This window comes from Zingiber officinale, chromosome 4A, assembly GCF_018446385.1.
Source record: "Zingiber officinale cultivar Zhangliang chromosome 4A, Zo_v1.1, whole genome shotgun sequence".
NCBI classification, from domain to species: domain Eukaryota; kingdom Viridiplantae; phylum Streptophyta; class Magnoliopsida; order Zingiberales; family Zingiberaceae; genus Zingiber; species Zingiber officinale.
In genome coordinates, this window is record NC_055992.1 from 158,506,931 (window position 1) to 158,567,878 (window position 60,948).

A 60,948-nucleotide genomic window follows, 5' to 3' on the forward strand; every position below is an offset into this window, starting at 1 on the left:
ATAATATGTATTGCTCTGCTTTGGCAGATTCAACAATACATGTGATCGAGGTAGTGATAGGTATCACGTCACGGTTAGGCATTAGAGTTGAGTCGATTGAGATCTAATCTAATCGAAAGGGATGCATCTTGTGCACGACTTAGATCTAATCTAATCGCAAGGGTGCATCATGTGCACGACTTAGATCTAATCTAATCGTAAGGCACTAATTAATTAACTACCTTTTAAATATGCATCACATACACAAGCAATTAATTAATCTATTTGTGATTTAGTCATGGCCCTACTACGATCTTCTCAAGCCAATGAGAAGATCGATTGGTCAACAGCTTCTCCAAGCTCCTCCCTTTGACCACCTTGTGTTGCTCGTGCCCGCCTCGGAACTCCGTCTCGTGTGGACCCTCCACTGCTCCAATTTGTACATTACAATTTGAAACTCAAGTTACATTTGAGTCTAAATCTAATTTACAACAAGAATATAAAAGAAGGCACGACGCGCAGGTCGCGAATATAATACAACACTCGCAAACACATAACGGCACGCAGGCCGTATTATGAATTACAACACAATCCAATCATATTGGGTTTTTGGGCCATGACTATCACAAAATTAATATATAATTCAAAATTATATATTTTTCATAATTTTCTGTAATTTTAAAATTAATTTTTACAATTTTTACGAGTAAAATTTCCCGGCAGACCCGTTTAGCGGTTTCGGGCGCAATCGTGGAACGGATCCCCGCCCCTACCCGCGATCTAACCATCGCGAGGGTTCCTTTGCGATCCAACAGCGCCTAAACCCGCTGTCCCAAAACGATTTGGGCCGAGACATTGCCGCTTTGGAAAAATCTTCCCGCTGGTTCGTTTTAGCGATTTCGGTGCAATCAAATCCCCTTGCGGGGTTAGGGGCAGTACCCCTACCCGCGATCTAACCATCGCGAGTTGCTCCTAAGTGATCTAATGGCACCCAAGCCCGCTGTCCCCAAAAATTTTGGGACGAAACGAAGCCGTTTTGGAAAAATATTTCCGGTAGCCGAAGCCTACAAGTGCCGAGACACTTGTGCTTCGCTTCTATGGAAAAATTACCCATAAAAACTCGAAAACCATAATTTTACAGAAAATTATAGAAACTTTAGTTTTCACCTAGGGTTACCACTCCCTTGTTGGGTTTTTCGGGCCGCGAAAACCGCTTTTCGCGTCGCGGAAACCCTGAATCACCCAAGGCCAACGGATCCGTGCAAGGAAAACCAAAAAATAAATATGAGTACGAGTTTGAAAAAACCTTTTAGATCTACTCCTAGATCTACATGTTAAGAACTTTACCTTTGTTGCGTGCCTTTCGCGTTCCCGCTCGTCCAAGGAGTTGCCGGATCTCTAGACCGTCAAGCGTCGGTCCTCTAGATGTATCCACACGGACACGTAGGTGGAGAAAACCTTACACAAAGGTGTGCTAGCACCTTGGTAAGATTCGGCCAAGGCAAGGAGGAGAGGGAGAGGAAGAGCTTCAAGAGGAAGAAGAAGAAGATACCCCACTTGAATGAAAAATGAAATCACATTCAAAATCAAAGTGGTCGGCCACTCTCCATGATGAAAACTCCCAAATTAATTGCATTAATTGCAATTAATATGAAGCCATTAAGAGAATGGCTTTGTAACTTCCATGAGGTGGCACCCATGATGATGTGGAGTATCATCATTGGTCCACCTAATGCCAACTCACTAATGAGGTGGCAAAAGGTCAAGTCAAAATTAACCTTTGGTCTTCCTTCTTAAGTCAAGTCAAACTTGACCCAATCTCTTCCATGGTTGATCTAATCTAACCATTTGATTCAAGCCAACTTAATATAATGAATCTAATTCATTTAATTAAATTGATTCAATGAGTCAAAATCTAAATTAGACTCATTGAACACATGAATCAACTTGAGTCGAACTCAAGTTAGCCCAATTAGGATTACTCTTAATCCAATTTGATTCATCAAATGAATCTAATCCTCTTGGTTCATCATATGAACCTAATCTCCATCTAATTGTCCTAAGTGTATGACCCTATAGGTTCTTGTAACGTTGGCAATGCTCTAAACCCATTTAGGAGCATAAGTAATGAGCGGTATCTAGCAACACATCATTACTACCCAAGTTACAAGAATGTCGAGATCCGACATCACCTTGTGACTACTAATTGTGACTCCTCACAATATGTGACATTTTCCTTCTATCCTAGACATCTAGATTGATCAATATGAGGCATAGACCGTGTCATCCTTTAATCAATCTAAATCTTGAACTCCAAGTAGACTCACTCGATCAAATGAGCTCAACATCTAATGTTGACTCATTTGGGCATGACCATGCACTTAGTGGTCTCACTCTATCAAGAATACCGATGTCGCTCCCGTCATATGAGAGGGATAGATCCCATCTACATCACTCACATCCCTCTACATAATTCGTTATATACCCAGTAATCGTCTTTATAGTCCACCCAGTTACGGGTGACGTTTGACGAAACCAAAGTACATAACTCCTTATGTAGGGATTCATGGTGACTTCAGGTCTAAGGACTAATAGTCATACTAATAGCCACATGAGAAAGTATATGACACTCATATAACGATCCATGATACTTTCTCATGGCGGGTCATTCAGTATACATTCTCCAATGTATACCCATGTGCCAGCTTGATATCTCTATATCCATGACTTGTGAGATCAAGTCATCGAGCTGACCTACATGCTAGTCTTATTGCATTAACATTGTTCCTGAATGTTAATACTCGACTAGGAATGATTTAGAGTAGTGTTCCCTATATCATTTCACTATCGATTCAACTAATCGATTGATATAGGTATGAACCTTCTACTCAAGGACGCTATTATACTTAGTCTATTTGGCACTAATACAAATAAGTATAATAACCAAACAAATGCCTTTATTAATATACAAGAATATGATACAATGAGTCCATACAATCATCAAATGATTGGCTCTAGGGCTCTAACTAACAACTGCTACTACAACTTGCAAGCAACTACTTCATTCAAGTGTCAACCGAGCTTCAACTTTAACATACTGTCGGTATACTTTTATATTATTGCTTGCATTGCACTTAACTCAAGTAAGATAGTAGGTTGTTACTATCTTACTCATTTTCTTGTATGCACTGTTTGTTTCTCGAGATTTTCAGAAAGAAGAGTTTTAGTGAATTGCCCAACGATGCGATCAAGGATCGCGGGTCTTAGAGTAGGAGTCGATTTAGGCTCCGAACCAAGTAATCAAACGAGTCATTTTCTTTCCGTTGTATATTCTGACTGTCTTTAAAATACTAAAAAGAAAAGTTTTTTTAAAAATTGCGATATTCACCCCCCGCCTCAATCACACTCATTCGATCCTACACTTTTTGGATGGTCTCAAGCCTACCATTCGCCGGGACATTCTGTTGGCCGATCCGACTGAATATAATGACGTTGTCACTAGAGCCTACAGAGTTGAGCAGTCCTTGAAAGATATTGAATAGGAGGTGCAGAGGAAGAGGCCCCCTCCACAACAGCAATAATAGCATAATAAGAAGTCATATACATGACCACAGAAAGGACAAGAACAACCGAAGTCTCAGGGGTAACCAACGCAACAACCACAAGGAACAGCTGCTCTAAAGATAGAGGAAAAGTCGTTGTGCAAGGAGTGCAATCGCCAACACCATGGCAAGTGTTTGTGGGGTACCTACAAGTGCTTCAAATGTGGAGGAGATGGGCACAAAGCTAAGGAATGCCCAAAACTACTAGAGCCTATGACCGGATGAGCATTTGTGATGCATGCCAAGAAGGCAAAGCCAACACTATGCTTATCGCATGTAATCAAACTAATTTAATGTACTTATTGTCTATTGCATAAAATGTTAAGCATGGGTGGTAGGATTAGTTTGAGGTAATTTGAATCTAGTGATTTAGGATTGCATGTCTCGAATTCTTACATGATCTAGGATGGGATCTCGAATAAGAGGATTATGGACATGAAATATAGAGTTCCAAATATAATAAGGACGGGAACTTGATCAATTCAAAATTTAAGGGGCTTAATGGCAATTTTTAAAAATTGTTAGGCTTAATTGGATATAATGGTGTTTTGTTGTAGGTAGGATATCTATCATAGGTGTAGCTACCTATGCTTTTCTAGATTCGGGAGCTACACACTCATTTATATCCGAGACCTTCGTAAGATGACTCAAAATCTTATCGGAAGACATGGGGATTAGGTTTAGAGTCATCGAACTTTCTGATGAACAGATGTTCTCTACTAGGATGGCGAAGGACATAGAGCTTGGACTACAGGAGCATGTGATTCGGGTAGATCTTATCATGTTGCTAATACCTGAGTTTGACATTATTTTGGGAATGAATTGGTTATCGCAAAATGAAGCTTCGATCGACTTCCGACGAAGGTTGGTATCTATCCGATCACCCCACGGGAAGTCATTTATTTTTGAGGCAACCAAGAACAGGCAAAGGTCGCACCTCATTTCTTACATCAGTGCGAAGAAACTTATGACGAAGGGCTGTCAAGGATTTCTAGCCAAGGTTCTTTCAATACCTGATACAGTCGACCAGAAGGTGGAGGATGTCAAAGTTGTCCGAGAATTTTCTAGTGTATTTCCTGAGGATGTCTATGGCAATCCTCAAAGAGGGAGGTGAAAATTTCCATTGAGTTGATATCAAGTACAGTGCCAATCTCTAAGGCACCGTATAACCTGTAGAAATGAAAGAACTGAAAGATCAGATTCAAGAGCTACTGATAAAGGATTCATTCACCCAAGCTTTTCACCATGGGGCACATTAGTGTTATTCATGAACAAAAAGGATGGAAGCATGAGGCTTTATATCAATTATCGAGAGTTGAATAGAGTGACAGTAAAGAACAAATATCCTTTTCCAGGAATCAAAGATTTATTTGATTAGTTGCAAGGAGCGTCGGTATTCTCGATGATGCATCTCTTGTCAGGATACCATCAGCTGAGGGTAAAAGAAATGGACATGCATAAGATGACTTTTAGGACTTAATATGGACATTATGAGTTTATGGTGATGTCATTCAAGGTGACAAATGCCCCAGTGATCTTCATAGATCTCATGAATCACATATTTCAGTTGTATCTCGATCAGTTCATTATCGTATTCATAGACGACATTTTGATTTATTCGAGAAGCAGGGAGGAGCGTAGTCAACACTTAAGGACCGCTTTACAGATGTTCCAAGATTGAAAACTGTTTGCAAAGTTCAGTAAGTACGAGTTCTGGTCAGAGAAGTTGACATTCGTAGGCCACATTATTTTGAAGGATAGGGTAGAAGTAGATCCAACTAAAGGCAAGGCAGTCCAAGGATGGCCCATGCCTAAAAATTCAACCAAGATGCGTTCCTGGATTTGGCAGGCTACTATCAAAAATTCATCAAGGATTTTTCTTCCATTACAATGCCTTTGATAGCCTTGACGAAGAAGAATGCCAAGTTTACATGGGGAGTTGATTGTCAAGACAATTTTGAGCTGTTGAAGCAAATGCTTACCACAACACCAGTTTTAGCTATACCATCAAGATAGGGAGACTATGTGTTGTATACAGATGCTTAGAAGCTAGGTTTGCGAGCAGTTCTTATCCAGTGCAATTGAGTAATTGCATATACATCCTGGCAACTAAAAGTGCATGAAAAAAATTATCCAACTCATGACCTAAAACTAGCAGCAATTGTGTTTGCTCTGAAGATATGGAGACACTATTTGTATGGGGAGAAGTACAAAATCTTTATTAATCACAAAAGCCTAAAGTATTTCTTCACCCAAAAAGAGCTCAATATAAGACAGAGAAGATGGCTAGAGCTTATAAAGGACTACGACTATGATATTGGCTACTACCCTAGAAAAGCTAATATAGTTGTTGATGCCTTGAGCAGGAAAATAACAGTCATTGCACAACTATAGTACAGAAACCTCTTTAGACATAAATTTAGGGATTTAACCTCGAGATATATGCTAGGGGTCAGACTCTTAATTTATCTACTCTAACAGTACAGTCTACTTTAAGGGACAAAATTCGGACAAGGCAAGCTACCAATGAGTAACTATAGAAGTGGAGGCAGAAGGATGAGGCTAAGGGCTTGGGTTTATATTCGGTTGAAGATGATACTATCAAATATTGAGGTTGACTCTGGGATCCTGGTGTTGATTCACTTATAGTTAAGATTTTGACAGAAACCCATAACACTCCATATTCTGTACATCTAGGGAGTACAAAGATGTATAAGGATCTACAGTTACTTTATTGGTGGTCATACATGAAACAAGACATTACGTGTTTCATATCTGAATATCTAACTTGTCAACAAGTCAAAGCAGAACATCAGAGGCTAGTAGGGATGCTTAATCCACTTTTTATTTCAAAGTGGAAATGGGAGAACATTATCATAGATTTTGTAGTGGGCTTACCAAAAACGATGAAAGACTTTAATGCTATTTAGGTGATAGTTGATCGTCTCACTAAGTCGGTGCATTTCCTACCAGTGATGATGACCTTCTCCATGACTCGGTATGCAGAGTTGTACATCTAAGAAGTAGTCAGATTGCATGGGATTCCCATTTCTATAGTATCGAACAAAAATCCGAGGCTCACCTCGTCTTTCTAGAAAAGTTTGCATTTGGCTATGGGAACTAAACTACTATTTAGTGCAGCATTTCATCTCCAAATAGATGGCCAGTTGGAGAGGGTGATATAGATTTTGGAAAGCTTACTGCAAGCGTGTGTGATCGATTTCCAAGGAAGCTGGGAACCGAAGTTACCGCTCGTGGAGTTCACCTATAACAATAGTTATTAGTCATCCATAGGCATGACTCCTTATGAGGCACTTTATGGAAGGAAATGCAAATCCCCTATCCATTGGGATAAAGTGGGAGAAAGGGTAGAGGTCAGTCCAGAAATTGTGAAGCATACGACAGAGCATACGACAGATCTAGTAGCGAGAATTCGGGATAGAATGAAGACCGCTCAAAGTCAACAGAAGAGCTATGCTAACAAAAGAAAAAGGGACCTAGAGTTTGTAATTGGGGATAACGTTTTCATGAAAATATCACCAATGAAGGGTGTTATGAGATTTGACAATAAAGGTAAGCTCAATCTGAGATTCATTGGCCCTTTGAGATCCTAGACAGGGTGGGAACATTGAGTTACCAAGTGGCCTTGCCACCTAATCTTGTAGGGGTGCATAATGTGTTTCACATCTCGATACTCTGCAAGTACATGTCAAATCTCTCTCATGTGCTGAATATCGAACCACTACAGCTTACCCTAGATTTGTCTTATGAGAAGAGGCTTACTCAAATATTAGATAGGAAAGAGAGGAGACTGCGGAATAAAATTATAAAAATGGTCAAGATCAAGTGGTCGAACCACTTAGAGGAAGAAACAACATGTGAAACTGAGACTGATCACATGAGAAGTTGCTACCTAGAGTTGTTTGGTGAGTTCTAATTTCGAGGTCAAAATTTCATTAAGGGGAGATGAATTGTAACACCCAAAACCCACTAACCCAAACCCCTTGCATGCAAACTGATAGATGGTTAAATTGTTTAACTAGATCATCGTAAAAGTAAAAAAAATGGATATATTTAAACATTAAATGCTAAATGGTATTACATAGTTATTTAAATTTAGAAATATATGGTTTTATTTAATGGTAAAAAATTTTAGAATCTATAGGAGGGGATTTATTTTAAGGGTAAATCAGCATATGCTGAATATGAATTGGTTTGTGTGGGAAATCTTGAAGTTTAGTTCAGTTAACTTCTTACCACTTTCACTATGTTCTTTCGAAGATATGTGCATGGTGGAGATGTTAAATTCTATCGAAGGATGTCACTGCCAATTGGGGCTACTGCTGGTCACCTAGAGGACCCAAAGGGGATTCCTTATAGGGTGGGCAGGGTCAAGAACAGAGAGTTGTATTGAAGAATCTTTTTAACAATTCTAAGTGTTAACCTTTTTCTATGATGTTTCAAATATTCGTATAATTTATCGTTAACTTTGTCTATTAAGTACATGCGCTCAAACTTAATACTTGCCTGGCCCTTAGTGGCCGACCAAGTTTATAAATATATATATATATATATATATATATATATGATGCGGTGATGATGAAGGGCCTCACCTATATATATATATATGATGCAGTGATGATGAAGGGCCTCACCCTGCTGCCACAGTGGAGGTCAAAGAAGGTCAAGGTCAAGGCGGTCAAAGGCAAGGAGGTCAACGAGTAGATGGCATCAGCCGGTCAGATGAGCATGCCCCGACCGGGAGTAAGTCTCCGATCATCGTCGCCTTCGACACGGGGAATAATAAAAAATCGACGCTCAAGATAATGTGCAGAGGCTGAGTCGAGCGACTACCCCGCTCAGCCAGGCAACAGAGATATGCAAAGTTCAACTTTGGCCGAGCGACTATTTCACTCGGCCTGGCAACAGACTTCGGCCGAGCGGCTACCCCGCTCAGCCTAGCAACAGGCTTTGACAATAATACAGTGGTCCTTCGGTCGAGCAGACACACACGGAAGAACAACGAGGTTCTACACGGCCAGACGGGGCACCAGCGTGGCAGAATTCCAGTCGAGCGGCCAACCCACTCGGTCTAACAGTATACTTCTGATGATATCTAGTGATATCCTTTTGGGAGTTGGTGCCACCAACACCGAGCATGGACTGCCAGAAGATCGTACAGCGGAAGCTTCCACTGTCACTTCAGATATATGTTCGGTCTGTTAAAGTACTGTGTCAGGGATACTTTATTGACACCCCCCCCTTTTCAGGGAAAGCTTTGAGAAGCATGCTCGCCTTAGGAAATGTGCTCACCTTAGGAAGCGTGCATGCATGCTACCGAAGCTCTATATAAACGAGGTCTAAGCATCGGCGGAGGTATGCGATATTCACTATTTGTGCTAAAGTTCTTGTTGCTCCACTTCATTCCTCATCGTCGGTGACTGACTTGAGCGTCGGAGGGACAACGCCGGGGACCCCTTCCCTGGCTCGACACTGACATAATCTGTATTGTAGGTACGCGCGGAGTCCACAGGAGGTCAGCGTGAGCACCACATCCTCAATTTTCTATCTCTTCGACTTTCGAACAGGATCATATTTAGTACCGTCTATGAGAACGTCACCTGCATCCGAGCTAAAAAGATGGAGGATGCTGGATGACTCACCACTGTGACACTCACTCAGGAGGAGCTTAAGATCACACTCACCTGCAACGACTAGAGGACGGTCATAACAGAGTTCTTGCATTCGGGAGCTACACTTGCCGATCCAGAAGAAGCCCGCTTACTAAAGAAGAGGGTCGGGCGGTTCACCTTGAATGAAGACCAGCTTTACAAGAGAGCCTTCTCTAGGCCCCTTCTCAAGTGTGTCAGATCGGAAGACGTCGTGTACATTCTGAAGGAGGTGCACCAAAGCTCTTGCGGAGGTCATCTGGGAGGCCATGCATTAGCCAGTAAAATACTCCTGGCCGAATATTTCTGACCGACCCTTCAGGAAGATGTCGCTCAGACGGTAGCCACCTGCATGTCCCGCCAGAAGTATCACAACCTACCGCACCGACCTACCGAGAAAATGAAGGCATCCATGGTATCATGCCCGTTCGACCAATGTGGCATGGATATCGTTGGACCATTCCCAATGACGATCGATCAGCGGAAGTTTCTACTAGTCGTGGTCGACTACTTCTCTAAGTGGGTGGAAGCCGAGCCGCTTGTAAGAATCACCGAGCAAATGGTCATCAAATTTATTTGGCAAAACATCATTTTCGGTTCGGCATCCCACGACGACTCATATCTGACAACGGAAGGCAGTTCTCCGGTCAGAGGCTCAGAGAGTGGTGCGAGGGCTATGACATCCAGTAAGCATTCTCCTCTGTGGCCGACCCCTAGGGCAACGAGTAAGCCAAAGTCGCCAATCGGGAGATCCTCAGAGTCTTACGCGCTCGGCTGTACCACGTTGGAGGCAGCTAGGTCGACGAACTCCCCAATGAGTTATGGGCCCTCCCCACGACCTCGAAAGAGGCGACCGGCGTAACACCCTTCCATTTGGTATACGGCAGCGAAGCAGTTGTCCCCGTGGAGGTCGAAGTAGAATCTGATCGGGTGCAGCTCTACAACGGAGGAAACATCGAACGGAGGTTGGAGCTCGACTTGGTGGATGATACGTGAGCAAAAGAAGCAGTTTGGCTAACGGTGTATCAGCAATGAATGAAATAGAGCTACAACCAAAGGGTGATCCCGAGGTCCTTCCAGGTCGGCGATCTCGTCTGGAAGAAAGTGAAGTCGGTTGGCGACGACACCAAGCTCGAGGCCCCATGGGTAGGGCCTTTCAAGGTTGTGCAGAAGCTCTGTTCGGGCAGTTACTATCTGGAGGATGAAAAGGGAAGGTAGCTCGAGAGACCATGGAGCGTGAATCACCTTCAACCCTACAAAGCTGGATGAGAGGTGCGCGAGTGAATAGTGTACTTGTATTTTTTGTATGTCTCTCGAACGCAGGGCAAAATTTGAATAAAAAGTGAAGGCCTCTTTAAGTGCATCTCTCTCAACGGTCAAGCGATGACTTTAAACTCAAGCGAACGTCAAGTCTTCATCAACGGTCGAGCGTCAACCTTAAACCTGAGGGAACTTTAAGTCTCCATCAACGGTCGAGCGACGACCTTAAACCTGAGCGAACGTCAAGTCTTCATCAACGGTCGGGCGGTGATCTTAAACCCAAGCTAACGTTAAGTCTCCATCAACGGTCGAGCGATGACCTTAAATCCGAGCGAACGTCAACGGTCGATCGGTGACCTTAAACCCGAGCGAACGTCAACGATCGAGCGGCAACCTTAAACCCGAGATCACACAAACGGTCGAGCGACGACCTTAAATGTGTGTCTGCATCAACGGTCGACTGGCGACCTAAAACTCGGGTCTTCATCAGCGATCGAGCGACAACCTTAAACGCGTGTCTCCACCAATGGTCGAGCGGCGACCTTAAACACGTGTCTCCACCAACGGTCGAGCGTCGACCTTAAACGCGTGTCTCCATCAACGGTCGAGCGGCGACCTAAAATCCAGGTCTTCATCAATGGTCGAGCGACGACCTTAAACACGTGTCTCCACCAATGGTCGAGCGGCGACCTTAAACTCTTGTCTCCACCAGTGGTCGAGCGGCGACCTTAAATGCGTGTCTCCATCAACGGTCAAGCAACGACCTTAAACTCGAGTCTTCGCATATTCTTCACCAACGGTCAAGCGGCGACCCTAAACCCAAGATCACATCAACGGTTGAGCGGCGACCTTCAACCTAGGTCTACTCTCTTCACCGATCTCGAACCAACATATTGGCTATCTTATCTCCCCCGTTCGAGGTCGAGTGATTTTCACTAGTTTCTAACTAGCATATCGGATCTCATATCTCCCTCATTCAGGGTTGAGTGGTTTTCATCGGTTTCAGACCAGCATATTAGATCCCTTATCTCCTTCATTCGGAGTCGAGCGGTCTTCAAAAAGCTTGAAGTCTTTTAAATATAGTGACTGTTTAGCACTATTCTTCGAAATGCTCCTAAGGCCGATCAGAAGTTCGCAGACTCATAATGGAACTCCGGATACACGAGGAGTGGTAGGCTAGATAGACTGATAATGGACGATCGAAGTAACGGGGCCACGAGTTTGCGCAATGCTCAAAGAAAAGGGGAGTTGAAAAAACATTCAAGGAGATAAAACTCATCCAAATAGACGATCATTCATTAAAACTTCATAATTTTTTAGGACATTTTATAGGGGCTCTCAACCTCACTCAAGATAGTCTAAAACGTTGTCCGGCAGCGCGGCGGTAAGTTTATTCCGGCTAATGACGCTGCTGGTCAGAGCCGCCGGTAGATGGCCACCCTCCATGAGCTAGTCGTTCGTTCCATCGATGGCCAGATCAAAAAGGCGCAGAGCCCGATCAGTGACCTGCTCGTTAAAGGCATCCAAGAGGAGTTAATTCTTCTTCAGGACCTCAAAACGGCTCTGCTCGGAATCTTGATAGGTCTTAAGGGCTGCTCGGGAGCCCTCCAGCTCATCCTTGGTGGTGGCCAACGCAGTGTCCTTGGAGGCGAGTTGGTCGCGAATGGTCATTTCTTTTGCCGACCAGCTATGCCACTCGACGACCAGGAAGTCCTCAGCTTCCTTGAGCTTTTGGGCGAGGGCCCGGGCTTCCTTATTCTTCTCCTTGAGGTCGACAATGGCCTAGTTCTTCCACGCGTTGGCCGACTCGATTTTATTGTCAAAAGTGGTGTCCTGTTTATTGAGCCGCTCTAGCATCGTGGCCTGCCCGGAGCTCTTGGTTCGTTCGGTCTCAAGCAGTTTGTTGCTCTTCTCTAGAGTGGCCCGCAGCTTGGCCACCTCGGCGTCTATTTGTTCTTGAGCGGCGGAGGATTGGTCGCTCGACACCTTCAATTGTTTTACTTCCTCCTCCAAAAACGTAAGCCTTTGGCATATAGCCAGACTCTTTATCTAGTACTGCGAACAACAAGCAAATATAAGCGTCAATCGGGAGTGAATTATGCAAATGTAAGGTAAAACTTACCCAGTAGACATCTGAGTGTGGCTATCCACAAGTGTCCCCGGAGGCATCACCGCCGCACGGGCCTGGGCATCCTCCCATATCTTGGCTAGCGACCCTTGTATGATGATCTGGTGTTTCGGAGCTTGGGACTTGGTGTTGGATTTGCGCCACTCCTTGGTGGGAAGATGCAAAATCGTCGTAATGTGGCGTTAGCCGCTCGGGGCTGACTGTGCAGAAGTCGCCTGCCCGAATGGCCGTGATGAAGAAGCCGGTCGGATGCCCGACTTCTTAGTCTTCACCCTTGGTGGTAGGAAGGCCACCAGCGGCGCACAAACTGTCCCCTAAGGCAGACCAGATAGGAAAGGTGTCTGATCCGACGACTCAGGGGCATTGGGCTCTTGGACAGAAGCGAGGGTCGACGTCTCCACCTGCTCGGCAGAGTGTACCCTGGAAGTGGCGGAACGCGATGAAGGCTCCACCCAGCGCCTCTTGCGCCTGATCAGTGGGTCAGCTGAGGAGGTTGAGACTGAAGCCCCCTCAACTTCAACATCGCTCAGAATGATGGGAGCCACCGGTCGCTCCGACACTTGCCCAAGCGGGAGCCGCCTCGCTCTCGTCTTGTGACTCCTCTTGCGAGCCGACCGGCTAGAGGCCTTGACTCCCCAGTTCTTCAACATTGATCGCGTTGATTGCAGCATCCTTGAGCTTCACCTTGCCGGTCAGACGTGCGCGCAGCATGATTTCGGCTGCACGAAAAGAAGAAAAATTAGTTAGAATCAATGAAAGAAGTAAAGTGATTGCATACCTAGGCTGGTCGGCAGCCGGGTGCAGATCAGACTCAAGCCAAAGATATACAGGACACCCTCCAGTAGCAGCTTGTAGATGTTGTATTTCTGACCGGCCAACATGGAGGTTGTATTGAGGTAGTCCGATCGACTCTTATACTTCTTCAATGGAGGTTGGGCCGCCACGTCGAGCTGCCAGTGTGTTGGGAAATCTAGTCGCTCGGGAAAGCATACGAAAAAGAAATATTCCTTCCAGTGTTTGTTGGAAGTTAGCATTTTATCAAAGAAAACCAAGCTCACTCGGGCTTGGAAAAGAAAAGTCCCCGGCTCAGATGACTTGGGATAATAAAAATAATGAAAGAGTCGGGGAGTGAGTGGAATGTCATGCAGACAAAAAAGGATAACCACCTCACACAGCAGCCGAAAGGAGTTCGGCAGCAGTTGATGGAGGGAGACTCGGAAATATTTACACATGGAAGCAAAGAAAGGGTGGATGGAAAACCGCAGACCAGCGGTAAAATTATCCCAATAGAAGGTGATACAGCCGGACGGCGAAGAATCCGGTCGATCGAAAGGAGAAGGCAGAATGATTTCACAATTAGGAGGAAGCTCAAAAGTGGCTTTCAGACTCTCAGCATCACCGGTGTCGAACTGGGACTCAGTAGAAGTATACTAGAGCCCCAGGATGTCGACGGGAGGCTGTGATGATCTGGCCATTGCAAAACAAGAAAGCAAGAGAAGGAACTTGCTGGCGGAATGGTCGTCAGAACACAGACGCCGAAAAAGACAAAGACGGAGAAACACAAGCCGGAAGATGCGAAAACAAGAGAATGACGGAGGGAGCTTACTGAAAATGGGTAGCCGGTGAACAAAACAGGAAGAAAAAGTGCCGGAGAGAAATGGAGGAGAAAGATCGCCGGAGCACAAAGAGCCTAGCGTCAAGGAGCACGAAGACGAAGTGTGCAAGGGCGGCGGCATGCACGGGCTTATAAGCCTGGGGGTCGGCCGACCGGAGCCATCCAATCTAGGTCGCAAAAACCCAGGTAAAGATCAGACCGTTGAATTCAAATCACCAAACGTCACATCAATACCCTGTCACGTTAGGCATGCGGCGACATCTAGCGTGGTGCACAACCATGGGTCAACATTTAATGAAGGCGTAGGAGCATGCTCAGCCTTAATGAGCGGATATTTGCATGATTTCCCAGAAATCTGGGTGACATCAGCTTAGCTCACGCTCGCCCAAGATAGCCTAAGGAAAGATTTCACAAGTGAAAACTTTCATCGTGCCGATTGGATCTAGGGGCATACATACACCCGAATGATAAGCTTCAACAGGCCGATCAGCTAGGATTAGTCTTATCCTAATCAAAAATCACACGGTGTCGAAAGTCGATCGGTAGGAAACCTACTCAAACAATTGTCCAGTCAGCCAGACTTACAACCTCCTTCGACTAGACTTGAGGGAGAGGCTTATGATGTAGTGATGATGAAGGGCCCCACCCTGCTGCCACGGTGGAGGTCAAAGAAGGTCAAGGTCAAGGCGGTCAAATGCAAGGAGGTCAATGAGTAGATGACATCGGTCGGTTGGACGAGCATGCCCTAACCGGGAGTAAGTTTTTGATCGTCGTCGCCTCCGACACGAGGAATAATCAAAAACCGGCGCTCAAGACAATGTGCAGAGGCCGAGTCAAGCAGCTACCCCGCTCGGCCAAGCAACAAAGATATGCGAAGTTCAACTTTGGCTGAGCGGCTATTCCACTCGGCCTGGCAACAGGCTTCGGCCAAGCAATAGGCTTCGACAATAACACAATGGGCCTTCGATCGAGTAGACACACACAAAGGAACACCGAGGTTCTGGCTAGCCAGACGGGGCACCAGGGTAGTGGAATTCCGGTCGAGCGGCCAACCCGCTCAGCCTAGCAGTATACTTCTGATGATATCCAGTGATATCCTTTTGGGAGTTGGTGCCGCCGACACCGAGCATGGACTGCTAGAAGATCGTGCGGCGGAAGCTTCCGCTGTCACTTCAGAGATATGCTCGGCCCGTTAAGATACTGTGTCAGGGACACTTTACTGACATATTTTTTAGGGAAAGCTTTGAGAAGCGTGCTCACCTTGGGAAGTGTGCATGTGCGCTATCGAAGCTCTATATAAAGGGGGTTCAAGCATCGGCGGAGATATGCGATATTCACTGTTTATGCTATAGTTCTTGTTGCTCTACTTCATTCCTCATCGTCGGTGATTGACTTGAGCGTCAGAGAGCCAACATCGGGGACCCCTTCCTTGGCTTGGCATTGACGTAGTCTGTGTTGCAAGTACGTGCGGAGTCCACAGGAGGTGAGCGCCACATCCCCAGCTTTCTGTCTCTTCGACTTTTGGACAGGATCAATATATATTTTAAACTAGCCTTAAGACTCGATCGACTTATAATGGCTGACCGAGTTTATGAAAAGAATATAACTCAAGTTTTGTATTATAAATATTTAACCTTCCTTGGGATCTTAGAACTTTTAAGTCAAATCCTAGTAATGAACCTAATAACTTGGGAACATAACCATTTGTGTTGATTGCTAATACCGTTTTCTTATTAGCAACACATGTGTTTATGACATCCTATATGTACTCATATCACTATATCCACTGCCTTTATCGATCCTTCTGACGATTCACCCTTGACCTTACCTTTTTAATCCTCTCGATCTAACGCTTTGTCTTCTTCCTCATATCACTATACATACTCATATATCACTATATATACTTAGCTAAAGCTTTTTAAGGAGAAAAAAAGAGGAAAATTCCAACGCATCGTCTTCTTCCTCAAGTTCACCTATTTCTCATTTTTCGCCTTCTGCTAGCTTTTCTTCTTGTCCTTACTAATCCTTCCTGCTAACAATGTTGACATCCACTGAGTAGTACACTCGATGCTCTTCCGCATTTACTGTTCAAGAAGTCTATGAACTTCAATGGAATTATGATTTTCCTCCATACCTAGCAGTCCCTACTTCAGATAATTACCCTCACATTCCTCCTCCAAAGAGTGTTGCGATCTTCTGGGAACAAGTTTTATCAGGTTTTAGGTTTCCCATTCATCCCTTCTTTGTTGATGTTAGTAGATACTTTAACCTTCCCCCACATTAACTCATTCCTCAATCATTCTCTATTATAGTTGGTTTTGTTGTTGTTTCCCGTTTACTTGACTTCCCTCTATCTCCTCGCCTATTCCACTATTTCTTTGTTTCCCGTCAAATAGACGATAGCTTATTTAAATTCCAGTCACGTCCTAAAGTCATTCTATTCAATAGAATTCCACCTCAAGGAGAGTGGAGAGACAAATTCTTTTTCATGCACCTTCTTTCTCCTTCGCCATATCCCATAACCTGACAATGAAGCCTTCCCCCTACTCCACGCTTGGCGATATTTTTGAAGACCCTGTTCTTTGCTGTTCTATGGGAAAATTGAAGGGTGCCATGCTTAACCTACCTACATTAATCGCAGAAGATTTATTGTTTGCTTTTGGTCTTAGCCCAGCTGACACAAAATTAGACGTTTCCTTTAGTAGGTTTGTTTTTCTTATGCGTATATTCTCGCTTGTAAATTATTCCTAACATGAGTTTGTGACTTTTTTTTTTAGCTGAGGCCATCCTCCCAGCCTTTATGTACAAGAACACTCGCTTAACAAAAGCAATTTTGACTAGAATGGGAGAAAACTTATTAAGAGTCTGTCGTCTTAATTGCCCCTCCTCTTCTCTTGGTTTACTCCCCTTGGCTGAACCTACTAAGGAAACCTCCAACTCACCAGAACAAGAAAATCCCTTTGTTATCAAATGTAAAAGACCTTGCATCTAAGCCTAGGGTTTACTTATATCCACCATACTTATTTTTTAGCAGATTCCTATTACTCCCTCCAAAATTTCTTACATTAGAGGTAAGGAACCTGCGCCCCCTACACATGTTCATTCTTGCTCTGCACTTAATATGATGAGACCAGGTCTCTTTATACCTATGTCTCATGTTGTTCCTCTAGTTGTTCCTACTCTTGAGGAGGTAGCAGACGTCTCTGTGCCCTCACCACCTCCTCTCCAGGCTTTGACCTCCTCTCTTGCCAGGACACGAGCTAAGGGAACCCCTTGTAGGAGATCAGTTATTCCTAGGTCCACCGAAACACCTACTCAACAAGATTCTACTGCACAAGATCCTGCATCAATTAGCCATGCAGCACCTGCTTCATTCTCTCGGGTTTCCTTGGCAACTCCTGAACTTCCTCCTACCTCTTCTTCACAACCCACAACTTCCACCAGTTCCTCTATCCTTTTTAAACAAGGATTACCATCCCAGCTTGGTCAAACACCTATTCCTCCCTCATGTGGGATACTCCAATTGAAAGGTGCACTAGCTGAGTCATGGATGCATTCACAAGAACATATGAGAAGGCGCACCATCTCTAAGTGTGTTGATGACCATTACAATCAAGGTACTACAGTAAGTTTGTGATTGAATTTCCTTGGTATATGGTTATAAAGTGTAACTATGTTGTTATCTTATTTTAGTTCTACGCCTCAAGCTTACATTTGGGTCAGCTAGCTGCGGATCTAGAAAGGACTAATCAAGTTTTCAAAGATAAAGTGGAGGAATTACAAGTTATCTCCAACCTCCCTAATGATGAACTTACTCAGCTACGAGACAAAGTAAATTCACAGACTGAACTTAACGCTGACATAGAGAAAGTCTTACAAGATTATCGCCAATTACTACAATCTCGAGAAGAAGAAAAGAAAGACTTGGAACTCCAATTGTAGCGGAGTACATCTCAACTCCAGGTAAAGAAATCTCTGAAAGATAAAGCTCTCTCAGATTTATCCCACAAAACTACTCTTTTGGAACAATTACAATTAACCCATGGCTCTAGATCTATTGAGCTAGCTCAAGAATTAACCTCTATGGATTTTACATTGTTCCAATAACAAAAAAGACTGTGAGCCCTAGATTTACATATAAGCTCACTTTTGAAAGAGCTAGAGAGTGCTAAGGCAGAGAAATCTACCCTACAAGGAGAGAAGGATAGCCTATAATCTGAACTCCAAACATATACGACAGGTGAGGAGGAGCGCTGGCAAAACAGGCGTAGATCCTATTTGGACTCCCCTGAGTTTGGTAAGGAATATGTTCGGCGCATCATAGGAACTCTTACCCATTCTGTTGAAGGGGTAGTCCGACAATTAAGAAAGGGGAGTTATTTATTTGGAGAACCTCCTCCTCTATTTGTAGACCGCCAATGACTTAACAAGGAGCTCCCAAAAGACTTATTAAGTAGATTTGAATAAAATTATAATCTCGTATTTATATCTTTTTATTATTTCGTCACTACTGTATACTACTTGTTATATATCAAATATTAATAAAAATTTGTAATTACCTGTCATTCCTTGTGTAGCTTCCCATGTCTTCAGAACCACCCAAGTATCCATATAGATTAAGTTCTTCAGTATATTCGCTACATAGATCTTGCAGAGAAATCCCATAAAGAAATTATAATCAGAATAAGTAGACCTCATAGTTATCTCCTGAGTGATATATAATGCTGCGTGAATTCTCCCTAATAATTTTTGGGCTTCTATGATAGGTTGAACGCCCTGCTTGTATAAAGGACCCTCGACCTGTCTAATAAGCCGGTTGAGCATATATTCCTGGACAAAATAAGTAAACCGGATGCAATATAATCATTTTTATAAGAACTCTTCAGTTTAGATTACGTAACCATACACTTCTGAGTAAAGTAAAGAGGCTAAATATGACATAGAAGCCTTCCTCAATAAATTCCCAAGTTACATGATGAATCAATCAACTTTATACTGTTGGACCCCATGGTTGTTTTGATATGATCAACCAAGTTAGGTTAGGTCCTATTTAGTTTTGATCCCTATGTCTAAGTGTGTAAGAGCTTAGGAGTGCAGAAAGTCGAGCGGAAGATGCAACTAGCGAGAAGGACAGCACGGGAAGGGAGTCGATGGGCTCAGTGCGTCCGAAGGACGAAAGAGCTGCGAAAGAGTACACCGGTGGATGAGAAGAACGTGCGCGATGTTCGAGTGATGAGAAGTCGGTGCAGAAGTCTGCTCGAGGAGAAGGTCAGAAATTGGGTTCGGGTGAGCCCTATTTCTGTTGGCCGCAATCACCCAAGCTATCGGGACTTCGAAAGAAGAAAAGAAGTCAAAAGGAGCTGGAAAAACAAGCTGAAGGCGCCCTCAACAAAGTGTTGGAGGCGCCTTGGTTGCCTACAGGCATGAGGGCACCCTCATTGCCTTGAGGGCGCCCTCCACATTGTCCAGGGTGCCCTTAAGGCCATTGAGGGCACCCTCAACCCAGTCTACTTGACTGTTTCGTAGTTGGATAAAGTTTTATCCGATGCCTCGGCTGGAGGTGCCCTCAAGACTCGAGATAGGATTTCCAGGAGCTATATAAAGGCCCCTGGAGCTAGGAATTAATCATTCAACTCAGTATTCAATTTCCTAGCAACTCTTGAGCTCTCTAAGTGTGTAAAAGGCTTCTCCGTCTTCAAAGAAGAAGATTCTTAGTGCGCTGTTCAATCGTCTTGGATTAACAACCATTTAGGTTGTAACCAAGTCAAATTGCTAAGTCTCTTATTTTCTATTTCTTTTATTTTATTTGTTATTATTTTATTGTGGCTATTTTAGAGTTGAAAGATCGAGAAGGGTATTTTCTTATTGCAGGCAATTCACCCCTCCCCTCTTGCCAGCCCCGCTGCACCAACAAGTGGTATCAGAGCCAGACCGCCTCAGAAGGACTGACCGCCGACTAAAGCATCAAGATCAAGACGATAGCCGGTGCAAGTATACATCCCCCGTAATTCGACGGAGACTTTACCACATGGAAACGCTGAATGGAGGTATTCATCAAAACAGAATTTGATATTCTTTTAGTTATGAAATATGGTTTTACAATCCCTAAAGACAAGGAAGAATACAACTAGATGAAAAAAGAACAAGCTAATTTCGTGGACAACAGAAAGGCAGAGTTCCATCCGCTCAACGTTCTGCCACCCCAGGAGGTAAGTCAGATCGGAAGCTACGACTCCGCCAAAGACCTCTGGAAAAAATTCCTGAAGCTCCACGAAGGCATCTCAGAAGCGAAGTTAGCAAGGCGCGACATTCTCCGGACTCAGCTTACAAATCTCCGGATGAACAATGGCGAGAATGTAGCGTAACTCCAAGTAAGAATCAAGGAGCTAATAACTCAACTAAACAACCTTGAAGAATCGATAACAAATAGAGACTCGATCCAGTATGCGTTCAACGTCTTCCCAATAACTCCAGAATGGGCGTCCTTAGTAGATGCATACTATATCTTTAATGATTTTGAGGTAAGTGTTGGAATGTATACTAAAAGCCTAGCTTTTTGTATAAACATTTACTTAGAAATAAGAATCATATTGGTCAAATATCTACATTTATAAGTTAAGTGTATTTGTTCGATTAATTTATATTGTACATAACATGATGTGTGGTGTCACACCCAGAAGATCATGTTATCAATTCCTTATAAATTATAAACAGTAACTCATGACTGAGATGGAAAGGAACAAACCATTGGAATAGTCGTAGTGTAATTAGGTATTAGTTTATCTTGATTGATAAATTACACTAGTGCACTCTGAGTGTATTGAGCAGGACCATTTAAGGTAAGTTCTTTTTATACTGACTTAATAAAAGAACAAGACCTTAGTTATTATGGAAGTGTGTGCTCTTAATCCTAATATAATAACAAACATATATATTTAGTATTTATTTCTTTGACTTATCAAAGAGTGAGATTTAGCTCGATAAATCAATAGGCCCGATAAGTTGATAAATGATATTACTTATAGTGTGTGTTGTTGATTATAGAAGGAAACTGTATCCTAGTAATCTAGGTTGAGAATGTCCCCAAGAGGAGCTCATAAGGATTGTCATGTTAAACCTTGCAGGTGAACTTAGTCCGACATGACAATGAGGTTGAGTGGTACTACTCTTGGACTAAGACATTAATTAAAATGAGTTGTTAGTAACTCAATTAATTAGTGGGCATTCGATATCTTAAACACAGGGAGACTAACACACTCATGATAAGAAGGAGCACATAATGTAATTTGGGATTGGTGCGGTAGTTCAATAATAATTCTTTAGTGGAATGATTTATTATTGATGAAATTAAGTTGCGTGTTCGAGGCGAACACGAGAAGCTTAATTTCACCAGGAGACCAAAACCAATTCCTCCTCTCGGTCCCTATCGTAGCCTCTTATATATAGAGAATTATATCCATCTATACCCACATTCCTACCTATCCTAATGGGGCCGGCCAAGCTAGCTTCGAGCCCAAGCTAGGGCCGGCCAAGACCAATAGGATGAGCCAAGTAGGTGGCCGACCAATGCTTGGAGCCCAAGCATAAGTGGTCGGCCCTAATCAAATTAAAAGGGTTTTAATTTTTAAAATTTTTCTTATGTGGATTTCATGGTTTTAAAAGGGAGTTTAAAATTTAAATCTTTCTTTTTTATAGCTTTCTACAAAAGATTAAGAAAAGATATGATATCTTTCCTTATTTGTAGATTGAAAGGAAGATTTTATTTTTGAGAAAACTTTCTTTTTTTGTAACCATGTTCATGATTTAAAATAGAGTTTTAAAATTATAAATTTTTCCTTTTATAAGTTCTACAAATAATTAAGAAAAGATTTGATATCTTTCCTTATTTGTTGATTGAAAGGAGATTTTAATTTTAAAGATAACTTTCCTTTTTGAAAATTATCCACATGTTTAAAAGAATGATTTTAATTTATAAAATCTCCTTTTATAACCAACCATGAAGGGAAAAATTATTAGAGAAATTTTTTATAAATTTCCGGAAACAAATTAGGAAGTTTTAATTCTTGTGTTATTAAAACTTTCCTTGTTGGGAGCTTGAAGGTGGTTGGCCACTTGGTTCATGAAAAGGAATTTGTTTTTAATCTTTTAAATTTTCCTTTTCATGGCAAAGAAATTAAGGAAGTTTATTTAAATTTTTCTTATTTGCCAAGACCAAGGAATATAAAAGAGGGGTAGGGGTGCCTTCATGAGAGAGAACTCTATTCTATTTTTCTTCCCTCTCTTCCTTGGTGGTGGCCGGCCATTGTTTCTAGCTCTTCTCCTTTTCTCTTCCTCCTTTGTGGTCGGCGGCATCAACATAAGAAGGAGTCCTTGGTGGTCGGTTCTAGCTAGGAGAAGAAGGAGAGAAAGGAGGTTTTGTTCTAGCATCCCTTGGAGCTTGGTGGTGGTGGCCGAACCTCTACATCTTTAGAGGAGCTTTGGTGGCCAAAACTTGGTGAAGGAAGAAGAAGGGCTTGTGTGGTTCTCATCTCGGTAGATCGTTGCCCACACAACGTCCGAGATAAGAAGAGGAATACGGTAGAAGATCAAGAGGTCGTTGCATACAAAGAAAGGTATAACTAGTAATTATTTTCCGCATCATACTAGTTTTTCTTTGTATGAATTCCAAACACAAGAGGCATATGATTTTAGATTTTCGGATTAGATATTCGAAGTTGTGTTTTTTTTATATTTTTTTTATCTTGTGATTCGATTGTTCTTTTTGGTTAAACCTAATGTTATTTTAGGAAATTAAATATTGAATTTCGTTAAGAGGCTTTGTCGAGGCAATGGTGGATGCTCTTATACCCAAGAAAGTCATGTGCCTCACCATGTTTGACCTGGGAGTCAATTTTTGAAATAAATATTTAATTGAATTTGTAACATAGGTAGATTTGGATCAATAGTGTTAAGTTCCGCTTGCAATCCAAGTCTAAACCATTAAGAACAGATAAGTTAAATTTGGAATCAATAATGTTAAGTTCCGTTTGCGATTCCGAATTTAATTTCTAAAGAACACAATAGGTTGTTAGGAAATGTTTGACACTTGTACAAAATTTTTGTACAGTGGAATCGATACGATCTTCCTAGGACCAACCAACAGTAAGTACGCTAGAAAATTTATTTTCTATATTTGAACTTCACGAGTCTCGAATTGCAGAACCTAAAAAATAGAGAACTCAAATCTCAATGTTGCCCTACAAGGCGAGATGGACGATCCCGACTTCGAAGCATCGATCGATGAAACTGAAGCGACGTTATTGGTAAGGAAGTTAAATAAGTTTATTAAGACTAATAAATTTAGATCGCAGTCGAAAAAGTATCAACGCAACAGAAGGATAGTCTGATGCTACAACTGCAACAAGGAAGGGCATATCAAGGATAACTGTCCAAATTTGAAGAAAAGAGACAAGGAGAAGTTCCAAAGACCGACGTCCTCTAAATGCAAGGGACTGAAGGCTACATGGGATGAATCATCATCCTTCAAATCTGAAGTCGAAGCCTTCTCGGGATTAACACTGATGGCCAACCATCAAATTGAAGAAGAAACCAGCTCAGAGATGAGCATAAATGAAGGGGAGAATCAGAAGAAGAAAGCTGCGATGAAAGGGGAGCATCAGAAATTGAGGTAAGTAAGATACGTGCTCTAACTCCCAAGCAGTCTTTTCAGTTCATCAAAGTTCTTACAAAATACCTAGTGATCCTGTCCGAACGCTGAATCAACGGACGCTGGGCACGTGGCGCTCTCTAAACTGCTGACGTGGATCTACAACCAGTCGTACAGACCTCCGGCGAACCTGCAAAGAAGTCGGGCCGGGAAGGGGTTCCCGGCGACGACCCTCCGACGCTCAAGTCAGGCAAGTGGACAACAAAGAAGTGGCTCTCAATATCAGAGAATGCATACCTCCGGCGAAGTGTGAGGCTCCTTATATAGAGCTGTGAAGGGGCTCGAGCACACATACCGAGGTGAATACGTGTCCTCAGCCCATATCTCAATATGGGCTTGTCAGAAAATCTTACCTGACACTATACTGCTACAGTCCGAGCACGTCTTTGATGGGACAGCGGAACTCTCTGTCATCAGATCCTGCGTATGGCCTGATCGTTGAACATACCCGCTATCAGATGATGTTCCCTTGTCCTTTTGTCTCTTCTTACCCCATGCCGAGCGGTAGGCCGGTCGGCAGTCCCCTCACGTCCGGGCGGTCGTATGTGCTGGTCTGCCCTGGAGATTCCCGGTCGGGTGCTCTGCTGACTGTTCACAGTATTGCTGTTTTCTCCCTCGGCCGAGCGGGCTACCTGATCGGCCCGGCGACCCAGTTCCCCATGAGCGTCGGAGACCCGACTCCCCGTCGGGTTGTTTTTGATTCCGCTGAGACCCCGTTCGGCCGACCGGTCGGCCGTTCTAACCCTTTGACTTCCACGTGGCGTTGACTTCCCTCAGAGGGGGGTTCCTGTTCTTACCACCGGATCACCTAGTAAAATCAGAAAAAGAAATTGCTGATTTAAAAATATTGTTAGATAATTTACAAACAGAAAATGATAATTTGAAATTGCAAATTGACAATTTGAAAACAAATGCATGTTTAAAACCTAACAACTTTCAAAAATCAAAACTTAGAGTTTATGGAAAATTAAATTAGTACATTAAAAAACATCAGGAACAACTTTAAAAAGTTCCCAAAAGTTATGCACCTCCTAAATACTTGATTAATCTAGTAGGAAGGAACCTATATTGGGTTCCAAAATCTTTTCTAGATTAAATTTTTATAAGTTAGCGCTTTCAGCAAGAAAAATTAAACAGTTAATTTCTTTATGAGGCTTTGTCTATGAAAGTGGTTGTTGCTCCAATAACCAAGAAGGCCTAGTGCCTCGTCACTGCCTGGAAGCCAAAATATTGAAATAAAATGTTTAATTAACTTATTGATAAAGCATGAAAATAGAAATTAGATAATGCTTTAACAAATTTTTTTAATATTTTTTTAAATTTCTCAAAAATATTTTGTTTAAATTGCCTAATGGTTAGAGTTATTTATTAACTTAGAATTTATTTTGAAAAATTCCTACCCCGTTTTTGCTGTAATCAAAGGGAGAGAGATAGGAACAAGTTTAGGGGGTGTTAATATTTTTTAAATTGGTACTTAAATTTTTTTTAAGAACAAGTTAATATTTTTTTTACTTAGAAAATTACAAATTCTATTATTGTAATCTTTATACTTAAAATGTTAGTTTAGTAATTTTTTAAAATTATTACTTGTCTATTTTTTTCCAACTTGAACTTGGGTTGATGCACATCAAAAAGGAGGAGATTGTTGGACCCCGTGGTTGTTTTGATATGATCAACCAAGTTAGGTTAGGTCCTGTTTAGTTTTGATCCTTGTGTTTAAGTGTGCAGGAGCTTAGGAGCGCAGGAAGTCGAGCGGAAGACGCAGCTAGCGAGAAGAACAACACGGGAAGGGAGTCAACGGGCTCGGTGTGTCCGAAGGACGAAAGAGCTACGGAAGAGTACACCGGTGGACGAGAAGAACGTGTGCGACGTTCGAGGGACGAGAAGCCAGAGCGGAAGCCTGCTCGAGGAGAAGGTCAGAAATTGGGTTCGGGTGAGCCCTATTTCGGTTGGCCGCAATCACCCAAGCTATCGAGACTTCGGAAGAAGAAAAGAAGTCAAAAGGAGCTGGAAGAACAAGTTGAAGGCTCCTTGGCTGCCTATAGGCATGAGGGCGCCCTCCACATTGTCCAGGGCACCCTCAAGGCCATTGAGGGTGCCCTCGACCCAGTCTACTTGATTGTTTCGTAGTTGGATAAAGTTTTATCCGATGCCTCGGCTGGAGGTGCCCTCAACCCCTTTGGAGGCGCCCTCAAGACTCGAGATTGGATTTTCAGGAGCTATATAAAGGCCCCTGGAGCTAGGAATTAATCATTCAACTCAGTATTCAATTTCCTAGCAACTCTTGAGCTCTCTAAGTGTGTAAAAGGCTTCTCCGTCTTCAAAGAAGGAGATTCTTAGTGCGCTGTTCAACCATCTTGGATTAACAACCATCTAGGTTGTAACCAAGTCAAATTGCTGAGTCTCTTATTTTCTATTTGTTTTATTTTATTTATTATTATTTTATTATTGCTATTTTAGAGTTGAAAGATCGAGGAGGGTATTTTCTTATTGCAGGCAATTCACCCATCCCTCTTGCCGACCCCGCTGCACCAACAAGTGGTATCAGAGCCAGACCACCTCAAAAGGACTGATTGCCGACTGAAGCATTAAGATCAAGACGATGGCCAGTGCAAGTATTCATCTCGCGAATTTGATGGAGACTTCATCACATGGAAACGCCTTAAGGGAGCTCGCCCAATTCGACTGAATGAAGGTTTAGAGTCTCTGATTCCCCTTAAGGGAGCCCGCCCAGTTAATCACCATCTGTCGATCCTCTAGCTATCATGTTGATATTACCCCGGGGAGCGTTACTACGATTCTCTTCTTGTCTGACTAATGTTGTTTCTTGTTGTGCCTGACTGGGTGCTTGAGCTTGCCCGGCCGAGAGTGGCAGAACTCCTGCCTGTAACTCAGTCATCTGGTACTCTAGCTTAAGCGGACTATCCTGCCTCAAATATTATCAACGATTTAGGGCTAGAGAATGCCTCTGATATCGAGGATTACGAGCTTGCTGATTCCTCAGGGTATAACAATTTTCTATACTATGAGTACTTGTTAAATGGTATGTGCACCATCTTCGTGGGATCTCTTGAGGAACCCCCACGTGTTACACAGCTTGAGGTCATGGTTCAGGATGCCGTTGGGGAGGAACTACATGAAGCCCTCTGGGTGGCTAAGTAGGTACCCCCGAACGATCCACATTTGGAGCAGCTTGAGCTTGAGCTTTCTCCACATTAATAAACTCAGTCGCTCGCTCGATCAATAAATCAAAATTAGCCGAAAGGTTTTTGACCAAATCCTTAAAGAAATCATTATCATTAAGCCCTTGAGAAAATGCACTTACAAGATCTCAGTGGTAGCCATAGGTATATCTATGGCTACCTGATTAAACCTCTTAATATAGGTTCAAATAGATTCTTTCAGCCCCTGTTTAATTGAAAAGAGACTCCAGGGGGTCTTGTGATGCCTCCGATTGCTAGCAAAATGATGAAGAAATACCTTGCAAAAATCCTTAAAGCGACGAATAGAATTATATGGTAGCCGCTTAAACCACCTTTGAGTTGTTCCTCCAGAGGTAATAAGGAACATCCGACATTTAACATCGTCGGTAAATTATTGTAGGAGAGCGACATTCTCAAATTTAAGAAGATGATCTTTCGGATTGGTTATTCCAGAATATTTTCCAATATTTAAGTTTTGATAATGCTTCAGTAGAGAATCATCCAGCACTCGTTAAGAGAATGGAGTGACGATTCTCTCAGGAGAACTATCGCTGGCTACGATCTTCCTTTTGCGTTTATCCCGCATAGGCACTTCTCCAGAAGATTCTTGTGGAGCCTCCCTTCGTCCTCCTTGCTCAAAAGGTGTACGAAGAAATACTCAAGGAAATGCCAATTTACAAGAGGTCATGGATCACCAACAATCATGCTTGAAGCAATTGTGTCTCAAGACTTGTGGATATGACATGTATTCTTTGGTATTGCAGGTTCACATAATGATATTAATGTGTTGTGTAAATCTCCCATATTCAATAACATCTTGCAAGGAAATGCCCTGGAGATTAAATTCATGGTCAATGAGACTAAATATAAGAATGAGTATTATCTAACAGATAGAATGTATCCGGAATGAGCTACTTTCGTAAAGACTTTTCCTTGCCCAGAAGATCTCAAGAGGAAGTCGTTTAAGAAAAGATAAGAGACTACAAGAAAAGATGTTGAACAAGCATTTGGGGTGCTCCAAGCTTGATAGGTAATTGTCAGAGGTGCAGCTCGTTATTAGTACAAAAAAAAAGTTATAACATATTATGTTAGCATGTATTATTTTGCACAATATGATTTGTTGAAAATAAGGGAGGTCACGTGACATATTGCTATAACAATGAAGGTGGCAAATCTACACAACCCGTCTAGGGCTCAAACCATCTCCTGATAAATTTTGAACTACGTGACAGTCATGTGCATCACCAATTTCGTGTCAACTTAGTTGAACATATTTGGTCACAATATAATACCAATCCTTAAATTAATATTTTAGAGTTTCTCTTTACGTTTAATTTATACATTTTTTAAATTTTATGTCAAAGTTATTTCAAATTTATAATAATATTTTAATTTTAAATAAATGACACTTATAAACAACAACAACAATCAAACATTTTCTCACTAGGTGGGGTCAGCTGTATGAATTCTTTTACGTCATTGAGCTGTATCTCCTATTATATCATCATCTATATTTAAATAAATTTTATCTTGTTTTATTGTTGATAACCAAGTCTTTTTTTATCTTCCTCTTACTTGTTTGATATGCATGTTTATCATAGTTTCACATCGTCTAACTGGAGCATTTATTGGTCATCTAAGTACATATCTGTACCATCTTAAATGTATTTCTCGGAGTTTTTACTCAATAGATGCAACTCTGACTTTCTCTCTAATGCTCTCATTTCTTATTTTGTCTATCTTCGTATGTCCACACATCCACCTTAACATTCTCATCTCTACAACTCTTATATTCTGCTCATATGCTCGAGTCACATAGCCCAACATTCAGCTCCATATAACATAACAGGTCTAACTATGGTTTTATAAAATAAGAAAAAAATTATTTTAAGTAATCAATATATTTTAAAATAATATTATTTTTATTTAAAATAATAATTATTTAAATTGTATAAATAAAATTTAAATTGTATTATTTAATTTAAAATAAAAATAAAAGAGCAGATAACATTAGGATGAATGTTAATATTAAAATAAATATGAATCCATAATAACATGTTAATGTTAAAATAAATATGAAATATATAATGGGCACATCATCGTTTTTTTCCCATAGGCGGTGAGTTTTATAATAATTATTTATTACGATTATTATAATTAGAATTATTGTGATTTAATTATTGTCCCGTTAAATCCGATGATTGGGCGGTGCTCCGCCAAGCTCGTCCCCTTCCCCGAGCATCCTCTCCCCTCCTCCAATCTCTCTCCTTCCAACCTCCCCAATAACGAACTAACCCAATTGATTCCATCCGGCGAACTCCGCAGCTAGCTAGCCCTGCCTCTTCCTTCATGATCATTGCTTCTGTTTCCCACCAAATTGATGCCATAGCTGCGAGCAGGGGAATGGCGATGGGAGGAGAGGCCGAGGTGGTGCAGCTCCGGGAACACCTACACAAGCTCGCTCAGGAGCGGTGCCAAGCCCTCGAAGAACTCGAAGAGATGCAGTGGAAGATGCTGACGCAGCGGGAGAGCCAAGTCCGATCGGAAGCCCGCGTCAACGAGCTCGAGTACGAGCTCGAGAATTCCAGGGCGTCCGAGTGCCACATGCTCGAGTCCTTGGCGTCCCAAACGAAGCAGCTGGAGCAGACCAAGATCCTGCTCGAGGAGATGAAGCTGGAGCTGAGGACGTTCCGCGCTGCGTCGAGCTCGCCTCGCCATGGCAAAAACGAGGCCGCCGTGCTGCAGACAGAGCTCCGCCTCGCGCTGGAGGCGGAGGAGAAGAGCAAGCGCGCCATGGACGGCCTGGCGCTCGCGCTCAAGGAGGTCAGCACCGAGTCGGGCAGGCTTAAGGGCGAGCTGGAGGCCGCGCGCGGCGAGTCGGAGCGGGTCGGAGTTTCGCTCCGCGGCGCGGAGGCGGAGGCGGAGCGGTTGAAGGCGGAGGCAGAGGAATCGGTAGCGGCGTGGCTGGAGAAGGAGGCCGGGTTCCTGGAGTGCATCCGGACGTCCGAGGCGGAGTTGGAGGCGGCCCGGCGGGACTGCACGCGCGCGGAGCGCAAGCACAGGTCGGCAGTGGACGAGGCGTCCAACCTCCGCGACATCGTGAAGCAGGCCATCAAGGAGGCCTCGGTGGTGAAGGAGGCGCTGGAGATCGCTCGGCGGGAGAACGCGAAGCTCCAGGACGTGCTGGAGGCGGCGCGGCGTGAACTACAAGAGGCCAAGGCCCGCGAGGCCGCCGCGCTGCGCAGCTTCGGAGACATGAAGCGCGTGTTCGCGTCCCCGGCGGTGCCCACCGAGCAAGCGCTGAAGGTGAAGCGGATAGCCAAGTACCCGTCCGACAACTGGCGCCACCACTCTGTCGGAGGGGAATCAGACCGGCTTTTCGAAGCGGTGGAGTACTCCCCAAAGCAAAGGAAGACAACGTCCGAGGAGGTCGCGTTGGCGGCAGTGGCGGCGGAGGGCGGATGGGATTCTCCGGCGCGGTACAAACTAAGAAGAGGCAGATTCTGAGAGAAGCGTAAGCAGTTCAAATAATTTAAAATATATTAAACCTGGAGTAAAGGAGTAACTCCAGTCGACCGTTGCATTTATTTTCACACTGTAACCAATTATCATCAATAGCAGAGGCTAAATTAAATTAACATCTACAAATTTATTATATTGTTGTATAACAAATTAGGATGATATATTTTTAATATAAATATATACTTTTTCAACAATAGTGAAATAAGAAATATTTTTAAGATAAAAAAAAATAGAACGATGTATTTCTTAATATATATATTTTTTAATTTTTACCTATATATATATAGTTGAATTAAAAAATAGTGTATATATATATATGTTTTTTTTAGCTTATATAAATATACTGTGTACATACTGCGTATTATACAGGGGTTTTGACTATCACAAGCATCCTCACGAAGAATCGCAACTGGAAGAAAAGCGAGGACGAATTTATAATTTGGATAAAAGAAGACAATTCATCCGGGCACATTTGAACATTAAAGGAGAAAAACATCTGAAGAGAAAAATTAGTATTAACAAAAGCGTGCCCGTCCGATCATGAATCAACGGTCAAAGATACCTAAAAAAGAAGAAAAATAATTTTGCAACTTCTAACAATGCAGCTAGTCGTCGGATCAAGAACCAACGGTGGAGAGGAGGCCTGCGCGGATCTAAAGGGCGACGGCGGCGATCGCGGCGACGGCGATCCAGCTGACCGCCTTGGCGGAGGCGCCATTGCCGGGAGACGGAGGCTGGGTCGGCGCAGCAGACGGGCTCTCCGAGATCGGGAATGACGGGGCGGCGGGAGGAATGGAAGACGGGGGAGAGGGTGGAGAAAAGAGAGGGGAAGCGGATGGGGCCTTGGCTGGGGACGTGGAAGGCGGAAGGGATGTCGGGTTGTGATCAGGAGGAACGGCGGAGGGAGCGGAGGTCGGGCGATTCGATGCTGGAGCCACGGCAGGCGCACGGGAGGTGGGGGGAAGGGACGGTGGCAAGACGGATGGAGACAGGGGCAGGGGTGGCGCGAAGGGAGCGGAGGTCAGGGGATTCGATGCTGGAGCCACGGCCGGCGCACGGGAGGTGGGGGGAAGGGACGGTGGCAAGATGGCAGGAGACAGGGGCAGGGGTGGCGCGAAAGGAGCGGAGTTCAGGGGATTCGATGCTGGAGCCACGGCCGGCGCAGGGGAGGTGGGGGAAAGGAACGGTGGTAAGACGGCAGGAGACAGGGGCAGGGGTGGCGCGAAGGGAGCGGAGGTCAGGGGATTCGATGCTGGAGCCACGGCCGGCGCACGGGTGGTGGGGGCAAGAAACGGTGGCAAGACGGCAGGAGACAGGGGCAGGGGTGGCGCAAAGGGAGCTGAGGTCGGGGGATTCGATGCTGGAGCCATGGCCGGCGCACGGGAGGTGGGGGCAAGGGACGGTGGCAAGACGGCAGGAGACACGGGTAGGGGCGGCGCGAAGGGAGCCGAGGTCGGAGCCTTCCCGGGGGCGGCGCTCGGGCCCTGGGCTGAGCACGCGACGGCGAGCATCGCCACCGCAAGAGCGGTCGCGGCGAGGAGAAGCGAGTCGGCGTCCATGGTCACGTCCGGCGAAATCTGGAGGGTTACCGCTAGGGTTTGTGGCACAAGAATTAAAGAATCAGCGACGATATTTATAGGTATCTTGAGAAGCAGGGGCTGCATCCTGCAGCGTGAAACTGGACGAGTCTATGCGGACTTCGCATAGGTTGATGGATTTAGACCGTACACTCGTATATGGAAATAATATTAAATAAGTTAAAATATTTATAAAAAAATCAATATCTAAAATACCTCTAATAATCAGCAGGCAATTAATTCAATCTAAAATTAAGTTATGTTAATATATTTTTATTTTATTTTTCACGTCAAAAATATTTTAAACATTTATTAATAATTTTAATTTATTATCAGTATAATTATGATTAATAATCTAATTTCTAATATTTTCATCGCTTACTTTGATCATCTCAACTCTTTTAATTTTTTATTATAATTTTGTTTTTATCAATTTTATATCACAATGTATGAAATATCAATTTATCTGTATCTCATTGATTCTTTAAGAAAAATTATAAGGTATAATTAATAATCTAATTTTTAATTTATTTTTATATTTAGAATCTTATAACCTTTAATAACCTCGATTTATTGGTTTTTTAATAAGTGACTGATAACAATTTTTCAGATGGCTCACCATGTATACGTCAATTTGGGTTGGGCCCGTCGGGTTGGCCCGCCCCGTCAAACAATTTAAGCGGGTTGGGTTGGAATTTTATCAACCCAAGTCCGCCGTGGGCCGACCCGCCTAGGCCCGCGACCCACGCGGGTCGGCCCGCTCGGGCTTTGGTTGGCCCGCGGGTTGAAAAACATATGTAAGCTAAGTTTTAGGCCGATTTATTATCTTTCTTTGTTATAATTTTAAAATAAAAATAATACTTTTCATCCAACATAAGTACTCGTTTGTGTTCATTTATATTTAAAATACATGTTTATGTATACATTTAATTGTAGAAAACTTTTTCGAAGTAAAATATTGAAGATATAAAATATTTTTTAATTTTTTTAAAAATTTTTGATGGGCCCGCGGGTTGGCCCGCCAAACCCGCAACCCGCCTTAGAATGAGTTGGGTTAGAAATTTCCCAACCCGCCAAGTTGGCGGGTTGGCCCGCCCCGCCCCGCCAAATGGTTAGCCCGCCACGGGCCGACCTGTCCCACCACGGGTTGGCCCGTTTGACAGCTCTAACCATGTATCTCAAATGTCCTCAGGTACATACGATGATTTTATTCTTTTTTGTCTTGCTTTGTATAACATGTCTTTGTAGAGTTTGACATAAGTTGTGTTTCAGGTAGCATAAAATTTCACCTCGTGTCATGTCTCTCAAGTATATATTTTCTACAATAATTTATTCATAAATTATTATAAAAAATCATGATAATTAAAATTACTTACCAAAAGCTTATCGTAATAAAATTACTTCATTTCCTAGTCTACCCACTTCCATATAGTACCAGCAAGGCTAAATCGCTCTTTAAATGTTGATGTGATGTAGGCAACTACTCTATATCCATCTGGGTAAAATTGCATTTAACAAATAAAAATATTAGAAATATTGTAATATAAATAAATGTAGTGAATAATACCAATAACATCACTTACTAACCCCTAATAATCCGCAGAATAATCTGGCCACCAGCGTCAGATATGCCTATATCTGTATAATTACATTATAACACATACGTTTGCACACTAATTTTAATCATAAAAACAATAATGACTAATAGAGTAAGACTACTGATATAACCAGTGAGAAATTTACATGAACATTAATGAATATTAGAGTATAACTAGTGAGATATTAAAATTTTAATCATTAACATGAACATTTTGTAAGTCCTTCACACTAAACTCTGTTAGTTCAATAAGCTCCACACTGCTAGATATCCCTCCATAATCTATCTCTTCATAAGGTACATTAATATCTGCAAGTAATTGAGATGTTAATTGAATCTGAGAATCTACTGAATGTATATCCACTGTATTATTTTGAAATGTAGATGTTTTTGGGTCGCTATAAAGTTTGACATTTCTATGGTAGAGCGAGACTTTGTTCGGCAAACTGCTAACCATTCACTAGGTATTCTCTTCTTCGTGGGATATTCAAGATAAAAAACCTGCTCTGCTTGTACCATGAAAATAAAAGGTGCATACTTGTTGAAGCTTTTGTTTGTATTTACCTCAACTAAATTATAGTTTAGATGTATTTTGGTGCCTATATTTGGAGTCGGATCATACCAAGAACATTTAAATAACACACATCTTTTGATGGGTAAGGTTGGGTATTCAACCTCTATGATTTCTTCAAGTCTCCCATAATAATCAAACTCAGAATCATTGTTGTTGATAGATCCTTTCACACAAAGACCCGAATTGACAGTTAGTCTGTGTGAATCATGTTGTGCTACATGAAATTTAAAGTCATTAACATATTAGTTAGAGTACACTATTATCTTACGGAGAGATCTAGATGCAAGATTGATTATCCTGGAATCTTGCACATTAGATATTCTCCGATCGGACACCTATAACAATAGTTATAATATAAAATAAACTTATGATAATTTAATATGGATGTAAGAAATTAAAATTATTCTCTAACTTATATAGATTTGAAACCATAATGCAAATTTCGTTTCTAACTTTTCAACTATCTTACTTGCATAAATTAATGGATTTTGTACTTGTAATTGTTGTTCATACAAGCTGAAAAATAAGGTAATTTTAAGAAAATTGGGATATCGGAAAACAACTTAAATTGGAAAAATGTTTTGATTAAAGAAGTTAACTTATTTTATGTAGAGTTTGATTTCATCATAGTTTAAGAGTATATATGTTCTTGCAGCATGATATTCTTGTTGAGTTGACCATTTAGAAACAAATGCTCCCATTAGCTTGCCGGGAAACTTAACATAGAAAGCATAGATTGGTCTATCGGCTGAGTATCATCAGAATTTTTAGGACACGTACGATGTTTGATTTTCACATTATTAGTAAAATAATAGGAGCAGAAAGAGGATGCTTCTTCAACTAGATAAGCATTATAAATTGATCCCTCAACTCTTACTTTGTTACGAACATTATTATTTAATTTCCTTAAAAAATATTTGAATGGATATATCCATCTGTACTGTACAGGACCAGCTATTTGTGCCTCGTATGCTAAATGTACTGGTAGATGAGTTCATTAAAGTAAAAAAAAATTGGTGAAAAAATGCGCTCTAGCTTATATAGTATGAGAGTAATGTCTATTCTAGTCAAAGCATATCATCCATTATAATACATCTCGCTGTTAAATCTCTAAAATATAAACTCAATTTTATGAGTACTTATCAAACATTTTGAGGAAGTAAGTCATAAAAAGTTACTGATATAAGTCTTTGCATGAATATATGACAGTCATGACTTTTCAGTCCAAATATCTTTAATCTGTTCATATTCATACATTGAGTCATATTTAATTTGAGGCATACTCATCTGGGAATTTGATTTCTTTCACCCAATTATATAAAGCTTGCTTACCATCTCTGTCTAATGTATAACAAGTCTTTGGAAATTTATTGGTTATTTCATCCTGATGTAACTCTGATCTGTTGACTAGTTTTTTTAATTCCTCACGTGATTTTGCAGTGTCTTTAGCTCTTCCATGCACATTCATCATAGTGTTGAAAATATTATCAAAGAAAATTTTCTCAACATGCATTACATCTAAATTATAACGAATGAGTAGATACTTCCAATATGGCAACTCCCAAAAAAATACTTCTTTTCTTCCAACCACACTTGCACTGTCTAACGATGTGTTTATTTATCTCATCAGAATTAATCTCAGATACTGATAGAAAATCATAACTGTCTATTTTGTCAAGGATTTCTTCATCTAACTTGATTGTTGGAGGAAGTTTTTTTACTACAACATTCTTAGTGAATTTTTTATTTCGCTTGAAAGGATGATCAACTAGTAAAAATTTATGATGATTATCAAACCAAGATACCTTCTTACTGTATGGTAGTGAAAATACGTCAGACTTTGTCATGCAGTGTGAGTATGCTAATTTATCAGCTATGCTCTATCCCGACAACATTGAGTATGCTGGAAAATCACTGATTGTCCATAATAATACAACATGCAATCTAAAATTAATTTTGCTTGCAACATCATAAATCATTGACCCTACATTCCATAATTCATTCAACTCGGCAATGAGAGGTTGTAAGAAAATATCTATCTTCTCTTTCGGATTAGTTGACCTTAGAATAAGCACAGTAAGGAACATGAATTCATCTTTCATATACATCTATGGCGGTAAGTTGTAAGGTGTTATTATACTGGCCAAGATAAATATTACTGTTCTGACTGACCAAATAGTTGAAATCCATCTGCAGAAAATGGGTGTATTCAATCAAGATATTGAATGGCTTTCATTGATTTTTTTTAATGATAGATTTTTGTGGAGTTCATAGATTTTTATTGACTTTTATAGAATCTCATATAGTTGTGAAAAGAATTCCACGGAGTTCTGTAGATTTTTTGCAAGATTTTTACAGATATTTGTAAATTTCACGAAAACTTGTGGATTTAAGGGGGTGTATTCAATCTTGGAAAAGCCTAGGCGGTTATGGTCTCGCACGATATTTATTTCCAAACAAAACATAAAATAACTAATTAAATTTATTTTTTAATAAAATAATAAATAGTAAATTTGTCCATAAATTTTTTTTTTCAACTTTTTATACTTTTATCTTGTTTTTGCTAAAAAAAAGAAAAGATAACGTCTCACTTTAAAAAAAACTTTAATAATATAATTTTAAATCCAACAATATTATAATATTTTTAAATATTTTGATTTATAATTTTGATCCAAATTAACCTGAAATGTTGGTAAACCCTTTAATTTGATCAAACTTTTAATAAAATATTAAATTGATAAATTTGATTAGTAATAAAATTAATAATATTATTATTAATTTGATTAATAATAATATTATTAAAATAAATAAATATAAATATAAAAAATTTATTTAGGAATTTTTTAAATTTAATAAACTTTATAGACTTTATTAAATTTCATTAGACTTTATTAAATTATCTATTAATTAAGTTAAGAATTAAATTTCTCTTCCCTCTACACACAACGCAGCTATCCAAATCGACTTCAACTTCGACCTGCTTGCAAGTAGTCGACGGAAGCATCACCGGCCGCCTCAAATAATTTTTCTATTTATTTTTCTCCTTTCCAGCGCACCGAAGCTTCACTGGATGACACTCATTGTTTCCCATCATGAGCAACCGGAGAAAAAAAATCTCCACCTGCAGTCCACCGCCGTGAGTCACAGACATAGAAAAGACTGCAAGCGGCTGCTATTCCATTCCAGTTGTTCCGATCCATTCTTTTACCATTATAACATCAGAGAACGACATTTCAAAGGACTCTCAGCTTCACATGAATGCATGCTGAGAGGTTAATGAAGGTCGCCGAGAGGTTAAATAAGGACATGGCCTTTAAGATCAAAGAAATAATCAAAAACGAAGAGCGGGAAGATAAAGAACTTATTTATAAAAAATTAAAACGATTTGAAGTCTATAAAAATCTCAAGGATGAGGAGAAGACTTTTTATTTTATTTTTAAAATTGTACCAAGTGTTTTGGAGAGCTTTTATTGGTTGAAATTTATATCCAAGGATTTCTAAAAGAATCCATGGAAATCTATTAAAACTTTGGATACCAAAAGATTTTCATAGAGTTTTAAAAAGTCAAGTTTGAATACCATGACTTTTTAAAACTCTATTAAAATCTAATTTGGATACCACTAGATTTCTATAAAGTTTATAAAAGTCTAAATTGAATACACCTAGACTTTTAAAATCTACAAAAATCATTCAAAGTAATTAAAAGTCTAACATTGAATACACCCCCTCAGTCTCACATTACGTGGTTCTGTTGCAAAGTGAGAAAAATGTTGTATCAAAATGTTTCCATGCAGGGGAGCCACAAGGATGACACATTATACCTTTTTCATGCACATGCTCATGTTGTCACCTCATATAGCTTACTGTTGCAGTAGATGCATACACGTGTTGGAGTTTAGTAGTAAACTAGAAATAATACATAATTTTTCATGCACTCTTTTTCTTTTTCTTACCCTGCTATGCGACTACAATACTTATAACAAAGGTGAGTATAGATTCTGTATTCAATCAATTCACTATCTTCTTTCTAAAATATCATGTAGTTATTAATGCAACAATAAATTTTCTCTATAGGCAAACTTAAACCCCTCACTAATTTTTTTTGTATTGTAGAAACTATCAGGCATTACGTTATTAGTAGGAAGTAACTCAGACATCAATTGACATATGTCATTATAATATCTTTCTAAAAAATGATGTTATACCTTGATGTTCAATAACCTCGCAATAACTGATAATTGGGAATGACCAGATAGAATCCCTTCGCACACTTTTCTTTCACTAACCTGTAAACATATCATATATTTGCTAAACTTCGAGTGTTGGTATTTCATCTATATTTGAATGATCAGCAGTATTCATAGTATCATAAACCATTGATTACATTGCATTCTTATTAGATGATGATTCCCCTAAAGGAGTTGTGCTAAAAATGAAGAAGCAACCAAAGTTCCAATACGGTGAGACAAATAAGGCTCTTTATAACAATACCCGTTGTAATAATTAGGAACAAATCCTTTTTTACATAGATGCACTTTCAGAGTGTCCTCATCACGGAAAGCTTTATTTTTACATTTGGAATGATTACACGGACAATGTAACGTGGCACCATCCATTCATTCTTGACGACTCTTTGCAAAATCCACAAACTCCTCAACTCCAGCAAAATATTCATCTTGGATAAATCTATTTCTAATCTATTATATATCCAATCTTTGTTAATGTACATTGTATCATAATAAACATAAGATTGATTACTTAGTAAATATACAATTAATACAATAGAGATAATACACACATGATTCAATGTATTCATAAACCATATCATGAATATAAAAGATTAAGTATATAATTAAGTTGTCCTTTCAAATCAATGATACTAGATAAAAATTCTACAACTTGCTAAATTAGGTTAAAATCAACCAGAATATAATACTACACCCTAGAAGCGATAATTTCTTGGTCGTGAGCTAAGGGTGGCCAAGAGGGCCAACTAATCCAATAGCAATGCTGGCCAAGATGAAACGACAGTGAGTCCTGAGTCGGCCCAAGCTTGCTGCCACAATCTCAAGGCCGGCCAGAGTCGCCGACACGAACTCAGGGCTACCCAAGCTCCCTGCTACAACCTTGGGGCCGACCAAGCTTGGGGCCAGCTGAGGTGGGGGTCGGTGGAGGCCGGGTTCGGCTATAAGCTCGGGGCCAGGCAAGTCGTCACCACGAGGTCGCAGCCGACCAAGATCATCACTGTTAGGGTTTAACTACCTGTAAAATGAAGATCGAAGAGGGAAAGAGAAATTATATCGATAGTGGGAAGATCAACGGAGAAGATGTCGGAGGAGACGGACGTCGGAGATGGAAAGGTCACATGAAGAGAGGTCACTGGAGGAGATGGTCGTCGGAGGTTTCACAAACACGCAGTGGAGAGGTAGACGATTGTGCAAGCTTGCCCTAAATCGCTATAAATAGCGATAGAATTATTTAGTTCCGTCACTAATTAGCGATGACACTTTTATCGCAATAGAATTATTAGTTCCGTCACTAATTAGCGACGACACTAAAAGTGTTGTCTCTACTTAGATACGGAACTAATAGTTCCATCGCTAATTAGCACGATTTAGGGCAGGCTTGAGTATTCTCGCCCTATTGTCCACGTGACTAATTAGCGACGAGGTTTAATTCTGTGTCTAAATAGCGACGGAATATTTACTCTGTCACTAATTAAAGATGGAATTCAAATGTCCGTCTCTATTTATAGACGAATAATTTATTTCCGTCGCTAATCTTTACCGATTCACTCATTTTTAAACTCGAAACGGTCAAAATAGAGACGAAAATATAGGTTCGTCTCTAATTAGAGACGGAAGTATAATTCTATCTTTAATTAGAGATGAAAGTATAATTCCATCTTTATATTAGCGACAGAACGATAATTCTGTCTCTAATTTCGTCGTTAAATGGTAGTTTTTTCGGGTGATTATATATAATGGGTGTATATGATAACTAATAATAATGATTAATATATAAAAAATAATAATTATTTTGACTAAACTAAAATAATTTTATGGTATATTATAGTAATTTTAATAAAAAATAATAATAATAATAACAAAATGCTTTTGTAATAAAAAGAGAATTAATACTCGATTCGACTCGCTTCAGCTCACTTTGACTTTTATAGCCCTATCAGATCCGTTTAAAGCCACCTCACCAATGGAATAAGTCGCTGGGGGTATATTTGTCATTTCAGTATAAATAAATCACGAAAGTATTTTGTGAAAGATATTAAATACTTGGTGAGGCTAATCCCGCCTCCGCTCTGCTTCCGGGGGTCTCCAGCCGCCGGCGCTGCCGCCTCGCCACAGCGCCCATGTTGCTGATAACGAGCGTCTGTTCTGGAGGGATGGCCTTCCACGGTCTTTCTTTTGTTCACTCCATCTGCCGCCCTCCGTCTCTGCTCACTTCTATCAAAGCCCTAACCGTAGCTTTTCCCACCATTAATCCCCGGCATCGTCTCCTTCGCCGGTCACCTTTTGATTCCGCTATCAGGGCACTCGCCTCCGCCGCTGTCTCGACGGCATCCCCGGTGTCGCAAGAAGGAAAAGGTGGCACCTTTATTATGTTACCCTATCCTTATTTTATGTTTTCTCTTTCTGATGTTGCTAGTTGCAGTTTCTGCGAAGGCGCAATGGAAGGCCGCCATTGACTTCAAGTGGATTAGGGACAATAAGGATGTTATTGCTGCCAACATAATGAATAGAAATTCTAATGCAAATTTGAATGTCGTTCTTGACCTGTACGAGAAGTTCCTCAATCTTCAAAAGGTCAGGCCTTTCTTGGTCTTCACACTTTATGCCAACTTCATTCTTCGGCTGTTGATTATTCTCAAAACAATTTGTATCATGTTTTCTAAGGCCCTCTCTATTATTGTAGCTTTCCCATAATTTATGGTATTTGGATTTAGCTTTAGTAAAATCCTTTGTAATGTGATTATGGAGAGAATTTATCATGGGTTCCTCTTTTTAACCATTCAGTTTTATTGCTAATTTACTGTCATCTCAACATACAATGAAACAAGAAATAGTGACTTTAATTATAAAGTTATCCAAGATTAAGAACAACAGTGATATGTATTCTTCAAGGCAAAAATACCTGATAGTCTTTCCATGCAGAACTTCTGAAGGATCTGTTGATTTATTTGATCACATGAAGTTGGCATTGCTCATGCAATTTTGATCTCAATGAGGAACACTTCCATAGTTTTTGCTTTTCTTATCCATCATGATTAATCATGCTTGGTCTTAGGTTGATGTATATGGCTCTTCGTGATGGATGGAGCCTATAAATTTGCATTGCAAGATGTGTTACTTAAACCTGTCATTCTTATTCTCACGTTTCACATTAGGTTATATAAATTAGTGAGGAAGACTACTCATTCTTTTTTCCTTAGGAATATGAGCACATAAGCCCTTTGCATAAGGTTTAGGCTTGGCACAAAACGCAAGGTTGCTGCCAGCCAAACCTGCGTCCAACTAGAACTAAAATTCTTGGTAGTCCTTATATATTAATGCTGATTAAAGGATTGATACTGAAAATACTTATGATAGTCCTACAGCCATATTTTTTTTGTCACAAATTACAGGAGGTTGAACGTCTTCGAGCTGAAAGAAATATTGTTGCTGAGAAAATGAGAGGAAAGATAGAAGCATCTGTGCGTCAAGCCCTTGTACAAGAAGGTATGAAGGAATTTTTAAGGAAGTTTGCCTCGCAAAACTAAATGTTACTTGATGTGATCAAGTTATCATTATATCAAGTATTTCACTCTTTGTATCTCAATCTCATTTCTTCAGGCAAAAATTTGAAAGAAAAACTTGCTTCCCTTGAAGAAGATCTAGTGCACCTAACAGATCAACTTCAACAAGAAGCACAATGTATACCGAATATAACCCATCCAAATGTTCCTATTGGGGGAGAGGAAAGTTCTGTAATAAGAAAGATGGTACTGCTAGTTTATTGACTCCTCAGACATTGTGTTCCTAAACTAAAATACTAATCATGTTGACTAGGTAGGAAGTCCAAGGGAGTTTACCTTTAACATCAAAGATCATCTTGAGCTAGGAAAGGAACTTGATCTGTTTGATTTTGATGCAGCTGCTGAGGTATTTCTTGACCTAGTGTTTAGTGAACTTATTTTCTTGGCTTATAAGTGTATGTTGCTTGTGTAAGGACATTTGGCTTGGTTTATTAATTTACATTTACCTATTATGTGTTGTGGTAGTAGTTTAGCAGCTAATGTATTACTAGAAAATTTTAGTGAATTGGTTAGATATAATTTTGACCAATGTTCTAAAAATCGTCGCCTAGGCACTAGACACCAACCAGCTGCACTGAAAACATGCTTGTCGGCCAGCCAAGCGGCTTTGGTGCCTAGGCGGGATTAGACGGTCCTAGGTGCCGACTAATCGATCAAATCATCTAGGCACCGCGAAAATAGTATAGAGTTTTCATGATTTTTTTAAGTGTTTAATTAAAGTAAAGTACTAATTTTTAAAGTTTATATTCATATTACTAACTACAATATTTACTTTCTTTTTTTTTTCTAGATTTATACAAAAAAAAAGTTGGATGTCAACAGGTTGAATAATCTAGTATTTGTCCAATTTAATGCTAGATTCTTGAACAAACAAAAGAGAGAGAAAGAAAGGAATGTCGATGTCCTTCTTGCAAAAGATACTTCAAATGCATAGGTTGGATTGTGGATGGTGGGGAAGATGATGAAGTTGAACTAAGTTCCATGATCACTTGGCAAATGGTTGATGAAGCAACTGGAGCAGATGAAAATCTACAACTTGAAGAAACTTTAGAGTGAGAAAACTTCATGAGAATGATTTGACATCCAAAGAAGAAGAGGATCACAATGATGATATTGAGTTTGTTCGATGAAGAACAAGTTGTTAAAAATTATGGAGAGGTAGAATAAATTTATAATATTTTATTAGTTATGAAATTTTGAACTCATTTTAAATTTGATGTTATTGTGTTGGAGTTATAGAATGTGATTTATTATGTAATTTATGTTGATATCATAAAATCCATCTAGCGGTGCCTAGTCCCCGTCTGGCGCCCGACTAGCTCCTAGCGAATTTTAGAACCTTGATATTAACTATCCTTTTAGCATATGAATTTGGTTGGGAACATGAAACATCCTTTCCACCATCGCTTATATGAACTATATTTGCTTGCTTCCCTTATGGTCTCTATTTAAGTTCATGTTACATATCTACATTCTTTCACAGGTCAGTGGTTCGAAGTTCTACTATCTAAAGAATGAAGCAGTCTTGTTGGAAATGGCTCTCATTAATTGGGCAATTGCAGAAGTCTCAAAACAAGGGTTCAAGCCTCTTATTACTCCAGAGATTGTAAGATCATCTGTTGTCGAGAAGTGTGGATTTCAACCACGTGGGCAGAATACACAGGTTTGGTTTAGTCATGTATCTTTAGAAATTTGAAACTTTGTCACAATGATAATTGTTTCCAATAGCTTGTTTGGCTCATTAGACTGGTTCTTTCATCAGGAGAACGTTTTCCCCAATTATCAAACTCATTTGATGCAATTTGATTCCTCACAGCTATGTTCATTTGATCCGAACCTCTAGGGTGACTATGAGAAAAAATTAATTGGCCAAGCTCTGCCATGTAAGCAGTATAAAGTATAAAGGGATATTGTTTTCAATAGCTCATGTGGCTTCTGTAGTGGATCTGCACGTCAAAGATAGTTATTTTTTCCCCCTCGTCCCAACTTGTTCAACTCGATTCCATGCGGTTATGTAATTATGTTGTCATTGGACTCAAGTCTCCAAAGTATAAGCAAGAAAAAATAGTTGATCAAACTGCCATGGATGCTCAAAATAAGATTACAACTAACAAAGTAAAAGGCAATTAAAATTTGGAACATTTGAAGGATTTATATTTTCTGTGTAAATTTTCTGAGTTATTAGCTTTGGAAACCATCACATTATTTCTATTATTGCAAGAAAGGATAAATTATACTTGGGAACTTTGTTTGCTCATGAACACTGCCAGTTGGCACAAACTTCATTGCTTAGCTATTGAAACAAAATGGGTTACAAGTTCCTGCTACATTATGATCTGTTTGACTCTCTTGTGGATGGGAGCTAAAACATGAGACACATCGTTCTTCAAGGGGCATCTTTGCAAAGCTAGTCTGCCATCTTGATTCTTACTAGAAGTTGTAAGTTGACAGTAGTGTGAGAGGCCCTCTTGAGGTTGCTTGCACCAGAGATGGGACATTCCTGGTGACAATTGAGGCAGTGTTAGCCAACTTTGCATCAGATTCAATCCACAGGATGTTGATGTTTATCTTTACCTCAAGTTCAATCTTGTTACTTTGGAGTTTTGCATCAAGTGGGAAGATTGGTGTTAGGACATTGCATGAAGCTATCCAGCCAGGAGCCTTTGCTATCTCTGAGAAATCTCCTAGGCCAGCTGAGCCAAAGAGTAATATAACAGATACATCAATGTTGAGTTTTATGGTGCCTGTTACTTGAACCTGCAATCTGTATAATGCCCGGCTGGTCAATGAGATGGCTGAAGTGTACAGAGTTTCTTGGAAGCATCCATCAAACGATCGTTGATTCTGCCAAGACCACAACTTCCAGAAAGTCATGCTATACTTAAATTTCAACCCTCCCAATCAAACTTACTGAATTGAGTCGCCTAACTGAATCAACCTGATTGCACGACCTGATGACCTAACCAACTTGCTCGGCCGATCAACCTACTTGGACTACGGTGGAGGTGGAGGGTGGAAATGAATCTATTGATAGAACGAATGACTTCAACTTGCACCATATTATAATTTTTTCCTTAGTATTATATTTTTTATTGATGAAAAGAAAATTTTCTATTGACGATGAATTTCCATCACACTGTATTAGATTTATTTTAAAAAAAATGGTAGAATATTTCTGTGCAACAATGAAGTTGCAACATAGTTTTTCCACTTCATAGCTCGTGGAGACTGCTTGCTCATTTGCATGTAGTATGTGGATAAAAAAAAAAGCCAGCCTGGTGCACGAAGCTCCCGCTATGCGGGGTTTTAGGAAAGGATCCATTGTATGCAGTCTTACCTTGCTTTTTGCAAGAGGTTGTTTCCAGGATTCGAACCCGTGACCTTTTGCATGTTGTATGTGGATATTGTTGTAAATTGTGATTTTGCTAGAGACACTCTGCCCGCTAGTGATAGAGTTTTAGATGTTCATCTTGCAACATGTCTTTTATTTTTTAAGATAATTTAGAAACTTGACTGACTATTTTTTGGTTTTCAGATATAAAATGGATGAAACACTTGGTTCTTATTTTCTTAACAGGTATATTCTATTGAAAACAGTGACCATTGTCTCATTGGAACAGCAGAAATTCCTGTTGGAGGCATTCATATGGATTCAATTCTTCTTGAAGCAGATTTGCCCTTGAAGTATGTGGCCTACTCGCACTGTTTCCGCACTGAAGCTGGTGCTGCAGGCACAGCTTCAAGGTCAGTTGATATATTGTTACTTTTGCCCTTGATAAATATAATTAAATTTTGAACTCTAACCAATGCATCAAATAACACTTTTCTAAAGCAATACCTTTTTTGTTCTCTCTTCTCCTAGCTTCTTCTTTGTTATCTCAAAAGATAATATGGCAAAGGTGAATGTGTTAGCGTTTTCAATGTGTTTGTAACTGTATATATAGCTATATTGAGGTATATATGCCTATTGACTCATATTTATCCACATCTAGCTTGTTACACAAATAGAAAAAGTTCCATAAAGAGAGAAATGATAAAAGTTTGCCGAAGTTAACAAAGGCGACGTTGGTGGATCAGTTGAGATGCTTGATGATTGATAATGCAGGACCCAATAGTTTGTGAGGGGAAAGTTTAATTTTTGACTTTCTTACTTCTTGACCAAGGTTTGAATTCTCATTCTATTTGGGCTCAATCGAGATGAGATGTGTTGTTGGTGCTGACAGTGTACCAAGGTGGTGTCAGTCAGCATCAATTTGCAGGAGGAAGAATTAAGGAGGGAAGGAGCAGCAATAGGGGAAAAGAAAAGATGTGATGAGACGGATGTTTGAAGTGACAAAATAATTAATCTTGTTTAACATCATGTAGTCAAAAGATAATAGATAGATAATATTTCAACTTGAGGCAAAAAGAGGAAAGGAAGTGCTTTATATGTTTTCTCCACAAATCTACGCAAGGGTGTTGGCTATTTTGGAGAGTATCGCAATACCTGATTATGTCGCATTTCATGCACACCCTTTTGTTGGCAACTTCTGTGATAGAGACCACTAAGAGATATTGAAGTAGAGACTACTTAAAGAGAATGTTTATACTCATATTATTATTAAAGACTCCATCATAACACCTAAACCTAATGATACATATCTGGGATTATGAACATATATAACACTGATATTACTATCGACTCTAGCACAGTAGCATATATGACAGCATGCTATACCAAGCTTTAAAATAGTATTTGAATGTTCTTTTTCATGCTAAATGGTGCTATTCTTGAGCAGAGGCCTTTACAGAGTTCACCAGTTCAGTAAAGTTGAGATGTTTATATTCTGTCGTCCAGAGGATAGTAACCTATACCATGAAGAACTCATCGCCATCGAGGAAGAACTTTTCAGCTCTCTTGGACTTCATTTCAAGTACTTGCTAATATTTTTCTTTTATTTAAGGATATATAATGTATTCTACTAGGATTGATTATAATGCTCATGGGAATCTATTCCAGGACCCTGGATATGGCAACTGGTGACCTCGGTGCACCTGCATATCGCAAGTTTGATGTGGAAGCATGGATGCCAGGATTAGGTCGGTTTGGTGAGGTATGCAGATGCATTTTCTAAAATTTCTCGTATATAATGGCATACACAACTAAAGCTGAAGTCAAGCAAGCTTTTTATTCTGGTTCTAGCACTGAAAGTTAATTTTGGTTCTTTCTGTGTAAAATACATCCCTGTAGCTTTAAACATGCTATTCAACTACTATAGTCATGTATGTTATTGTATTCTTTTTGGAACAGATATCGAGCGCATCAAACTGCACAGATTACCAAAGTCGGAGGCTGGGCATCCGCTTCCGTCCATCTGATGCATCGACAATTTTGAAGAAAGGCAAGAGCGGCAACCAGACACCAACACAATTTGTGCACACCCTGAATGCAACGGCTTGTGCCATTCCTCGCATGATTGTGTGTCTGCTGGAAAACTTTCAGGAGGAGGATGGGTCTGTGGTGATTCCGGAACCACTAAGACCATACATGGGAGGACTGAGTGTCATCTCTCCGAAAGCAAAAAGAATATGAGAACTCTCAAGTTGAATTCCTCGTTGATAATTTATACATTCAAAGTAGAAGATTGAAAGGTTTGCATCCTGACGATTTTTGCATTGGAATCACAGAAAGCAGAACAATTTGGCAGCGGAGGGGTAGCTCCATGATAATAAGTTTTCTTCCCCATAATTTTTGTTCTTCAACAGCTGATCCTATAATTCAATGCTGCTTGTCGTTTAAGGCGAAGAAACGCCATGTGAGGAATTTAATTCGAGCATAAACACCAACTCCATGTTATTGATTTAAGACATGAATTTTGTTTGGATGGACATGACATTATTTAAAACTTCTTTAAGCACAACAAACATCAGGTGCTCGATTTGTTTTTTGTTCACATGCTAAGGAACCTGATGTTCTAATTGTTCATTTGCTATATAATGTTATATGCAACCTGTACCTCGGTTTTGATATGTTGCGCGATTCCCCTGCCCAACTGATTGCGCGGGGGTGTTTGGGAGTGATCCGGGCATCTAGAAGTGTAAATCAGTCGCTGACGGAGTCGCACATGGGGAGGACAACATATCTCAACTCCCCTTTACCCATCATGTCTTTGTTCTTAAAATCCTCATCAATTTTTATAGTATAATAGCTGGGTAGAGGTGCAAATGAATCAAATCAAGTTATACAATAAAATATGGATATTCAAGTTTGAGTTCAAAAAACATATTAACTTCTTTTTTTTTAAAAAAAAAACTACAAAGTACTAATGGGTACATAAGATCAAGAGAATTAGAGAAGGGCAACAGAACATTAAGCTCAGCGGGTTTGCTCGAATGATCATGCTACAAAATGTCAATGTTTCCTTGTGGTGTGAGATAAAGTTAGAACTTATACAAATTAGATGTGGAACGATGCGTTCGATCTTAGATCCATATAGATCTGGTACCAAGATTTCAACTTCTTGCCCAACAATGTATCAATTATCTAACATTAAATATCTTAATATTGGTTCGTGAAGTTTACCTCAATGTTCAAGGTGTTTGGGCATAGTTGGAGTTGAATTATTCTTTAGTAGCCCCCTAATGCCAACATACAGAGAACATCAGCTCCAGAGCACACCAGTAGAAATCATATATCACAAGTTTATTAAAGATGTAGACCAATTCAATAATATAATACACAGAAATAAAAAGTTCAGAAGTAAAAGATTAGAATTTACACGACAAATCTAGGAAAAAATATGTTGAATAACGGTATCGGCATTCCCATTGTACTGCATTAGGAGATGAATTGCGTCGGCCCGGGGCAAAGCCAGGAATTCCTGCAGACATCAAGAGATTGTATCATGACCTTTAAACTCAGTAAGAATGAGAAAAGCATTCACAGAATAGAATTAGGATTCTTTTCAAAGGGAATAAAAGCAGAAGAATAAACATAATATTCTTGAGTCCTTGTTGATTTGTTAAGAGAGATGCCTTTATGTTAAACATGTCATGACCATGCCATTGCCACATTTTGATATACAGCAGCAGCACATAAACCAAGATGCACCCAAGAATAACAAAATACAACTACAAACAATCTTTCTTTAGATGAAAATCCATGCTCTTATTTTTTCGTCTTAGGAAGTTAAATGTTTTGTTGCGGGAGATGAAAGGTGAAGTCGTAGCCTTTTGGAATAAGAAATTTATGGTTTAATATGCCCTTCTATACCTTTAATGGAATAGATTCCTGGGCTCAAAGCATAAAAGCATGAAACAAGTTTAGCTAATGAATAAACACACTAGAAGAACAGTGGATCAGAAAATTTTATGACATCGAATAATTTCAGCAGAATGATGTAGAATATTATCTTTATTTCAGACAGCTCAATTAAATAACTTCACCTGCATGATTATAGGCATTTAATGTTTCACGTGACAAATTACAAGCTACATAAATAATTACATGAACATCATTATTCAGGTTGAAAGAATGACAAAAGTTTGTGCATTCGATGTGTTTGAATATTTCTTTCCAACAGCAGAATTCTATGAATTTAATGAAGAAACAAATTTCCAGAGCTTTATATCGATAACCAGCTTGAAACTCGAAGCATCATCTGTCTGGCAAATAGTGATTAAGATAACGATAAGCTTAATGACACACCACCACTTGGAAGGGGAGGTTTTAAATGAACTAGGTTCACTTTGTCGATGAGTATAGGATGATAGGAGCTGAGAAAATAGACAAGTTGCAAAACAGATGCAAAGTATCCTATAAAATTGTGTACTTGCAATGCGAGAAAAGAAGCGTAGTAATTCCAGAATAAGACTTACCATAACTTTAAGAATGGCATTTTCATCACAAACATTTTCACCAGGTGATACTTGAGGGCTACTACCATCTTCCTGAATTTTGCTATTAGAATATATAGACATTTGAGAAGATCCATTTGTATCATCTGTGGATGCCTTGGCTGCAGAATGACTGAGAAATCGGTGCTCAATTTCTTTTAGTTGATCTATCTTCAGGAATTGCTCAAATCTGTCTTTGCACATCTGAAGCTTAAACCATTCACTATGTGTATGAAGTGTCGCTCTCACTATTTTCATAAGTTGAGGTTCTTGAATACCAAGCTTCCAACCCATTGCCACCTGTCCAAGGCACAATGGTGTTATATAACACAAAAATTGTAACTACACATTCTGGAAATAATGAACGTTTATCTAGAATACAACAAACTGACTCGGCTCTATGTTGGAAACATTTCTCACATATTAAATAACTAATGACTATTACTTGGGAAGAGACTTAGAAATTTGAGGATGATTTTGGTCAAACTGTTTCTCTCTTTTAGTGCTTAACCAACCAGTGAAGTGAATGTGGAATGCCAATTATGGTCAATCTATAAGCATGATTTACAAATCCACACTGATGAAAAAAACTAGTTTTTGCACAAACCAATGAACAAGAAATTCACCTGCAATGAGGTTGCAAGGATGGATAATGGTACTGCTTTTGTAAGAACATCTTCACATGGTTTAAGCAGGCATGCCAATGTCTCTTTCAAAGGCTTCAACAGATCTTCATTTTTTGAAGCTAAAGGGGCTAAATGAGTGCGTGCCACTGTAAGAGCCTTTTCTTGATCACCACTATTGACTAGAGAAAGAAACTCAAACTGAAAGCATTTGCATAGATTAGAATGACTCCCAATCTTTTGAAGAAAATAGGCAAATGACAGTTTATCAAACATAACAATATAGGATAGTTACCTGCTTTAGCTGGAAAAGAAGATTAGGATTTTGGATGAAGAAGTCTGGATCTATCGCATTTATTTCTCTGACAACTTTTGCAGTCATCCCCTTGTAAGTCAGCTCCCTCATCTCTAAAATTATATCATATTTATTCTCTACATTTTTCATGCTTTCAGATAAATGTTTTGGTACCTAAATAAGCAAAGAATATAGTCAGTCTGTCAATACTCCACATCCAAGGAAAAAACAAAATCAACCTTACTCGATCGTCTTGGACGGTATCCTCCAAATAACCAATTGGCCCATGAGAAATTTCTTGAGTAGGAATCCCAGGCAGAGAAGAGGATGATGGGGAATACTCTTGTTCTTCGACACGTCCTCTCCATTTTTTCCGTCTCTTTTGTCCTGTCGCATAGTTTCTGCTACTCCAAGATCTTCTACAAGAAGTATCTTGATGAGTAACATCACTGGTGCTGCAATTTTCATTATTGTCAACCACTTCAAATGCAAATCTTATTTCACAGATGCTTGTTGAATCAGCATGAGATTCTGGAACACCTTCAGCATCAGCATTATCCACAGAAGTTTCACCATCAGAGAATTTACTGCTAGTGCATTCTATGTTTGACGAAGAGCAATCTCTTGATGAGTTGTTTTCTTGATCTGATGCTATAACAAAAATGTTAGAGAAAGGCATCAATAACCATTACCTAGTACTGTATTTGAGGAAAAATTCAGTATCTATCACTTTATACCTGGTGGAGAATGAGACACACCATCAACAATGCCCCTATAAATACAATACTCATGAACAAGCTTGTCAAGAATTGAAAGATCCAGTTTCATTCGGCATAGTTCATTCTGTAACAATTCAAAGGAAGAAATAATGAAGACATTCTACCGAATAGGTTCTCATGAAATAGTGCAAAAGGAAGGGGGGAAATGTTAATATGTCAAGGGCTGATAACTTCTGCATGCTATGAAGCTACCATGACCTACTGATGAGAGGTACAGCATAGTAAAATATACATCTACAGTATGTGTGAATCTCGCTTAACCAAGCCTTTTATCAGAATGCAATAATCAGCACAAGAGTATATATCCTTGTATACTATATAAGGAACTTCAGATGGTTTACATATGCCCATTGCATAATTGTGAAGGTATATTATAAATGGCTAGGTAGCAGTTTCAGAAATCGAACAAGTACAAGGTAGCTGATAAAGTCTTGAAGTGTTTTTGCATTATGCGCCTAATGGTAGGATGTATTTAGCACCATTGCTATGAAAAGTTGTGTATTGATCTGCCTTTGGCTTTTGTATCAAATTGGAAAAATTGTGCACATAGCATGTTCTATCTTGTAGATTTTGTAAAAGAAATGTTGGATCCCTTCATGCATATGCTAGAATGATTAACTTAAATCCTTTAGCCCTTAATGAATCAAATAAAGTGCAATGCCTCTTCTCTCGTTCACAGTTGTTCCAACGATTTTGACACCCTATAAAAATCCTCTAAACCCTTCAATGAGTTTGTTTGACATTTCCGCATGTTTGTGAACCTAGAAGAGTTGTTATTAGCATCACGAAGTTTTCATTGAATTCACCACTCTAAAGATCTTTAGTATTCAAGAGAGGAATTCTTAATTGACCATTTTTTATCTCCCTTGTTTATCATTGCTTTATTTTTGTTGAGCATTACTAGCTAGCATTACTGGTATTTCCGTTCTGCCTCCAAATAGGCCCCTGTACAACAGCTTGACAACACCATTGTTGCCTTCCTTGTGGTTTGTCATTGCTCCACATCCAGGACGAGACCAAAGCTCATCTTCCCTCAACATTAATACTTGCCTACCCTTCATGTCACCAAGATGAGCCCTTTTCAATGATACCAATGACTCCTCTTTTTCCCATTCATGCCTTCTGCCACAACACCTCTAGTGCCTTCAAGTTCTATCCTCCTCCTCAGGTTCTCTCCTCCTCAGTTGTTAGGCTTGTCACAGAGATCAACATCGATCTCGACATAGTTGACATGGCATTGCTACATGTTCTGATCAAGAATTGATATCCCAGTACCTAGCATGGTATGAGGTGGTAAGCCTTACTGCTCATTATCATATTCATTCACTATTTAGAATACTTGATTCACAATGTATTTTAACTAATAAATTCAACAGTTATTTTGAACATATTGTGATAGATACAAATATAAATATTTTTTATTTAACCATTACTTAATTTAGTTATGCTTTTTAATCACACAAAATTCACCTATTTCATCAGTTATGTTCCACTTGCATAGTTATTGATGTTGGAGAAACAATGCATGTTTTTTTTTTTTGTAGTTGGGTTCGACTATGTCATTTTGAAGTGTCGGCAATGTGGTTTAAGTTACAATGTGCATTAAGTACGCATGGACTTAAATGGTCCTTGTTGACTCAACGGAATCAAGTTGGTTTTTGGAGGAACTTAGCGGTTTAGGATGAGCGGTGGAGCTATGGAGTAGGTAAGAGGACTCTTTGGCATGGAACATTTTGTGGTAGTTGTTGCAGTTGTGGAGATCATATGCTCAGTGATTCAACAACCTAGAACAAGATGGACTCTAGGGCATGAAGCATTGGGTCATAGATTCATATGCATGGTTAGATGCTGCAAAGCAAGCTCAAGGAACTTAGTACATTCAATGGTTCAGATGCCTTCATCAAGTAGATTGAAGAGCTATAGGCATGAGAGTTATGAAAGATTACAAGAGTGAATGGAATTTTAGGGCTTTTGTCTTTGAATAACATCATTGTAAATGATGTGTAAATGTTAGGTGCAGGTAGGCTACTTAGTGGCTTGGTTATGAAGCCTTCAACCAGGGATTATTTATCCCAAGTTGTAATTCACCAACCAGCTCGATTTCGGGCCATTTTGTAGGCTTACAGTAATTGTAAGCCAAGTGAAGGAGGGACCACCCAGTTGGAGGCAACCAAAATAGAGTGGTTGTTAATTGTTATGCTCATTATGTAAGCCATTGTGAGCTTTAGGCATGAGGGTTGCATGAAAGTACTCTCTATCTTCTTTGATCAAGAGAAAGTGTTCAAAGGTCTCCAAGGCTTGGAGCTTAGATCAAGGTTAAAGGTTTCAATTCAAAGTCTTGGTAATCTTCTTCTCATTTAGCTTAGCATTTCATTTTGTATTTGACTGAGGAACGCTTTTTATAAACAACCCCCCTTGGTTGGGTGTGTAGAACCTTACCCCTATTGCCTCCTATAGAGGGGTGATTATTAGTGGTTTTGTTGGGTGACACACCAAATGCAACATCAGGCCGTGGAATACAAGCGGGGTCACCAGTGCTAGGTTGTTTCTTTGATATTACTGCAACTTTTAATTTTACTAGATTAAATGGAGGCTATACTTTTTTTTTTCAAAAGTCAATAATCTTTTAGACCTTTTGTTAATCATTCCCTTCATTTGTGACACATAATTGACCACTAGGAATCAAATTGTGGTTCATTATAGAGAAATATCCTATTAAGGTTTGCATATTAGCAAGGAAAAATATTAATCATATAACCATTTGTCATAGTAAATCATTCGGATATAAGTTATAAATGACAACATTACTGCTAAAAATCAAGGAAATAAAATAATAACAATGCTTAATCACGTCAAAATTAAAAAAAGTTAATCATCCAGAAGATTTTTTTTCTTATTAGAAAATGACTAACAAATTTTGAAACATCATTTACCAAACCAATAGCCCTTCAAAAATATTTAAGTATTTAAGAAATATTTCATGTTTGCAAAACACATTTTTGTTTTGATGTACCAAACATGATTTAAATATTTAAGACACTGAAATATATTTCTATCTTTCAAAAATTATATTTTCATTGAACATAAAATTCTAAATAAAAACAATAATTTCCAAACAAGGTCATAGTTTTAAAATGCCTCCATAATTCATGCTTCAAAATTACTGTCCAGACTCACATCAATCAGCACCATTTTGTCTGTAAATAATATAAACCAAGGAGATATTATCTAGAATAATCGGGAATTTCATCTAGTGCTAATATGAAGAGATAATGGTTTATAGTTAACCGCTAATATAAACTTACAATTATAAGAAAATCACTCGTTAAACTATCATTATACTTAACGTAAGTAATTGCATCGGCATTATTATACATGTACTTCATCAGATCATAGAATTAATAGATATTATCCTCTTTTAAAAAAATCAAGATAATTGTCTATGAAGTCAATCATAAGCTTAAGTCATGTGCAACTTCTTTTCTAGATATTATTCCAATGGTTATCTCGATCATCTTGTCAAAGATGAACAACTACAGTTTAAGTTTTTGTTTGACTTCTGATTCTTCTCTTAATCACTCTTTCAGAAATCTTACACTGTGGCATAAATTTAGTTCTTCTATAATTAAAACAACACTACATGCCAATTTTATTTTTGTAAATAGGATTGTTAGAATAAGTTTGCAAATTTGGAAATACACAGTGCAATTTGGAAGCATTAAAATTCAGCCCTATAGGGGAGAGCAAACTGCAATACAGGAAAGCCACCAAAATATATGCAAAATAGAACAAGCTTCACTTCAGAATGTGCCAGCACAAGGCAAAACCAGCACCCAGACCACCATAATTTCGTTTAAAGCTGCACTTTGATCTGTCTCGCAAAAATATTGCAATTCACCATATTTTGACAGCATATAACGACTATTGGGGGCCTAAAGTGAGTTCTAGAAATTAGAACTTCAAGAGCAGAGATTCTATTAATCCCAAACCAATGTTATCGACATCATGATCAGGGGTAGAATAGTGTGATCCTATGGGGGCAGCGCCGGTCACATTCAATTATAAGATGAGACCAGACTTTGATTCAACTAATGAAATCATGCAAGTTCATGCAAATCAGGAATTTAACCTCCACTTAAATGTTTCTCACACCTCTCTCACTAGCTTGCTCCCCTAATGTAATGGTTCAGTGCAATGACCCCACACTATCACCTTTATTGTTGAGATCTACCTTTTCCTTCCTCAGTTTGGTCATTTAAATGATTAATACATCAATATTTAAGAACTATCGATGTTAGCTCTCCAGATCTCACCCTCCCTAATCCAGCTAGATATTTCCCACCTTTCAGTATGGCCTCTCCTCACTTTCTTCTTCCTTTATCTACTCCTTCCTTTTGTCTCGTCTTCCTCCTTCCTATGGTCCTCATTCTCCTACCCTCTTTTCTCTATTCACAGCAAAGTACATCTCAATTTGCTATAGTACAGCAGCTATTAGCCTTGCCAAACTGATTTGATTTTCTACATAAATTGATCAATTACAAAAAATTGTTAGTGTCTCATGATGTCTCTAAATGAATAGATTGTCGCTGCAGATTTGCTCAAGTTGTTGATGTTGTCGATATTTGCATAATTTGCCTGATAAAACATGTGTATTAATATTCTTCTGAACAAAAACAATGGATATGGCACTTTTTTTTGTCATTTAGGTGTTACCAATGTGACCTGGACGTTATGGGTTTGAGGACTCTACATTGGCGGAAGCTTCGTGCACCGGGCTGCCCCTTTTAGATGTTCCCAATATGTGAAATATTTACCATTGGTTTGAGTACATTTTAGGATTGTAAAATCCTAATTTCAGATCTTATGGTCTGAGTTTATACCCTTCAATAGTTCTTCCCGGTTTAAATGAGTTGACAACCTATCCTTGAACAATCTTGCTCATTCCAATTGCACCATCCCCTAAGTTGCATCATTCTCCTAATTGACTTGACACCCATAGCAGGCACTGAACTACTGAAGAGTATTAGTTTGTGTGTCAAACCTCACCACTACAACACCTTATAGTCTTATACCATCATCTAAACACTTCTGCACTATCTTGGATGTCAAAGAGTCCTTATTTGGGTAGCAAGGGTTATTTTTTTCCTTTGTAATTCTCTTATGCTTTGAAGTGCCAATGGTCATCAACCTACCCACTAAACTTCCTTTTTCTCACAGTGATTTATTGGATGAAGACAGCTGTTCACACCAGCAACACACACACAAACATATTGTGAATTAGAAATGTATCATCTTATTTTAGCTTTGGCATTGACACCATAATTCATGAAAAGTCAATATTTGGTAGACAAGGATTATCACCTTAAGAAGCAATCATGCCTAGGATAGTTATTTTAAGGACTAAGCAGTCCATATTTTATCCAGAATATGCGGGTATATAATTCCAGCTTTTAAGCTATTAAGTGCAAATGAACTCGGCATTCAATTGGGAGTTATGAAGAAAAAATCGAAGTTATATAATCATGGACTAAACAGTAATTTTGACAGTACGACAAAAAGCAATGTGTCAGTAAAGAAGAACCTGAAATGCATGAAACAGATCTCCTTTTGCCATTCTTAAGCTATCAATGGCTCCTTGTCTTGTCAACTCCACAGCATGTGCTATGGCTTGAATATCAACCTGAATGTTTAAAGTCAAAGAATGAGTCAAATCTAATAATATCTTGAAAAGACAAAACCTAATCAAGGCAGTTACGAACTTCATCAAAAGGAGGTGCCTCATACACAGTATCCTGTGGTGTCACATGAGGATCCCTGTCCTCAAGCAATAATCTTTCCGTTAGATCCAATATAGGAGATGAAACACCTTGACGGCAGCAAAACACTTTATGGATCCTGCATACAACAATTATAAGGTCACAAACAACAGACACAAGTTGACATTAGCAAACATGTTTTTTTAGACAACAGAAAAAGGAGGATAATAGCATACCCTATTAGGTATCTTAACGTCAAAGAAAAAATTGGATCATAGGCGTGCAAATGAGCTCTTAATATGGAAGACAGGAGGCCAGCAAGATCCGATCGCCTTCTTTCAGACCACTGATTCACATGAGACATTGTAGTTTTTTCATATTCTAGATCTTACAAATGTACAATAGAATTAACAGGCAGACAATAAAACCCTACTTATAACTTTCAGTTAGGCTATCACTAAAAGACATTTTAAGCATAGAGAAAACACTTTTCTGTTTAGAGCATATAAAACCTGTATATTTGTAAAATTGTTTCTACCATACCCAAATTACAAATCAAAGACCATGCAGAATGCCCATGTTCACATTGTCAAAAAACAAAGGATGAGGAATAAATTAGATTTCACCACATAACCTTTTAGGATCATGGACTTGATCTAAACTACAAACAAGCACATAATTTTCTACAGTTATGCATTGACTGTAAATAAAAAAAGTAATCATATTTACATAGAGAGCTTTGGCAAAAAATGTTTATAAACGAGAAATCCATTTATATTACTTGTATAAGTCTGAACAAGAAATAAATTGTCAATTGGAGAATATATGTCAATACCTCATAGGCCACAGGAGAACTTTGGTCATCCTTGTCAAATATTAATGCCAAAAGCAAATGTTTGAACTCCTCATAAGCTTCCTTCAGATGGTGTAGAAATGTCAGCACTTTAAAAGGAAAAAACTGTCTAGTTATGAAAAATATTGGTTAAACATGAGGAAAAAAAAAGGTCTTAACAAAGAAAAAAAACTGTAGAAAGACTAAAATAATTTTAATGATTGTATGACATGATTTATGACTCAAATTCTTCTTTCTGCAAATGCAACAAAATAGTGATAACATGAAAAATTATCACTTTATAAAATGATTTTTACATCTAGAAATTTCAGTCAACTGTCAAGAAAAGCTCAAGCTTTAGTTTCTTCAACTCGCACAATTGTAAACATTTGTGTCTGCTGTAAAGACCATTTTCATCCGAACACCTCAAATTCTAGTCCAAAGTGTTTATGAATCTATGTATCCTAAATGCTTATCTGAATCCTGCCAATCCTGTGTTTATGAATAGAATGTGCTTATCAAATTTTACACATAGAGCCTAGTCCTATACAGCCTAGATAGTTAGAGAAGATACTAGGTATATGAAGCTTGACAGTCCAGTGTAGTTCTATACAGCTTATTGAATTCTGATACATCAAGTCTATTCTATACAGCCTAAGTAGACGGATAGGCTACTTGGTCTTCATTCTATGTTTAGTTTGTGAAATGCAATGTTGCTGCAAGCATTCTAGCTTGACAGCCATGTTGCTGCAATTTCAGTATATGCAACAAAATTTAGAGGGGAAATAAACAAAATGAAACAGGTAGAAGCAAGGGACATATCCCAAGACGCAAACAAAACTAACGGTGGTTGTGAATTTCCTATACCCAGCCATATCCAACCATATCATTCCTGCCCTATTCATAAAAAAAAAAAAAACAAAAAATCAGCGGTATAAAGGTTAAAAATGCAGAACGAAACGAACAAATTACTGACAGGGTACGCATCGAGGGCACGAGGAGCGAGATCAACGCGAAGACACTGGATAGCCGAATCACGGTCTCTCGCCGTCCCACTCCTCAAAAGCTCTATAAATTTCTACAAAAAAGAGCAATTTTTACCGCATAACGTTTACCCTCCTCCATAAAAAAATTATCTTTCAGACTAAAAAAAAGATAAACTGATTTAGGCTAAAAATTACCTGTTTCTGCAACCAGAAAAGGATCCGGCGATCGTCAAGGAGCGCGGGGACGTGGAGGCGAAGCAGGTCGACGGCAGCGTCGACTTCGCCAGCCTCGATGCAACGGCGGATCTGGCGGATTAGGCGACGGGAGCGGTAGGACGAGGAAGCGGAGGATGAGCAAGGGGAGAGGGGCGGCGAGGCGGGGTCATCGGGGAAGAGGAGGCGCTCGGATTTGGCGAAATCGATGACGAGGGAGTCGAGCGCGTCCCAATTCACCGGCACGGAATCCATCGACCCCCGCGAGGAGAGAGATGAGATCTTCGAGCTTCCTGATTCGCCTTCTTCTGGAGCCTTCCTTGATAGAGCTATAACAGTTTTGTTCTTGGTGGAGAACGGGGACACGGAACAAGAGCCTCACCTTCATTGATCTTTTATAGCAACGTGAAAAAAACAAGAGAAATTTCAAAGTAAATAAATTAATTAAAAGAGTAAAAGAAATGCATTTAAAAAATGATTTAAATTTGGTATCGCAGGTATAGGCTGGATCGAACTAATGTGGTAAAAAGATAGTTAGTTCGTCCTAATATTTTTGTGAATTCATCCTTAGATCACTACAAAGAATAGTGGTCAAGATATAAGAGAAAATATTCTTATAATAACAATAACAATCAAGCCTTTTTCTACTAGGTGAGGTCGGCTGCATGAATCCTTTTACGTCATTGAGTTCTATCTCCTATTACATCATCATCTATATTTAAATAAATTTTATCTTGTTTTATTGTTACTAACCAAATTTTTTTTTTGTCTTCCTCTTCCTCGTTTGATATGCATGTTTATCATAGTTTTACATCGCCTAACTGGAGCATTTATTGGTCGTCTAAGTACATGTCTGTACCATCTTAAACGTGTCTCTCGAAGTTTGTCCTCAATAGATGCAACTTCGACTTTCTCTCTAATGCTCTCATTTCTTATTTTGTTCATCTTCGTATGTCCACACATCCACTTTAACATCCTCATATCTGCAATTCTCATCTTCTGCTCATGTGCTCGAGTTATAGTCAAACATTCAACTCCATATAACATAGCAGGTCTAACTGCGGTTTTATATAACTTACCTTTAAGTTTAAGAGGTACTTTACGGTCACATAAAACACCCGACGCGCCCCTCCATTTTACCCATCCTGTTTGTATTCTATGTAAGACATCTCTCTCAATCCCTCCATCATTTTGTAAAAATGATCCTAAATATTTAAATCTCTCGGTTCCGGGCAACTCGTCCTCTCCTATCTTAACAATTGTTTCATTACTTCTAATATTGCTAAACTTAAATTCCATATATTCTGTCTTTAATCTACTAAGCTTAAAATCTTTCCCTTCTAGTGT

At 39.7% G+C, this 60,948-nt stretch overlaps 4 protein-coding genes across 5 annotated transcripts; 2 read left to right on the forward strand and 2 right to left on the reverse strand.

The window, feature by feature from the left end:
- Positions 1 to 29,511: 29,511 nt before the first annotated feature.
- LOC121972975 (WEB family protein At3g02930, chloroplastic-like) lies at positions 29,512 to 30,669 on the forward strand. The gene has a single exon (XM_042524581.1). The coding sequence runs from the start codon at positions 29,512 to 29,514 to the stop codon at positions 30,667 to 30,669; it is 1,158 nt and encodes a 385-aa protein (XP_042380515.1).
- A 668-nt stretch (positions 30,670 to 31,337) lies between these two features.
- Positions 31,338 to 32,348, reverse strand: LOC121972976 (vegetative cell wall protein gp1-like). The gene has a single exon (XM_042524582.1). The coding sequence runs from the start codon at positions 32,346 to 32,348 to the stop codon at positions 31,338 to 31,340; it is 1,011 nt and encodes a 336-aa protein (XP_042380516.1).
- An 8,380-nt stretch (positions 32,349 to 40,728) lies between these two features.
- On the forward strand, positions 40,729 to 48,146 carry LOC121971895 (serine--tRNA ligase, chloroplastic/mitochondrial-like). The gene is made up of 10 exons (XM_042523400.1): positions 40,729 to 41,034; positions 41,102 to 41,253; positions 42,072 to 42,165; positions 42,280 to 42,428; positions 42,496 to 42,588; positions 43,726 to 43,905; positions 45,820 to 45,986; positions 47,021 to 47,155; positions 47,242 to 47,335; positions 47,533 to 48,146. Exons 1-10 carry the CDS (start codon positions 40,800 to 40,802, stop codon positions 47,812 to 47,814), a joined length of 1,581 nt encoding a protein of 526 aa, XP_042379334.1. The 5' UTR covers positions 40,729 to 40,799; the 3' UTR covers positions 47,815 to 48,146.
- Positions 48,147 to 48,897: 751 nt separating this feature from the next.
- Positions 48,898 to 59,962, reverse strand: LOC121971897. Of its 2 annotated transcripts, none has more exons than XM_042523402.1 (12): positions 59,584 to 59,962; positions 59,379 to 59,480; positions 58,406 to 58,486; positions 57,807 to 57,916; positions 57,574 to 57,709; positions 57,396 to 57,494; positions 51,773 to 51,878; positions 51,280 to 51,680; positions 51,036 to 51,209; positions 50,744 to 50,941; positions 50,100 to 50,417; positions 48,898 to 49,102 (listed from the first exon to the last, which is right to left on the reverse strand). In XM_042523402.1, the coding sequence occupies exons 1-12, from the start codon at positions 59,854 to 59,856 to the stop codon at positions 49,010 to 49,012; spliced, it is 2,091 nt and encodes a 696-aa protein (XP_042379336.1). In that variant the 5' UTR covers positions 59,857 to 59,962; the 3' UTR covers positions 48,898 to 49,009. The 2 variants fall into 2 exon arrangements, with proteins under 2 accessions (XP_042379336.1, XP_042379335.1); XM_042523401.1 differs by having other exon boundaries at positions 51,280 to 51,686.
- Between the last annotated feature and the right edge of the window lie 986 nt (positions 59,963 to 60,948).

Coding starts and splice junctions, on each gene's coding strand:
- LOC121971897 (XM_042523401.1), bottom strand. CDS start 59,856: ATGGATTCCGTGCCGGTGAATTGGGACGCGCTCGACTCCCTCGTCATC. Junction 57,917..58,405: donor GTTCTCCTGTGGCCTATGAG/GTATTGACATAT, acceptor CATGTGAATCAG/TGGTCTGAAAGAAGGCGATC. Junction 49,103..50,099: donor ATGCCATTCTTAAAGTTATG/GTAAGTCTTATT, acceptor TGATGTCTGCAG/GAATTCCTGGCTTTGCCCCG.
- LOC121972976 (XM_042524582.1), bottom strand. CDS start 32,348: ATGCAGCCCCTGCTTCTCAAGATACCTATAAATATCGTCGCTGATTCT.
- LOC121972975 (XM_042524581.1), top strand. CDS start 29,512: ATGATCATTGCTTCTGTTTCCCACCAAATTGATGCCATAGCTGCGAGC.
- LOC121971895 (XM_042523400.1), top strand. CDS start 40,800: ATGTTGCTGATAACGAGCGTCTGTTCTGGAGGGATGGCCTTCCACGGT. Junction 42,166..42,279: donor TCAAGCCCTTGTACAAGAAG/GTATGAAGGAAT, acceptor TCATTTCTTCAG/GCAAAAATTTGAAAGAAAAA. Junction 42,429..42,495: donor GTTCTGTAATAAGAAAGATG/GTACTGCTAGTT, acceptor CATGTTGACTAG/GTAGGAAGTCCAAGGGAGTT.